Source organism: Mytilus edulis, chromosome 1 (assembly GCF_963676685.1).
Source record: "Mytilus edulis chromosome 1, xbMytEdul2.2, whole genome shotgun sequence".
NCBI lineage: Eukaryota > Metazoa > Mollusca > Bivalvia > Mytilida > Mytilidae > Mytilus > Mytilus edulis.
Window position 1 is genome coordinate 101,327,366 of NC_092344.1, and position 51,928 is coordinate 101,379,293.

Genomic DNA, 51,928 nt, shown 5'->3' on the forward strand with positions numbered 1-51,928 from the left:
TTCATCGGATTGTGCTTTATTATTCTGGTTTTTGAAAAAAAAACCTTCATTGCATCTAGTGTGATCTCCATAAATGTGTGATGTATATCTGATATCATGTTCCAAATTTTTAATGGCTATTGTTTTATTTATTTCTGAGGACCTCCTTCTTATTGAACATCGGAAAGCACTTACAATTCTTATTCTGGTTCTTTTACATAGAATGCTTTTTCCTTTATAACAAGAATTTTCATTCACTTTTTTTTTAATTACCCCTAAGACACTTGGTAATGTGATTAAGGTGGCTAGGGCGTCTTAATTAAAATTGATAGAATTTTTTGATAACTTGTTAAAATGAAGTTTTTATTATGCTTTTTTCAAAAATATATTAAAAAGTATGGGTCACCAGACTTTTTTTTCACGCTACAGGTTGAGAAAATTGTCAGATTCTGTATAGATTATGCATGGAAAATCAAATTTTATGTGATAAAAAGAAAACGTACTATTAGAGCATTAAGATAAAATGTGAGAAATTTTCTTATAACATGCCTTCAGATAAGAAAAAGAAAAAATGGGGTCACCGAACTTGTTTTCTTGCTACATGTCAAAATAGGTAAATTCATACCACTTTTTTTTATATAAATTACTTCATCTGAGTTATCTCCCCTTTTTTGGCAAGGCTGGAAAAAATCTAACCAAACACAAACAAGGTGTTTTAGAGAAATTACACCTGTAATTATGATAAAACACACAATTGTCTATATTTATATCAAAAGTCTTTTACATAAATTACATACAACTCTCAAAGTTTGCATATTTCATCAAATGTCTAGACCGAAGTTATCTGCTTCTTCAAAATCCAAGATGGAGGAATACACCCGAGCCACCTTAACTTTATATAAATGTTTTTCCCGAACAAGTACACGTTGCATAATTTGTGCATGGATGGACGAGTCGCCATTTGCAATAAAATGCATTTAACGCACTCCAAAATTGTTAGCTGTCAAAAGACCCTCAACATTGATGTCCGACTCCATTGATTGACTTGACTTTTTCTAGTTTTTAAAGCATTAATGATCTTTAGGAGTTATTCCTTGCGAGTTACATCTATTGCAAATATAGAAATATTTATTACGGATTTGTTTAGTTTCTGCACCAATTATAACAGCAACTCCTCCATGAGAGTTATAGGTGTGCTGGTGCGACCTTTTGCTCCATCCACTATCACAAACAACCGTTATAGATGGAATATCTGGAAGGAAATGTTTATTTATAAACAAATTAGTTTTATACTTTAAAACCTAATAAAATCATTTCACGAACATTTAAAGAATGCCACTGCAAGGATGTACATGTTCATAAAGATCATACTAGATGCCTCTTCCAACATACATTTTGTAGTTGCTATTGAACATTTGTTAAACAGCAATAAATAAATCAATAAATCATTCAAGTAAGGGACACTATTTTGAAATACAGGAATGCTCCCCTCTGTAATTATTATATCGTGGTAGTAAAAATAAAATAAAAATGGACATTTAATGAACAACATTAGAAGTGCAACTTCACCCTTTAGAATATTCTCCTAGATATTTTACATATGTCACTCTTTACAGTTTTATTTTTTATTGAATTATTTATTTGTTAATTCAGCTCTCATTATCATGATTGTCATTTGTCAATGATCATAGTTTTGTGAGGTATATATATATATATAACTGTATTAAAATTATGCACACCTTCATGATATATTTTCTCTTCTATTGCTATCTTTTTCTCCAAGTCTATGGCCGATGACATTTCTTCTTCTACTATTACTTTCCACCACTGATTTATTTCGTAATCAATAACACTAAATGTGTTCTGTGCCATAGTTGGTGAATCCATGCTGACCAATTGTTTATTTAGGTGAGCTAAACCGTTTTCACTTACTATCGAACCCCACACAGCTCTGACATTGATGTTATAGTGTCTTGTTCAAACGTTTAATTATTTGGGGCAACTTTTAAATTGACATGAATTTCCACATCCCGTACATTTAGCAGCGATAATTACAGCGTGTTTTAAATGAGCTACCTGGGATTCAAAAATTATTGGAACTGCACCGTAAATAGCCTTTTCTCTAGCTTTATCACAAATTATAGCATAGCATGTTATCTCTGAAACATTTTTTTGTAAACACACTTAAGTTTATTATTCTATATGCTGTTGCAGCTATATTGTTATTTTCTACACTTTTGAGTTATTCATCAACAGACATGTAACCTGGAATCTCTTTTTTATAGTTGGCTCTAGTAGTTTAATTATCCTTCTGGTGTTAGAAATTGCTCTATGCTTCTTTATTATTCTTACCCCAGCCCTTCTTTGAAAATACACTTGAAAACATGTTCGACATTGCCTGAAACTATCCGTATTACTTGTCGTTTTGCTCTGTGTTTACCAGAAGCTACACCAAATATTCTCGACTCTTCCTTTTTTCTTGCAATTGTTTAATTCACAATAAATAACCTGATAAAAAACTCTACAAATTGAATGTAATCTGTTGTAATGACATAGGAAATATAGCTTAATAAAATACATATAAAACCACATTTATTTTAAATTACATTTTATTCATCTTTCATGTAAAATAGACATTTTATATATGATCTATTATAAAGCAAACTTCATTTAGAAGAATAAAAATTATAATCAGATCAGATTAAATGGGCTTCATGGGAGATCGAATAAAATTGAGACTGAAAATGGGGAACGAATGGTTTTGTAATCAGTTCGTGCATTTCAACAAATTATTTAGTATCTTACAACACTTCAAACAGTTTTACAAACTTTACTAACCGTTTTACATTCATTGATATGGTTATATTTATAAATTAACTGTTTACAAAATTTAGATTTTTTGAAATACTAAGGCTTTTCTACCTCAGGCATTGATTACCTTAGCTGGATTTGGCAAAACTTTTAGGAATTTTGGTCCTCAATGCTCTTCAACTTCCTACTTTATTTGGCCTTTTTAACTTTTCTGGATTCGAGCGTCACTGATGAGTCTTTTGTAGACGAAACGCGCGTCTGGCGTATATACAAAATTTAGTCCTGGTATCTATGATGAGTTTATTTACTAACTTTCATTAAGTTTCAATTTGTGAGGATCAGCGATCAGCCTTTGAACAACTTCCTGTAAATTCAGGATATCACTACTCCTAAATATTTTCTACAAGAATACGTATAATTTTTGAATTTATGATCGTTTCCAACCAAAAATATTAAATAATATTTTGTACATCATCAAAAAAACAACGATTATAATTTTGCGTAGACATATTGAACTTTAAAAGCAAGGTAGAGACGAAGACAAATCAAAACAAACTGGTACACATGATGATAATTCAGGTTTTACATGGTAATTGAAATTGTGCATTGATTATGTCTAACATGTTCCTTTTGTTGAAACAAATTCAATATTTACTGATTTTTTTCTCTTAAATATGAAAATTTAATAATATTGATAAAGTTAAGGTTGCACTACGTTGAAAAGTATGGCCACCTCCACGATTTCTCACATGTTGGTACGCAAATTGATATTTGACTTCATTTATCCAAAACAAAGGAAATTTTCAATTCTCCTATCCCATAGATGTGATCCTAAGGTAAATTTGTTTAATAAATTGTCTTATATTTTCGTCCCTTGTTTTCACAGAGCTGTGTATGAAAAATTATGAACGTTCAGTTCAATCAAAAAATTAGTGCTTTCGACATTGTTTTATTATTAAAAAAAATGGATAAATATTTATATAAAACAACAAGAAATCAATGTTTGGGTTTGATATAATATAATTTTGAGGGCACTGAAAAGTTAGCCATTTTTTATACTTCAACAATTCTGTTTGTTATGATGAACCTTTAGAAAACTGTTCCGAAGAAGACAATTGATAAGAAGCCTGATTTCATATCACATATACTCTTTAATTTCAAATGTTTGGCTTTAGGCGTTCCTAATGAAGGTAAATCCAGAAAGGGCTTTTTAATGACACTGGTTGAACTGAAAGCCCACCTATAAAACTTAAAAATCGAAAGGTGTTTGATACAAGTCATAATGGATATCGTATTGTGAATCAAGATTGCTTGGAATCACATGTAACTGCCATTACAATGCATGGATGCCATTGTTTAAGGCCATACAAATAGCTTCCAATCGTGAATCTCCATCGAGTTTGCAGACTGAAATGAGATCTTTAGGTTTAGCAATTTAATTTGACACTAGTCCTTAACTACAAGAAAGCAGGATATATGATGGCAATGCTATAGCAGTATTGGGGAGTATTTCCACTGGAAACGGTTCTTCCTATTTGAATGCAATTCTGAGTACTCTTAATTCGTCTGGTATTTCACAACCAACATTTTCAGCCATTGAACATGGTATTGGGAAGTGCTAAAATAGTATTCTTGATCAAAGTATGTTAGAAGCTGGTCAAGAGGAGCGCCAAATTGTAATTGAGAAAAGGGATTTTCATAATGAGATACCATCAATTACTGTTAATATGTATGGAGGTTAGTCCAAGAGAACTCACAAAGACAGTTATAATGCTCTTGTGTATGTGCCTATTATAAAAGAGAACTATTGCATCTTGGTGTGCGTAATAGGTATTGTTATATCTGAAAATTATATGAAAAATAGTGTTAGCACTAAGAATATTCCTCTCATAATAATTATTGTAGGTAAGTCGTTGTTGGAAGATATGCACTTATAATGAGAGCAAAGGAAGTAAAGGAAAAGGATGTAATGATAAAAAAAAAATAAAGGAAAAGGATGTAGAAAAAACAGAAGCAGTAAAACATCTTCGTCATGATATTCTAAATTCAGTCCACCATGTTTTTGGAAAACACAGTAACTGTTCCGATTTTTTCACAGCAGAGGTATAATCTAGCACAACCTAAAAATACCGTATACTCACTTCTCTACAAGATCAAGATGAAAGTTCAGATATATTTGAAGACAAGAAAAGACTGTGGACTGAGGGAACATTTATTTAGGCACAAGAGGAAACATGTAAAGGAACTGATACAAATTACAATGCTATTGGCTAGTACCTAATCCAATATGTCTGTACTTTATTGTCACGAATAAGTGAAAAGGCTGATCGTTTGTTAGGTAACAACACAACCAATCTTGCTGAATCTTGGATGCACATACGGTGCAAGTTTGGCAGAGGAAAGATATATAGTTTATGTAATCGAGGTTCGTGTCATTGGAGGCGCTTTGGTGGTAGATTGCGTGTAAATAGTGGCCCCGAGTGGTCTCCTAAAGTTTGACAAAAGGCAACAGCTACGCAACCAGGAGTGTTTCAACGAATAGAAAAGAAATGAAAGGTAGGATAAAGGCGAATCAGAATTGCAACCTATTAAATCAAGAGGGATAATCAAACGTGCGTCGAGAAAGAATGCAGAAAAGGAAATGGAGAGGGAAAACATAAAAATGTACAAAACTTTTTCTAACAGGTTACCAATTTAACACCTATTAGATCATTGAATATTATTTTTATTGGTACATGTATCAATATAAATTTGTTATCGGTAAATTATTGTTTTTGTTGCTGGGATGTATAAGTACCCGGTCACGCCCACTTGTATGTATGTCCTGATATATCCATCTGACGAGTTAAGCCTTTTTCAACTGATTTTTATAGTTCGTTCTTATGTTGTACTGGTATACGGGTTGGGATCCCGCACACATGTTTAACCCCGCCACATTCTGTACGTATGTGTCTCTCCCAAGTCAGGAGCCTGTAATTCAGTGGTTGATGCGGTACTTATTTGTGTTTCGTTCATTTTTTTTACATACATAAGGCCGTTAGTTTTCTCATTTAAATTGTTTTACATTGTCATTTCGGGGCCTTTCATAGCTGACTATGCAGTATGGGCTTTGTTCATTGTTGAAGGCCGTACGGTGACACCTATAGTTGTTAATTTCTGTGTCCTTTTGGTCTCTTGGAGACAGTTATCTCATTTGCAATCATACCACACCTTTTTTTTTAATTTTATGTTAAAACTAATTTTGCCAAAAGCACACAAGCTTTGCGGATCCTCCTATTCAGATACAGATTAATTTCACAGTAGTAAAACAATTACACTGGTATAAAAATGTTTGCCTTTATAAATATGTTTTGGTTCATTTGTGCAATAAATGTTCTCTTTATTTATATATAGTTGGAACGATATTGCACATATTGTAGAACTATGTACAGTTCTTTCCATTTGACGAGACTTGCTTCATGATTAATGTACATCATAAATGATTTGTTTCCACATTTTAATTGCATTAGTGTATTAAGTAATGGTTGAATTAAACTTTGCTTTTTTGATAGATTCATGAAAATTGTTGAATTGAAGTTAATATACTCCTCCATCTAGTGTGACAAATTACAAACCCAATATTGGAGTAAAGGGGTTGAGATACTTAAAAATTATAAATAGTTACTATTTACCTCACTACTAATTTTGATTTGGGTATCGACGTATGGTGAACGTGTCTAAATTAGACTAAATGTGAAACACATTGAAAGCGTTGGAAGAAAAAGATGAAATCATTAACAATAAGTTCCTTAAAAAAGGCAAGGTCTTATGGACCAGATGCTATCGATGAAACGGAGGATATTTCTTTTACAGATCTAACTGAACTGCAAAGTGAATATCTTGAAAAACAATGCAGCGAGAAAATCCCGCACCCGGAGGTGGTTCTTAGCTGGCCCCTAAAGACAGTTTTCACAATTTCAGTGAAGATGGACCGTCAATCTTAACTCCAAAACATATGAATGGACTAAAATTAAAAAAAACATACAAGACTAATAAAGGCCAGGGGATCCTGATTTGGGACAGGCGCTAAAATGCGGCGGGGTTAAACATGCTTTGTGAGATCTCAACCCTCCTCTATACCTCTGGCTAATGTATAATAAAGAAACACATAGCAATAACTACAGAAAATAAAGTACATTCATAAAGAGACATCAAATCTCAATAAGCGAGATTTTGCCTGTATTGCAAACCAAGGATGGTAAGCGCAATGATAACTTCTAATTCGTAAACAAAAACTAACATAAACTATTTACTAAGTAACCACAAACTCTCACATGTTTCCCCATACAAGTGGTCTTCAAATCTGAAAACAAATAATATGATTTACAAAATTATTTACGTCGCAAAATGCTACTGTACACTTTGACCGAAATGGCTCGAATGAATCATCTAAATTCACACGTGCATGAACTCAATATTCCAAGTGAACCGACCTCACTATAAATGACCAAACTCGTGTCTACTATAAACAAACAACATGTTTACTTGTTCGATTTGTGTACAACTTTGATAAATATACATGTACTCCACAAGACGATATACAAAACAAAAGAAAAGAAATATATAAAAGTAAAATCGCAAAAATACTGAACTCCGTGGAAAATTCAAAACGGATAGTCCCTAATCACATGGCAAAATCTAAACACTAAATAACTTCACTGCATATGGAATCAGTTAGCTATAATTTCATATGATCTGTGTCATATAAATCTTTATGTTGCATAGGTACCGCAACTAAGTGTGTAATGCAATTATTTTACATATATAGCTATATTTATAAATACGATGTTTTTTTCCATCATCCTTGACGGACCTCTTTATCTATCTGTTATGAAGTAGATAATTAAGCAGTTTGGGCTCCCACAAAACTGGGGTATTTTAAAAATATATACTGCTTATGTCAGGATTCGTGGAAGCGCATTTTCTCATGCATTGGCGCTTATTTTTGTCAACCTAGGGTATTTAAATTGATAGACAGCCTTTCTCTCCGAAGCCTACTTGAGACGCCTGGACGAGTTACATTAGCCGAAAGTTTAAAGTACTTTTCATTTTTTTTTCATATATAAATTAGAAGAAATTATTAAAAATATATCCCTGTAAACTAAATTGAAGAGCTTGCCTGTTTTCATCCTTCGCTGTTCGCCACTTTGCTTTTGTACATCGATGCCATTAACAAAGATATGGCCAATGAACGTTGATCTTGCACATTGAGTCGTAGTTACGGTACATTAGTTTTATAATACCCAATGATTTAAACGCATTTAAGCGAGGTATCTTCATTTTGAAGAATAATTACGTGTATAATATATTTATAATTATTTTGTAAAAGGCATCATATGTATTTATTTGATAAATGTACTATTTACTAAATGAAATGTTCATGCAATAAACAACTTTCATGTTCGACGCATTTCTGTCAAAAACTCAGGTTTTAGTGAACATCATTCGTGCGTTTAGGGGCATCATCACTTCCCGTTCCAATATTGAGCGAGTGGCCGGGAAAACTTTAATATTATATTGAACGAATTATTCGGCAAATTAAATTCTAATCATTGACAAGCAGCACTGCTGTCATTAGGGAATTGACCCCAAGGGTGACTGGGGAATAGAAATATGGTCACTTGGTCTTCTCCCGACCGGCAGTAAAACGCTTGCCGAAGTGGTGCGTCCGTTTGGCTGTGCGGGATGTATCAAGTTCGCAGTCACGTCCGGTCAGAAGGGGGACGTTAAATCCGATGCCTCGTGTAAAGAGAGTGCCTCGCTCTTTGCACGTTAAGAACCCTTGCAACAACTCTTTTGAGGGGTCCGTAGGTGGCCTGTTGTAAGGCAAAATTTCTATCCCTATCCAATATACCCTCATTTTCCAGTGGCAGTCCAAATTTCCACGACCATCATCCTAGATGGCCTCTATTACAACAACCTACCTATTGTATTTATTGTGAACTTGTTCTCTTCCTGAATATGCATGAAATATTTGCCACTGGACGTTAAGCAACCAACAATCAATCAATCATTAGGGAATTGTAATTAAGTACTTACTAAACAAACATTATTTCTAGTTTATCTTGCACAATGACGATCACTAAGACGCTTGATGAATGTTAATACTGCAGGGATACAGGCGATCCCCTCTATCTGGTAAATCTAAATGACGTCAAAAAGGCGCGCATAATTGACCGTTTTTTTCCGGTGACGGAACAACTCGAAAGTGGTGTATTCAAACATATTGGGATCATGCCAGTTTTAGTTGAATAAAAAGAATGATTATTAGAATTTTATCAATTTGTGGTAAAAAAATATAATCAAATACCAATAGAACATGTAATTTATGTCCTCCTTTTGTTACTTTTATTAGTTGAAATGACATGACGGAAAAAATGCAGTTGCAATAGACATGACGAATTTACGAATGAAAATTCAATTGGTAACATTGTAATAACAAGCGCCAAAAATTTAATAAGGCAGTAATAGACGCCTGGATTCAACGAGGAGACTGTTTTCAACAAAGCACATTCCTTTGCCAGGGCTGTGCCAATTGTGCAGAACAGAATAATTTTCAACTAGAATTGGAAACCATTATAAACGTCAAAGATCGACACATCAGAAGAGGAATTCAAGAGTGTAGTAAATTTGCTAGAAAAGTATGAATGTTCGGTTGAACAACAAAGGTTAGCTCAATACCCAACATAGAAAACTAAAGACTAAGCAACACGAATCAACCAAAAACCTGGGGTTACCTCAGGTGCTCCGAATGAAAGAGGATGCTTCATGTTGGTATATACTAATACGCTTGGGCAGAGTTTTACATAACTTGCAACCAGTTGGGACTACTTACTGAATACTCTTTTGGGTGGTTGATGTTTCAACTGATTTTTTAGGTAGTTAATGTTTTAACTGATTCTATCCCAAAAATTTCCAAATCCCGTCCCCATTGTTAAAAATGTTACATTTTGTCATCGTTAATAAATGAGAATTTGAATCATCAAACGTTGGAAAAGGATAATTGTCATCAAAGCACGTGTTTGTAAAGGTCTTTTAGATTTTTTTTAGATTATGTGTCCAGCAGAAATTATGTCCTTAAAAGCTGTCTGGACGACTTAATTGACGGCATCCTATCGAAACAAAACTCTACTTTGGAAACCGCAACGTGTATAGACTATGTATACTATATGATAAACTCGATGTTTAAATCTTCACTATGTTTCATGCAAAGTCTGTTAACCTACTACAAAACTGGAAGCAAATCTAAAAACAGTGTAATTACAAACCTGATTCATGTGTTACCTAACCCAAAGAGGATTCTGCGATTGGAGGACAAATGTTTACCAAACATTGGTTCAAATATGATGAAACAACCCAGGATAATGCTTTGCATGATTTTTTAACGTTGTTCCAACAAGAGGATTTTTTGCAAGTTTCGGTAACTATAAGTTAATTTTAACTATAAGTTGATTTTTTTAGATGATCGTAACTGTCTGTTTCAACGCAGCATTTTCTGATAAATAAAGCTGTCTGGCATGCGAGATGGTGTACATCATCAGCTAACATTGTGATAACAATGAGGAACGATCACTGGAAGGGAGTGTAACATCCTATTGGTAAGTGCACAAATGGTTATGAATTCGCGATCATTTTTTTTTATCTAGTTCAATATCAAAATTAAAATGCATTGGGGGTTAACAACATTATATTGATACATATATTTGATATAAATAAGGTATTGGCCATTTCATATTAATGGCCAGTTGGTAAAATTTGAGATTTGTTTTCTTTTTTCCCTACCATTTGTAGGGACAATAGTACCTTTCGAGAACCTGGTATTTTATAGGAATTCAAGTGAAAATGAGACGTGTGAATACTATAGGTATTGTAATCGGTTATATACCCGTGGGTACATTCTTCCAGTTTAAAAAGAAACTTAGAAAAAAACACAGTTACATTATATACATTTTGCAGAAATATAATGTATCGACATACATGTATTTTTTTAACTTCTGTGAAACCTGACTTTTTACTTACTATCCTACAATTCGAAAAATTTCCCACTAGAAACGGACCAATTATAGACATTCTAAGCCATATATGCTTTCGATTTCTCTATAAATTTGGATATTTACTAAGAGATAAAAATAAATGTAATATCCGTCACTGACACTCACTCATTTCAACTGAACATCACATTTCGATAATACTTGTCTATTTTGTTTAATTTTTTAATTATGTGTTTATTATGTTCAACTATTTACATTAAATTCTAATTCGTAAACTCAAACGAGCATAAAATATTTATCAAATAACCACAACCTCTTACATGGGAGACGCCACTTGTAGAGACAAGCGCACTTTTTATTATAAAAATTAGTATAATATTGTGGAAAGTTCATATAAATACACAGGTATTATTTAAGCAGCTTGTACTGGTTTCCCCATACTTTTCGTCTACAAGTCTATAATATAAATAAATTAATAATATTATTTATTTGGCAACATGCTACTGTATACTTTGACAGCAATGGCTCGAATGACTTTAAACCACAGGCTAAGTTCACTCGTGTTTGAACTCAATATCCCAATAGAACGGACCTTTTTATAAATAACCAAACACGTGTCAACTATAAACAAACAACATTTTACATGTTCGATTTTGTACAACTTTGATTTGGAAGGCAATAAAGAACAATTATTGTGTTGTCAACAACGTCTCCTCTATTTGCTAAAAAGAATCGAGGATTAATATTCAGTACCTACTCCACAAGATGGTCTTAATCTATAGATTAATTTTACTAAATTACCATATAGTCCCCTTTATTTGACTTGGTACTATTATGTTCCTTTTGGTCGTATGACTCTTGAAAAGATTCTGTATCTCTGCATCATGCTTCTGCATCTTTGGCGTTCCCTATGACGGTGGGTTCCAAGGTAACGTAAGGTTTTCACAAATAAATTAATAAATAATCTTTATTTCAATAAGTTTATTCCATTGGCTAAAATCAATCTTCCTCGGAGGTACTTATAAAAGCAACAATCTGCATTCTTCATGAACAAATTGTAACATTTTATTTGATGAACTGCTCCATATTTCAAAACCTGAATATATAAAATTTTAATAACAGAGAGCCAAAGATAGAGCCTTGTGGTACACCAGTTTACATGAATTTATTATCAGTCATGACATTATTGACCTCAACTTAAACCAGTGTTGGAGCCTTTTGATCAGTGGTTGTTTTAGTGGAAAGGTGTTTCTCAGATTGTTTTTTTTTTTATATATATTATACCGTTGGGTTTGAATTGTTTGGCACTATTTATTTTGGGTCCTTAATAGATTGCTGTTCGTTGTGAGCCAATGATCCATGTTTATTTATAGAGGGTACAGTTTGAAACATAATAATATTCCAAGTTTCAATAAATTTATGATTAACAAGATCAAGCCGTCTTTAAATCAAAATTATAACTCCGTGTATCTCTCTAATATCTGGATGTGTTAACCATACATTTATTTAAACAGTACATCACAAAATAAAATATTTAATCTCAAGGCTCAGATCACAAAAACCTTTAGGGAGCTACCATTTGATTTTTATGGGGGGGCTAGGATGAAAAATTTTGTCCTGCATTTTTTTTTTTTTAGCTGTAATCTCTGTCCTGCCTTTTTATTTTTCACTCTGTTCGGTCCTGCCTTTTTTTTTTAGTTTATCCTGACTTTTTTCTACCTAAATTGTCGTCCTGACTTTTTTTTTGCAAGTGTCTCATCCTGCCTTTTTTTTTTACTCAAAACTCCTGTCCTGCCTATTTTTTTCAAATTTCATCCTAGCCCCCCCCCCCCCCCCCCCCATAAAAATCAAATGGTAGCTCCCTTAATACCATCAATATCAGACCAAAACGAGGGTTGGTCAAAGGGTCGACCTATTAGTCCGGGGAAATATTTGGATAAGATGATGTAGGTCCCTCTAGGGCAATAATGGATTATGTGGATCCTTTGGATAGTACAGACACACTTGCGCATCTGGAAAAATTTTAAGGCATAGCATGCCCTAGATAAACAAAATTCTTATGCATTGTATGTTTTATATAAATTAAAACTTAACTGGATCTTTCATTGCACATTTTTTCGTCCCTTCAGAAGATGATTTATGGTCCACTCAAAATACTATCACTCGTTTCCTGTAACTCATGCTTCAGTACATGACTCTGTTCTAAGTAAAGTATTCATCTTTTCAAACATCGATATTAAAAAACTTAACAGCAAATTGATCCATGACAACTTGTATATAACATTCAAGTTTAACTACCTCTTGTCAAGATAAGGATCATTTGACATATTACGGATGAAGGGTATTAGTTATCTGAAATATATAATATTTGTTAATGATTTTCTTTTGTGATTGTGTACCCTCTTAGACTTGCTTACGAAATATTAAAGGGGTACATTCAGTAAAAAATCTCCCATTGACTTAATGCTAATCTATGTATGGAACTAAATTTAATATACCTGATTTACTTTTAGAAATTGGAAACTATCATATAACATTCATGAAAGTACAAATGTAGCCCTATCTTTTGCACTAATAAAAACATAGGGTCATGCGGCATTTTTGGGCATCCACAGTGCCTTGTTTACAAACAATGAAGATTCGCACTAAATTCCTATACTGACCCCCATTACTTTTCAACCCTGTAGTAAAAAAAATTAGTACATTCAGCATTTATCTTTTATTTTTTTTCAACTCTAGTTTTGATCCATCTGCCAAAAAATATGTATTAAAAACATTATCTACCAATCAGAAGAGCATATGACTTCAGTGTTATAAATAGGCGGTCCCTGATGACGTATATTTATTTACTGAATTTACCCCTATAAGGGACTATTTTACTTCTTTTCACACTTTTTTTGTAATAAACATGTAAGGTATCCAATTTTCAAGTTCCAGTTTCAATACAACATTCATAAATGCTGAGTTTGTAAAGATAGAGCAAAATTTATACTACAGCCCATACTGCGGCCAATGTATATTTGGTATATAAAGTTTCACATTGACTGTTTTTAAAAGAATGGTGTAAAATACTATGTTTAATAAATATGAATTGTTTTCTGTGTTTGCTTTGACCAGTATAGAAACTAAAGACTTGGTGTACTCTTAGTTAAATTTTTCCTTATATGGAAGTTTTTGATTAAATACCCTGAAAAGAGCACAAACGGACTTTTTAAAGGCTTTTTTAAGCAGTTTGATACCAAATAAAACAACAATTATGTTTCATTATACTAAATCTGTGTTTTAATTACTTGTAAAGTTCACAAAATGTCATTGACAATCACTCTGCAGAAATTCCTGTTACCCCAACATCAGGATGGATTTTTCGCCAAAACTAGACAGCCAAAACTGAAGTAGAAAAAAGTGCCAAATATGAATAAATAAGTCTAAATATAACCAAACTTTGCATTTGGAAGATTAAAGTTACAATTAAGAATATTTAAAAGCAATTATTTAACAAAAAAATCCAATTACAAACATTTCAACACTAGTTTCCTAGATGAAGGACATGTAATCATGAAAAGTTGTCTAGTATAGTTTTTAAATAATGAATCGTAATGCGTTATGTCAAAATAAATGAATATCTTCATGCGGTCAGATTATTTGGGTGTTAAAATACTAGAAAAGTGCTTATTTACCACGTGTTTTACAACTTAACATGGGGAATACAGCAAAAAAAAAAATCACTATGTCAAAGGGAGGTAATCCATTTTTTTCATATGATTTTATATATAATATGAGGAGAAATATGTGCAAAATGTGATGTAAATGGGGAGGATATTTGTGCCTTTCATTGATATCATAACTCTAAAGTGTCATTTCTATTGTTTCTTTCAATCTGCACACAAAAACTGATTTTTAACATATACCCCATGCTTCCTCTCACAGTACACTCAGTGCATCCTGAATAGCCGCGGTTAAGATGGAAATTTGTGTAAAAAACAACTTCAAATGGTTCCAAAATCCTTCCATTACATTAAAATTTACAGGAAATGAGTTTGTGGATTATTGTGTGGCCTTGGATAAGTACAGTGAAAGAGTGCATATTTTCCTATAGGGGTAAATTCAGTAAAAATTCTCTCATTGACTTTAATGCTAATCTATGTATGGAATTAAATTTATACCTGATTTACCTTTAGAAATTGGAAACTTTCATATAACATTCATGAAAGTACAAATGTAACCCTATCTTTTGCACTAAAAAAAAACATAGGGTCATGCGGAATTTTTGGGCATCCACATGGCCTTGTTTACAAACAATGAAGATTCGCACTAAATTCCTATACTGACCCCCATTACTTTTCAACCCTGTAGTAAAAGAAATTAGTACATTCAGCATTTATCTTTTATTTTTTTTCAACTCTAGTTTTGATCCATCTGCCAAAAAATATTTATAAAAAAACATTATCTACCAATCAAAAGAGCATATGACTTCAGTGTTATACAGAAAACTCTCCCCTAAATGGGCGGTCCCTGATGACGTATATTTATTTACTGAATTTACCCCTAAATGGGCGGTCCCTGATGACGTATATTTATTTACTGAATTTACCCCTAAATACAAACAAACTATCCGTTATATGCCGTTCTAAGATTTGGAGAGACAATGTAAAACAAACTGCTTTTGGTCTATTAATATCAGAATTACAAGAGTCGCCGCTTTAAGAAAATTGGCCTTACTCGTATGAATTGATAGTACATAGCAAATACAAGTTATTTGTAGTATATTTATGTTCTTATAATACATAAAAACGCGAAAATATTGAAATTATTAGAAAACAAAAATAGAACAGATTTTGGAAAAGGGGAAGGCCAAACAACGATGTCCTGTCTCAAAGCACCTATGATTTTTTACATTTAAAATAATCATTTCTGGTATGATGAATATTTTAACTATACAGGTATATGATGGATATTTAACTATACAGGTATATGATGGATATTTAACTATACAGGTATATGATGGATATTTAACTATACAGGTATATGCTGGATATTTAACTATACAGGTATATGATGTATATTTAACTATACAGGTATATGATGTCATCGTTTGTATTATAAATAAAGATTTATTTTATAAATGTACTACTTACTAAAAACTGTTCATGCAATTAAAAAAATTTAGTGGTTAAATGATTGTTAGAATCTTATAAATTTTTGTAAAACAATGTGATAAAATATCAACAGAACAGGTAATTTATGTCCTCTATTTGTTACTTTTAATAGTTGAAATGGCATCAGGAAAAACATGCAGTTGCATTAGACATGAAGAATATACAACAGAAAGTTCAACTGGTACCATCATTTAAACAAATGGTAAGAAAATTAGGAAGGCAGTAATAGACGCCCTCATTCAACGAGGAGACCTTTTTCAACATAGCAACTTCCTTTGCCAGGGCTGTGCCAATTTTGCCGAAAAGAATTTTTTGCAACTGGATTTGACAAAAAAGTAATAGATCTACATATCAGAAGAAGCAGTACAGTGTGTATTAGATTTGCTACAAACGAATGAATGTTCACTGGATCAACAACAAAGGTTAGCCAATGCCATTGGTAAATGCCAGAACAAACTTTTCTATGAGAACTCAAAGAATATTGGTGCAAAGTTCAAAAATGATGAATACCTAGAGTCTTTCAACGTGACGGGTGAGTCATGAATGTAGTTTACTTCTATATATATATACACACACACTAGGTCTTATCAATGCTTATAGAATGAAATAAGAAAAAAAACTGTTTTTATACTAAAGTTTCCAAAAATCAGCAATAAATATAGTTTCTGTTCAAGAAATCAGCTTAATCAATATATAATAATTTGTATTAATTTGTCAATTACAGTTATCTCCCTTTTTTTGGAGGAGGAACACAATTTAAAAAAAAAATATATAATATATTTGAATGATATTTGTTAAACTTTTCAAAATGTATGATTCAGCAGGTGAAATGCGTCCTTTGAGGGGGCATATTTAAGATATGGTTTGCATTCTACTCTCAGCATTTTCAAAACTCATGACAAATGTAGAACAATTAATTTCTGCGTTTTATAAATGAATCGGATGAAAGAGGAGCATTATATATATAAATTTACATATCTAACATTGTTGGGTTGATGTTTAGACGAGTTGTATATACAGAATGTACACAGCCATGTATCACCATCACTGCTGGTGATCCGATGGATAAATCTGTTGTAGAATTGTCACTCGTTCAGACGTAGATATATATATATATATATATATGTATTAATTTGTCAACGAGGAGACCTTCTTCAACATAAGCCCAGGTGGTTGTGTGGTCTAGCGAGACGGCTATAGTGCAGGCGATTTGGTGTCACGATATCTCAGTAGCATGGGTTCGAATCCCGGCGAGGGAAGAACAAAAAGTTTGCGAAAGCAAATTTACAGATCTAACATTGTTGGGTTGATGTTTAGACGAGTTGTATATACATAATGTACACAGCCATGTATCACCATCATTGCTGGTGATCCGATGGATAAATCTGTTGTAGAGTTGTCACTGACTCAGACGTACTTATAAATATAATTATTTTCTATGACTGTATCTGGCATTAGTTTGTAGGATCCTTTACTATAGATAATTGAGCTGATCTGTAACAATAACATCTCCATGCCTTATATATCATGTACTGTATTACGACGCTAGATTTACACTGACGAGGAAAGGTAACACACGGCCACCGAAAGCTTTATATTTGTGAAGCCCAGGTGGTCGTGTGGTAGCCTAAATCGCCTACACTGTAGCCGTCCCGCTAGACCAAAAGACCATCTGGGCTTCATAAAAATGAAGCTTTCGGTGGCCGTGTGTTACCTTTCCACGTCAGTTTTAATCTAGCGTCGTACTACATTACATGATATATAAGGCATGGAGAGGTTATTTTTACAAATCAGCTAAATAGAAGACACAGCTTATATATATACCAATATACCAATAATTTGGAAAATTATTATTGTCATCAAAGCACGTATTTTGTAAAGGTCTATTTTTTCAGACTATGTATCCAGCCGAAATTATGTTATTAAAGCTTTCACGACGGTATAATCGACGACATCCCATCGAAAAAAACTCGGCTGTGGAAACCTCACGGCGTATAGACTATAGACTATATATAACATGTGAAACTCAATGTTTATATCACCACTGAGCTTTATGCAGTCTTCTAACATACTACATTACTGGAAGCAATGCTGCAGTAGTCTTGAATTCAGTTGCCACCCATCTGGTAGTTATACTACAGTGAATAACTGGATCAAAGAGTATAGTAAAGAAGCACTACAGTATTCAAATGACGTGGATGTGTTACTTTCTTTGAAATCAACCAGGTATGTATTCTATTAATAAGCACAAACATAAGTCGTACTGTATCCTGCCTTTGATTTCTGGGGGATAATTGTCTCAATGCAATTATGATAGATCTTTTATATATATACTTACAGTTCTGTTAGATACGTGCATATACTAATACAAGGAAAAACACATTACACGTTCGATAAACTTCAAAAGTTTCCATTAGTTTTTATTTTCAATATCTATATAGTTTCTTGTGTATAATTTGGAGTTTAGTATGACGTCCATTATCACTGAACTAGTATACATATATGTTTATGTTTATGGGCCAGCTGAAGGACACCTGCGGGTGCGGGAGTTTCTCGCTACATTGAAGACATATTGGTGGCCTTCGGCTGTTGTCTGCTCTATGGTCTGGTTGTTGTCTCTTTGACACAGTCCCCACTTCTATTCTTAATTATATATATTTCAAATCGGAAAACAGTGTAATAACAAACCTTATTCATGTGTTACCCAACCCAAACAGTATGTTACAATTTGGTTTAAAAAAGACGAAGCATCCAAAGATAAAGCTGTGTCTGATATTTTTACGTTGTTCCAACCAGAAGATGATGCTTTTTGCAAATTTAGGTAACTATAAATTACTTTTTTTTAAATTCTTTAACATAGTTATCAAAGGTACCAGGACTTTAATTTAATACGCCAGACTCGCGTTTTGTCTTCATAAGACTCATCGGTGACGCTCATATCAAACAGTTGAAGCCAACAACATCTGCTATTCGTATATAATATTGGTACCATAATATATACACCCTTTTTTTTTTAAAGTAGAACAGTTTAGGTGCTGGATCTATGGACCCACACGATAGGTGGATATGAATTTTCTAATAACTACAAAAATATTTGAGTTTTAAAACTGTTAACAGATGCTTTGTAAAAGTTGGGTCTTTATTAATTTAACAATAAATATTTCTCTTTATACAAACTGGAATTTATGACATTGTATTTTAAAGATACATCTTTGTAAGAAGTGGACATCCTGCTGACAAAATTAAAGTAGTGATGGAAGACCCTTGTTTTGAGAACCCTTGTTCCTTCGAGTCTGTAGAAAAGGTATTTATATAATATTTTGTTAGATTAACTGCTTCTTTCAATTCTTAAACTACTATTCATAATTGCCATTGCTAGTACTGTATAGCAGCATAATAAAATCAGTTTGACTGCCCCTTTGGTATCTTTCGTCCCTCTTTTAAGAATAATGAGTGTTATATATTTTTTGGACTCATTGTTGAAGGCTGTATGGTGCATGACCTACATTTGTTAATTTCTGTGCCATTGGGTATCTTGTGGAGAGTTCTCTCATTGGTAATCGTACCACATCTTCTTTATTTATATGTAAGATATATACGATTTCTACAGTATTAAGAAGATGGGCCAAAATGTTGAATACTAGCATGATATAAACAGATTGATTCGTGTACCATGGTCTTTTTATTGATTGATTGATTGTTGGTTGCTTAACGTCCAGTGGCAAATATTTCTTGCATGTTAAGGTCTTTTTATTATGTTTACTTTGTACTTTAGGTATTTGATCACATAGAGGTTTTAACAAAGTCCAAAAAAAAATTGACTGCTAGGATGCGATGCACTTCCATATACAATTGGCAACAAGGTCATTGACAATCATATGGTTTGCCCTGAGTGTTATGTGGAATTTGAGGATACAACGGACTTCGAAGAACACAGATATTATAGAGGGCATTGCGAGAATAAACCTCTTGAAAAATGCAGAAAATACAATATCCTATTACTTCCAGGTACGTGTACGCAAGTGTCTCATTTTTTTTATATATAAAATTGAAGTAGCGCTTTGCTTTTGCGCAAATTGCCTTTTCATTTTTGTTTTATTTTTAATGCTGCAAATGCATATACATGTATCACACAATCTAAGTTATGACATCTATTGAAGCAACAATAATGTTTAATGCAACATTATTTAGAATAATATTGAAAAAGCAGATAAATTTATAACGATATTATAAAATTCAGCACAGGCCCATTAAATAAATACTAGAACACACCCGCGAAATCGCGGGCATTCAGAGCGGAGTTAAAAGTATGTAAAGTGTTGTTAGAAGTTTTATACCTCCTCCTTCATTTCCAAAATTCCCATTTTTTGGTTTTCTATCAATTTCAATATGAACATACATTTAGTATGTTATGAACATTTAAGTAAGGAGCCTGTAGTTCAGTGGTTGTCGTTTGTTTGTTTGTGTGTTACATATTTGTTTTTCGTTCCTTTTTTGTACATAAATAAGGCCGCTAGTTATCTCGTTTGAATTTTTTTACATCGTTATTTCGGGGCCTTTTAAAGCTGAGTATGCGGTATGGGCTTTGCTCGTTGTTGAAGGCCGTATGGTGACCTATAGTCGTAAATTTCTGTGTCATTTTGGTCTCTTGTGGAGAGTTGTCTCAACATGACAATCATACCACATTTTTTTTTTGTAATCAATGAATTTTGTAAAATATTTAATGAATGGAGAATTTCAGAAAAGGTATCAAAAGTTCACATGAATAATTTTAGCGCTTATCTGTATATTACTATATAAATAAAGTGTATTTACTTTCAATTCTTAGTTTAGTAATCGATCCATGGTGGTCAATTGACATAGTATACAGACCCTCTCCATTTAATAAACTCTGAACAGAATTAAAATACACTTTATTCGTACTATTTGTTTGTTCAAAGTATACAGAAAAACGCAAACCGGAAGTATAATCTGACTTGAAATTTCGTCCAATGACGGGACAATATCGGGATGCCTTTTTTCTCGTTTTTCTCCCAAAATAGCTCAATCTGAATAATCATATGAATGGATGACAAATGCAACTATGCACTGTACATATAGGACACAGAGTCGTGTTGATTAATTTATTGTGGAAAGAAGAGAAGCGACACCAAAAATGAGGTCTTCTCGTTTAAATGTATAGATATATGTTTGCATGTTGACTTTATAGTATATTTTGTTTGTTACAGGACAAGGGCACTATATGAAATAAACGTGGTTAACGGTTTGTTCAAGCTTTTATGAGACGTTGGACTTATTAATTTATCTAAGATTTTAGGATTCTCCTCCATAAAAGCTCTCCATGCCTGTCAAGCTGCTTCCAGTATGTATTTTCAATATTCGGTTAACATTTGAACTAGCTTAAATTAAACTGTTTGATAATGTAAATTACACTTTTTTAAAGTTTGTAGCCTGATTTTTCGTTTTCTGGATTAATCGAATTAAAAAAAAATAAAGCTTAGAAGCTGAGTTTTAATACTAGTAGTTAATTTGTTTTGGTTCGTCATTTCAAGGTTTGTTGTTTGCCCATTTCAAATTGGGATGTTAGAAGAAACCTAATATTATTTATTATTTTACAGAGCACCACAAAAGTTGGCAGATACTACATATTTTTATGTTTGCCATGGCTCAGGAGCTGCTGAAGAATTATTGTACCGAGCAGAGAAATAAGAATGAACCAGTGTCTGCTGTAGGATACGGCCAGTGGTTGTCGGGTGTCCAAAATCCTAACTATGCTCTAATGTCCGAAATAGTATTTACCTACTGTTTAGCACTCCATGTATTCAGAGTAGGGGTCAGGCTAAATAATACGGCTGCTATTCAAACTGCAAAAGTAAAATTTTCGCCACTTTTTTTTGGCCTCAACATGTCTTTTTACATGGAGACATTCGTAAGAGATTTATTTGTCAGAGTACAATGTCCGCCGGAAGTTCTTGCGTTCATTGAGGATAACGAATCTTACAGTGTAAGTGGGAATTAGTCTGAGGGAGAAAGAGTGATTTCATTCTTGAGAATTATAACCGGAAAATCAAACGACTCATTCCCGCTGGATTACCCGACTACAAGTGGTTACAAGTTAGCAAGAATGTCGACAGATTAGATAAGGTAATTACAGAGAACAAAACTTGACATATAAAGTTTATTCAGCCGAAGCAATATGCTTCGGACAGAAATAGTTAAGTGCTTTGGTTTTGGCCGCTATACCCATACACCGAGCATGGACCCAGTAGTTACATGTTTTCTTACAGCTACATCCAACCCAAATAACCCGCTTGTTTAATTGTTCCTCATTACACACTTTACAATCATTTTTGATAGTTGTGATTTGTTTTACAAAGCCCTCAGTTGTTTGACATTCTGCCTCCTTTGTAATTGGTTTTATTATTCTTGTAAGGTCATCAATGATTTCCTGTGTGGTTGGAAAAGAAGTATTGCTGGTACCACCGTCAGTTTCCTCTCCTATGTCAAAGTCTGCAAGTTCTGATTGAAGAGCTGGGAGGGCGGGAATAGTTGGAACTTCAGAAGTTTCCTTATATCGACAAAATAATAAATATAACAAAAATAAAACAAACAGAAAAAAAAAGAATAAATGCCAAAACAATAAAACAAAATAACAATAGATACCTCATTACTTTCTCTCTGTCGTTACAAAATAATAAAAAATACAAAATAAAAGAAACTGAATTAAAAATAAAAAAAAAATATGAAGCATATTGATATGTCTGTCCACATTTGCATGTTGTTGGTTTTTTTTTTCCATTTGAAACATATCTTAAATGGTTTTGTTTGTGTTTTTTTATTTTTATTTTACCGATATACACTCACTGATAGTAACTCATGAATATACAATACATTTCAGTTATTTGTCGTTTGTTTTGAGGCCATTCAAATCAAATATTGAAACCTTATTAATGGCTGAAATGAAGGACAGCCATACAAATGTATTCGGTTTGGACTTATGCATTGATCTTGAATGTTTAATTTTAACACATCGACAAGTTCATTCTTAAAAATTACCATCTGTGGTGAATAAACCTTCATTTTGGATATATAAGTATATTTCGATCCACACTCAGCCTTTATTGTGATATTTATACTGGCATGAGTCATGAGTTCTAATTCTTTAAGCTAAATGATATTAGTTTAATTGAGTTACGCAAACTAATAATTTTATATAGTAAAACACAATTAAAAATTATTCTATAATGAAACTGCTAAAACACATGAAGGGTATTGATACCTTGGTTCGATATAAACAAATATGGTCTGATCCAATTTATCTCAATTTCAATTGCTTGTTTTCAAGGTTTATTGTTTGCTGTCAAATTTGCTTGGACTGGGCTCCGAAGACGAGGATTAAATGTACGCCTATAACATCTGTAAAGAAATTTCAAACTTTAGAACCATGATAATTCAAAATTCCTTAAACATCAAACCCTGAAGTCAATTAGCGGAAAAGTGTTGGACAAAGACTTTATTAACAAAAAAGCAAGAGAATACCGACGGAAACATTTCATATGGCTCAAAGACAAACCGCTAGGCAGTAAACAAAAATATAAGCCTTTATTTGTATTGCCAACTGATAGTGAAATTTACGAAGACATAACTTACAAAACGAAAACGGAAATTGGTAAACTTGTGGAGAAAAAAACTTGCACGTAGCGCATGGTGACCACACTAGATGATAAATGAATTAATATCAAGCGAAAGACAAAACCAGAAATGTTGAAAATTTTAAAGGAGATACAAGATGATGATGGATAGTTTAACTTATGATTATTTTTTTAGGTTCTTATAATCAGATATTATTTCATTACAATCATTCGCACCTTTTGTTTTCAGAACATTTTTGAAGTGTACACTTTGATGCTGACGTTTTTGCTTTTAACTATACAAAATAAAACAGTATATGTACCTCACTCTGCATGAACTGTAGCATTAAAGCCTCCAAACCTACGAAAACAAGCACATTATTTGATTTCTGATTCCTGTTTAGTAAGAGACAATATCAATGGGCAACACATTCTCTGTGATAGATGTGGTCAGAAGTGTTTGGATTCTCTGTGACAGATGTGGTCAGATGTATTTGAATCCATCAGTTTACGCTATTGCTTCATGTGAATAACTCGACGAAACACGTGATAACTTTCAGTGTTAAATTAAAAATATCGATCCAATAGTGTTCAGTATTTTCCTAGCAAACATGTCTAAAGAAGAACTTTTCTATTACTTACTATCCTACATGTACGACTCGGAAAATTTCCCACTAGAAACGGACCAATTATAGACATTCCAAGCCATATGCGTTCAAGTTATATATATATATATATGGATCTTTACTAAGAGATTATAATAACTGTAATATCCGTTACTGACACTCACTCATTTCAACTGAACATGACATTTTGATAATACTTGTCTATTTTGTTCAATTTTTTAATTATGTGTTTATTATGTTCAACTATTTACATTAAATTTTAATTCGTAAACTTAAACGAGCATAAAATATTTATCAAATAACCACAAACTCTTACAATGACAAGCGCACATTTTATAATAAATATGAGAATAGTATTGTGGAAAGTTCATATAAATACACAGGTATTCAGCCGCTTGTACTGGTTTCCCCATACTTTTGGTCTACAAATCTGAAGATAAATGATATAATTAATAATATAATTTATTTGGCAAAATGCTTATTATGCTACTGTATACTTTGACAGCAATGGCTCGAATGACTTTAAACCACCTGAATTTACTCGTGCATGAACTCAATATCCCAATCGAACCGACCTTACTATAAATAACCAAACACGTGTCAACTATAAACAGACATTTTACATGTTCGATTTTGTACAACTGTGATAAATACATTTCTCCTTCTGAAGGCAATAAAGAACAAATATTTTGTTGTCAACAAGGTATCGTCCCGTTGCTAAAAAATTCAAGGAAAGTAATACAGATCGATAAATATTCAGTACCTACTTCATAAGATAGTCTTAAGGCAGCAACCATTTGATTTTCTGGGGGGGGGGGGGGGGGGGGCTATGTATATATAAAAGTTTTAATAACAGGGAGCCAAAGATAGAGCCTTGTTGTACATCAGTTTATATGTATTTATTATCAGGCATGACATTAATGACCTCAACTTTAACTAGTCTTTGAGCCTGTTGGTCAGTGGTTGTCGTTAGTTGTTGTGGTTCAAAGGTGTTTCTCGTTTTTATATATACAGTCTGCCAAAAGTTAAGCACCACCTATTTTTATTGCATCGAAATATTTTCCAATTTAAAAAATCAGTTACTCCTCGAAAAAAAGAAAAACACTCATGTAGCAATTTTGCTTTCATATACAATAAACAAACCACAAATAGAATTTTGGTAACTTATGAAGGTTCTATGAATTTGTGTTTTGCGTTCATAGAAATAGTGTAAATTACACAAATCAGAAACGGAATTTAAGTTTCACTGTGATTTTACTTTTTTACAACAATTAATAACCCACTATCATTTAAATTTTCTACAAATCATCTTTGATATGTTCGGCAAATTTAATGTCAATATTTGATTCAATAGCATGTGTAACAAATTCTCTTCCGGAACAGTTCAGACGTATTTGACGGTTGCCACATGCGAAGCAGGATCTGCTTACCCTTCCGGAGCACCTAATATCACCCCTAGTTTTTGGTGGGGTTTGTGTTGTTTGTTCTTTGGTTTTCTATGTTGTGTCGTGTGTGCTATTGTTTTTCTGTTTGTCTTTTTTCATTTTTGGCCATGGCGTTGTCAGTTTGTTTTCGATTTGTGAGTTTGACTGTCCCTTTGGTGTCTTTTGTCCCTCTTCAATAACACGACGTCTCATAATAGGTACAAACCTTCAAAACTTTAGTTGAGGAAATCTGTTTCATTCACTAACAATTGCCACTTTTAAATCGACATGATTTTGTTGAGGTGGATCTCTGCGATTGAGATTTTAGCCAATGGAATCCTAGACAGGGTTTATGTATGGAGACATGGAAGGCCAGACGATAGTTTTTGCTCTTTGGACTTGGTTACAATCCTTGCCCTGCGTTGTCGTCCATGTACAAGGGTCTTAGTTATGTTGACGCAGGTGGGAGATTATCAAAATAAGGGACTACAATGTTTTTAGACACCAAATCTCTATGTCTGTCCGTATATGCTACCCTGCAGAATATGCTTATAGTTATCAAAGGTACCAGGATTATAATTTAGTACGCCAGACGCACGTTTCGTCTACATAAGACTCATCAGTGACGCTCATATCAAAATATTCATAAAGCCAAACAAGTACAAAATTGAAGAGCATTGAGGATCCAAAATTCCAAAAAGTTGTGCCAAATACGGCTAAGGTAATCTATGCCTGGGATAAAAAAAATCCTTAGTCCTCGAAACAGGAAATTTATAAAAATGACCACATTATTGATATTATATACCAGCTTACAACGGTATAAGAAGCAAGCCCGTACTGTAACACCACCAGCACCGAATGTAGTCAATGGGAAAATGTTATTTTAGTCATAAGCCGTTTTATTTCCCTGCAAAATTCGTATTATGGCGTCTACTGCTCGTAAAAGAAACCGCCTCTCATCTGACCAATGATTGTTTTGCCAGCTTCTCGTGTTTAAGCATATATAGTCATTATCCCATTGAAATCCGACTGCACCGTGCCTACCTGTTTGGGCAGGTCTCTTAACAAGACGATTTGCTCTTCACTCACCTCTATGAAGTCGACAGACCAATCTTCAAACACAAACACGACCACCTGGAGAAACAGTGTATTTGTAAACGCGCAGATGCCCTTTAATAAAAAGTTGCTTGACTGCTTTATCGGAGTTCAATCTTTTTGGTCGTAATGAATTTTCTTAGTGTATGTTAAAGGCAATTCATAACTCCAAACATAAATAATTTGTTCGCATTAGTTAAAAAAAATATTGCCAGTTATATTTTGGTGGTGCTTAACTTTTGTCGGACTGTATATATATTAGACCGATGATTTACCGGTTTGAATTCTGTTGCACTGATTTTTTAGGGGCCTTTAATAGATTGCTGTACGGTGTGAGACCAGGATCCGTGTTTATTTAAAGAGTGTACCGTTTCAAACATGCATATATTAATATGCAAGTTTTACATAAAAATATAATTAACAAGATCAAGACCTACCTGTCTTAAAATCTAAAAATATAACTCCGTTTATCTCTCCAATATCTGGATGTGTTGACAATTCCTTTATTCAAACAGTACACCACAAAATAAAATATTTAATCCCAAGGCTAATCACAAAAACAAATAATACCATCAATATCATAGACCGAAACGAGGGTTGGTCACACAGGTCGACGTATTAGTCGGGGGAAATATTTGGATAAGATAATTTAGGACAGTTTCCCTCGAAGGCATTAATGGATTAATGGGACCCTTTGGCTAGCATAGCTACATTTTAATCCAAAATTAACTCTACAGATACACCTGCGCATCTGGAAAGTTTTAATGCATAGCATACCCTAGATAAATAAATTTTATATGCATTGTATGTTTTAGATAAATTAAAACTTAACTGGATCTATCAATGCACATTTTTTCGTCCTTTCCGAAGATGATTTTATGGTCTACTCAAATACCCGCATCACCTGTTGCCTGTAACTCATGCTTCAGTAAAACGTATTCATCCTTTCAAACATATTAAAAAATTAACAGCAAATTGATTCGTGATAATTTGTATAACATGCAAGATTTTTATTTCAGTTCAACTACCTCTTGTCAAGACAATAACAATCAAAACCCAAGGAGTAAACAAAGACTCACAAAACCAAAGGACATTTACAGTTATAGATAATAATTAAGAAACAACACGAACTCCACTAAAAACCGGGAGTGAAAAGGATCAATTGACATCTTACGGATGAAGGATATTAGTTATCTGAAATATTTAATATTTTTTAAAAACAATTGTGATCGTGTACCATCTTATAACTGCTTACTATATATTATAAACATACTAACTATCAGCTATATGAATTTCTATGATTTAGAGAGACAGTGTAAAACTGCTTTTGTTCTATATCAGGATTACAAGAATCGCCGCTTTAAGAAAATTGGCCTTGCTCCCAGGAATTGATAGTAAATAGCAAAAACTTCACTAATCAGTACATTAAATGCCGCTTTATAAACAGTACTTTTAGGAAACATCACTAATCAGTACATTTCTTAACCATACATTTTCAGAACATTAATTGTTAAAGTTGTTTACAGTACCAATTGTATGGGTCTAAAAACAATAAAATCTCAAAAGCAGCGAATACAAAACCAACACATTATTGTCTTCTACATGTAAAAGCTAGTATCTATATTACGAGTACCCTGTACCCCTGTACTTCCGCTAATAGTTGACAATCATCTTTTTAATGACATTTCACCCTCATCTTTCATATGCAGACATCCATATTCATTTGAACAACAAAGGAGTAAAAGTGTTTTTTTGTTTTTTGGGCAAAAAATCAACTGGATTAAACCTTTAGTTAACACATTTTTCAAATGTTACTGACGAGTGTATAAAAAGACCAAAAATAACATTTTCTAATAACCACAGGAAACTCGGAACTGTACTTTTTTTTCTTTATGTGGTAATGTCTAGCTTGTATGACAACTTTGCCAACAGTTTTGATTTTAAATCGAAAGATGAATCCATGAAAGATTATAACTAAAGATTGGATAACGTATCAACACATAGTTGTAAAAAATGGATAAAGTTTACCATTATAAAACAGCCCTTTCAAACAAAATTAAAAAAAATATATTTGTAGACATTGTTATACAGCTTTAACTGCTTGTGATATATTAGAGAACATTGTGGCAAATAGTCGAACATTTTGTTCGAAATTATTTTATTGTTCAGATGCTGCTCCGTCCTCCATTCTCACTATGTTTCTATAGAGCTCCCTTTTTTTATCTGCACTGTTGCCTTCAATTTGATTGAATAGTTATTGTACCTTGGTCCAAAATGTACCCTTAGCAACATTTTGTCTCCGAAGAAATCTAGAAAATAAATTGAGGGATGAATGAATGGATAGTTGTTTATCCCATATCTAATGGCAATTCAGATGAAAAAAAAATGGCTATGAGAAATGAATTCCAACTCTGCTTTGTGCTAGATCGGTACGCTGTGTCGGATTTTAAACATTTAATCTGACAACGGTAACAGTTCAATGGAAGACATTACCCGGAAACATTATTCTGATTTTGGGACGACCAGTATTTGCTCTTACTCCTTAATGACGCACATAACAAGTAAAATATCTTTGTAAAGTATTGTACTTTTAGCTACCATTACAACTATAATTATAGATGTAACATGAACTGAACATTCATCAATTACCAGAAAGTGAGAGTGTCAATCGTGACTTTCAAAAATTGAAACCAGATGCTCCGCAGGGCGCAGCTTTATACGACCGCAGAGGTTAAACACTGAACGGTTGGGGCAAGTATGGACACAACATTTAAGCTGGATTCAGCTCTAAATTTGGATTGTGATTAAATAGTTGACACAGCATAGGTTTCGGACACAGAATGAATGTGGTCTAATAAACTTAAAATAAAATATTTTTTTGGCCTTTGAGCAATTCACTATAATGTTGAATATTAATCCTCTCAAAAAAATGTTTTAAGAAATTTTCTTTTTATTTATGAAATCTGAAATGAGAAAAATTTAACTCCCCCCCCCCCCCCCCCCCCCCCAATTTTTTTTCACATCCTCCTTTCCCTTTTCCAAAACTGATCTCAATTCAAATTTCTAATTGAGTTTGCAACAATAACTACTCATTTAAATACATCATAAAATATTAAAATGTAACAAAAGGTGCTTGTTATCACTGAATGGTAAAGATTGTTTTAATTTATCAGTTGGTAGTAAAAGTTAATATACATTGTATATTGTATAAAACAATGATTTAAGTTGATTAAACTACTATTCTGGACAAAGAAAGATAACTCCAATCAATTGAAAATTTCTTGCTATTGCACAATATTGTGCAATTAGATATTTCTTGCTATTGCGCAATACTGTGCAATTGAAAATATATGCTATTGCACAATACTGTGCAATTGAAAATGTCTTGCTATTGCTGAATACTGTGCAATTGAAAATTTCTTGCTATTGCACAATACTTAATATAATAATTTTGGATCCCGATTTGAACCAACTTGAAAACTGGGCCTATAATCAAAAATCTAAGTACATGTTTAGATTCAGCATATCAAAAAAGCCCAAGAATTCAATTTTTGTTAAAATCAATCTTAGTTTAATTTTGGACCCTTTGGATTTTAATGTAGACCAATCTGAAAACGGGACTAAAAATTAAGTATCTACATACACAGTTAGATTTGGCATATCAAAGAACCTCAATTATTCAATTTTTGATGAAATCAAACAAAGTTTAATTTTGGACCCCGATTTGGACCAACTTGAAAACTGGGCCATTAATCAAAAATCTAAGTACATTTTCAGATTCAGCATATCAAAGAACCCCAAGGATTCAATTTTTGTTAAAATCAAACTAAGTTTAATTTTGGACCCTTTGGACCTTAATGTAGACCAATTTGAAAACGGGACCAAAAATTAAGAATCTACATACACAGTTAGATTCGGGATATCAAAGAACCCCAATTATTCAATGTTTGATTTTCAATGTTTGATGAAATCAAACAAAGTTTAATTTTGGACCCTTTGGGTCCTTATTTCTAAACTGTTGGGACCAAAACTCCCAAAATCAAACTCGACCTTCCTTTAGTAGTCATAAACCTTGTGTTTAAATTTCATAGATTTCTATTTACTTATACTAAAGTTATGGTGCGAAAACCAAGAATAATGCTTACTTGGGGCCCCTTTTTGGCCCCTAATTCCTAAACTGTTCAGACCTCAACTCCAAAAATTAATCCCAACCTTCCTTATGTAGTCTTAAACCTTGTGTTCAAATTTCATTGATTTCTATTTACTTATACTAAAGTTATTGTGCAAAAACCAAGAATAGTGCTTATTTGGGCCCTTTTTTTTTGCCCCTAATTCCTAAACTATTTGAACCAAAACTCTCAAAATCAATCCCAACCTTCCTTTTGTGGTCATAAACCTTGTGTCAAAATTTCATAGATTTTTAAACTAAAGTTGTAGTGCGAAAACCAAGAAAATGCTTATTTGGGCCCTTTTTGGCCCCTAATTCCTAAAATATTGGGACCAAAACTCCCAAAATCAATCCCAACCTTCCTTTTGTGGTCATAAACCTTGTGTTAAAATTTCACAGATTTTTATTCTCTTTTACTAAAGTTGGAGTGCAAAAACTAAAAGTATTCGGACGACGACGACGACGCAGACGACGACGCCGACGACGCAGACGAAGACGCCAACGTGGTACCAATATACGACCAAACATTTTTAAATTTTTGCGGTCGTATAAAAACCAGCCACTGCAAAATATGAGAAGGAGCATTTATTTTCTTATTTCAAGAGGTCTCAGTTGTAAAAATGTTAGATTGAAGAAAGCGTTTAGTATTATGGTTTACAATTGCAATTAGTGTTTAAGTCTTACACATTTGTGTGACAGACACACAGTTTGTAATTATATTAAGCCGTTTTTGTGTATTATAGTTCTATATTCATTTTAGTTATTCTGTTGTTAAAATGTCGAAATGTACTTATATATTAGTTATTTATGTATTTCTCTGTCTTGGTTGTTAATTGTATCCATTTGAGCTGTATTGCCGTCATGTTATATCATTCCAGCGGTCTATTTAACATTGCCATATAGCGCGAGATTTTGCTAGCAACAAAACTAGTTCTATACCCACCATTTTTTCTTAAAATGTCCTGTACCAAGTCAAGAATATGGCAGTTGTCTTATAGTTCGTTTCGTTTCCTTTTGTTGCACTTTAATGTTTTGTTGTTTTCCTCTTATAGTTGATGTGTTTCTCACAATCGATATATGACTTTTGAACAGCGGTATACTACTGTTGTCTTTATTTATGTCAAAGACCGTGTTGTCCTTGTTCTGCGAAAAAAACCAACGGATGATACCAAGACTGTGTTGATAAATATTCAATACTAACTTCACAAAAAAAATATATGATGGTCTTTGAAATATAGATTATAGGTAATAACTTGGTTTTTAATCTTAAACATTGTTTTTTGTTAAAGTCACAAGTATGGACACAGACGCAAATTGTCAGTGGGGTTAAAGGTCATTACAAATGCATTGAAAGCTAGACTGGAAATGTGTATTAACAGATTGAGTTGATGTGTACATGTCTTCATTCAAATGCATTGACTGATAAAAAAAGGGGGCTTCATCTTCCACCCCTCTCTATGAATTAATTGTTTGAGTGTTTGAATATGAAGTTGGTTAATAAATAGCTGCACTGTAATCGCATGATATGTCTTGATTCCTTTTAAGCTAGCTTTAAGTTGAACTATTTTGTTTTGTACAATTATTAGTCTATTTGTTGTCTCATTTCATTTGTTTTATATTTGTCATTTTAAGGTTTTTTATAGCTGAAAGAGATGTATGAGGTTTTGTCATTGTTGAAGGCTATTTGGGGACCTGTAGTTGTTCATCTTGTTTTAAATTTTGAAATGTAGCTGAAGTCAACAGACATAGACAATTCACCAAAGTTTTAAAAAATGATGTGGAAGTGTTTATGTGAATAATTGCGATGGGAAATGAGGAAAGTGTCAAAGTGACAACAACCCAATCATAGAGTAACAGCTGAAGGCCTCCAATGGGTTTTCAATGTAGCTTGAAACTCCTGCACTTATAGGTGTCCAAAAACTATAAAATCCCTTCTTTTTTTTAGCATATATTAAAATTCATAACACAGAAATGTGTAATCTGAAATTTATTACAATCAAAAGGGACCTTAGGTCAATAGTGTAAACAATTCACCAAAGTTTAATTAAAGGTGATGGATGCATTTTTGTGTTATTGTCCAAAATTAGAAAATTCTCTCTTTTTTTAAGGATAAAATCTCTTCATAACATGGAAATGAAAATTTTGAAATTTATAAAATCGATGTGGAGCAAATGTCAATAGATATAAACATTTCTACAAAGTTTCATGATAGTACATTTTGTAAGTGGAAGTGTTTTCTAGTAATTGTCTGAAGTGTGGATGATGGACTGATAGACAACAGTATACTATAATAAGTTGTGTGTGAGACATTGGTATATTAAAATGGTTTTGAATGAATAATGATTAGAAACTGTTTAATGCAGTTATTGATATAATACCAGTTTAAGTGCATTCAAAAGACTATAGCTCAGACTATAGGTACTGCACTTTTCAGGGGGAAATTTTGCAAGATGTGAATTATATAGGTGGAAGTAAGGTTGTAAAAGATTAGACTCTGGGATTAATAGAAATTGATAACAAAGTAGTATAATATGGATGTGTGAATAGGACTCATCAGTAGGTGTTTCACACATCAATATTATTAACAACAAAAAATTAAAACTCAATTTGTTGAAATCCAGTGAATGAGTTTCTTGTCACTGCGCAAATAAAAAAAATAAAAATTTGATCTCGAACTTTGAAAAGTTAGTACTGCCTATACCCCCAAGGCCAGGTTGACGAAGTCTAAATGTAGAAAAGTCTAAATTTTGAAAAATTGTTTAGAGATAATTTTTAATATGTGATACACATATATTTTATTTATGAAATAATGAACAAAATATTTAATGGAAAAATCAATTTAATGGAAAAATCAATTTAATGTGTCAGTTTGGCCTTGTGAGTTTCGTCCCTTTAGTACATCTTTTCAAGTTACATTTGAATACTTTTATAGATTAGACATGTATTGATGGCTCATTCATTTAAATTTTTAGTTGAACCAAAACAGTTTTTTAACATAATATATGGTTGTATAGTGGATTGTAGCTGTACTTGTAGATGATTTAGTAACAGTTTATGTGAAACAAAATGAATGAATTATATGATTAGAAGACTTAAAATTTTCTTTTAAGTAATAATACTGCTAACTGATCGAAAGATAATAGACTCTATTAATATGGTAAAGGTTCTGATTTTGTATGGTTATAGTTTGTAATATTTGATATAATAAGTTTGTTCCTAGTACAATGTATTTCTGAGTATTAATTTATAGGATTGCCGTAAGTTTTAGATTGATTGTAGTTGTTTTTGTTTTATATAAAATAAGCACAATTTTTATACAGCTATTTTCTTTAATAATGACCAATCTTCCGTTTTTCATTGAAAGGCATAGTTTTATCTTAATTGATTTTTTTTTATTTCAACAATTTGTGAAAGATGAAAGTAACTTTAATTTTGGCATGGTTATCTATCATGTTTTTTATGGGAAGTGGTTATGGGTTTTTATTAATGCTGACATGATGCAAAAAATAGAGATAAAATTTTAAAGAAGTTCTGTAGAAACTGAAGCGTGATGGTACAAACTGTACATGATTTTAATGCGTAATTATTGAGGTCAATGTGGGAGTTTGATGGTTTACTTGCATTTGTGTTGGTATGCATTCAGGGATATTTATTGCGTTGGTTCTTCTTTCTTCAATATATGGAAATGAATTATTTAAATCTGCAAAATTGTTTGCAATTAATGTCTGAATATGTTATATAATTTTAAGCAAATTAAAGCAATTGGTGTTTGCTTTAAAGCAACAATAAAAAGATATTGTGAGAAATAATTTGATAAAATTATATTAAATTAATAAGAGAAAAGATGCTAGTTGTTTACTTACAAATAAAGGGACGAATTAAAAAAAGAGATATGAAATAAACATATGTACAGTAACATGTGTAATAAAATGACAAACATACCTTGTATTTTGCATAAAAAAACAAAATGTAAAATGTCTATTGTAAAATCTAAAGCTATAATAGAAAATTTAGGAATGTTTTGAATTTGATATGTTGAGGCTTAAATGGCTATATTGAAAAAAAAACAGTATAGATAAAAAATAATATCTTGGTAAAATGTAGCACCTGCCACCATTTGGTGGACTGCAGATCTAGATGAGGAATGGAATTCTCAGAATCTAACCAAACAATATACATGATTTAACTGGAGATTCATAATATGCAATAATATTTGTAGGAATGGCAAAATTTTCTTTTACAGAAACATTACTTGTACAGAAAAATTTCTTTGAAAATTCAAAAAGGAAATATTTACATGTTTGATGACAATAGCCATCGATATGTGGCTTGCAACATTTAATAACATTCCAAAGTGAATACAATAAATATAACCACCTTATATCTGCCACCATTTGGTGGACTGCAGATCTAGATGTCAACACAGTTAGCTAGTCCAATGTGAATACAATAAATATAACTACACTATATCTGCCACCATTTAGTGGACTGCAGATATTAACGCGGTCAGCTATTTCAAAGTGAATACAATTAAAATAACGCACTATATCTGCCACCATTTGGTGGACTGCAGATGTTAACGCGGTCAGCTATTCCAAAGTGAATACAATTAAAATAACGCACTATATCTGCCACCATTTGGTGGACTGCAGATGTTAACGCGGTCAGATATTCCAAAGTGAATACAATTAAAATGATGACACTATATCTGCCACCATTAGGTGGACTGCAGATTTGAACACAGACAACTATTCCAAAGTTACAATACAATGAATATAACTACAGTACATGTATATCTGCCAGCATTTGGTGGACTGCAGTTGTGAACATTGTGAGCTACTCCAAAGTTACAATACAATAAAAATAACTACATTATATCTGCCACCATTTGGTGGACTGCAGATGTCAACACAGTCGGCTATTCTAAAGTGAATACAATAAAAATAATTACACTATATCTGCCAGCATTTACTGCAGATGTGAACATTGTGAGCTATTCCAAAGATACAATACAATAAAAATAACTACCTTATATCTGCCACCATTTGGTGGACTGCAGATGTGAACATGGTCAGCTATTCCAAAGTGAATACAATAAATATAACTACACTATATCTGCCACCATTTGGTGGACTGCAGATGTGGAAACCTTCAGCTATTCCAAAGTTACAATACAATAAATAAAACTACAGTATATTTGCCACCATTTGGTGGACTGCACATGTTAACACAGTCAGCTATTTTTATGTGAGTAAACAATAAATATAACTATATACATTTTCCCTAACTGCAGATTCAAAATGTGTTTTTGGTATCACAGTACTTACAAAAAAAATTGTTGGAAATTAACTAACACACAATTCACAATTGCTTTTCTACTTAGTAATGAACAGTGTACAGTATATAAGATCAGAGATAAAAAAAATATCCAAATGTCTTTATCATGCAACACCCTAGAATGATTTTCGATACCTAGTGTTTTTAGAAGGGGGAGGAACAGCTACTGCATGTCGAAGAAGGTAACATATTTGCCCCTCCCAAAAAAAACCCGATGCTTCGCAGGGTACAGCTTTATACAATCCAAAGGTTGAACCCTTAACAGTTGAGGCAAGTATGGATATATATATAACCATCAAGTTTGATACAGTTCTGAATTTGGACTGTGCTTATATCATGGAAATAGTTTACACAGCATAGGTTTTTTTCACAAATGAGTGGAGTTATAGAGATAAAGGGGCTCATTATCAAATATCTCGATACATGTTTGGATTCAGCATATCATTGAACATATAAAATTCAAAATTCCTTTAAAATCAAACTGTAAAAAACTTTGTAAACTGTTAGATTCAGTTTATTTAAGAACTCCAAGAATTCAAGAATAAAACCCTATTAAAATTCGTCAGTAAATAAGCAATTTATACAAAGTATTAGAATAGTATAGTATTTGGCCTCTTTTTTTATCCTAATTCCTGAACAGTGTGAGCCATAAATCCCAAGATCAATCCAACCTTCCTTTTTTGGAATGGAACCTTGTGGTACAATTCTAGAGTGATTCATACACTAACACAAATTATTGTCTTGAAACTATAAAAATATTTATTTTGACCCCTTTAGGACCCCTTGCTCCTAAACTGTTTGGATTGAAAAAACCAAAATCGATCTCAACCTTCCTTTAGTGGTCAAAGATAAAATTTTATTGATTTCTATTTACTTATATTTAAGTAGTTATCTGGAAACCATCTGGTTTTGGAGGACGCCGACAACTTGATACCTATATATATGACTAAAAAACATAAGAAAAATTGAGGTTGTAAAAAAAAATGAGAATAATATATCCAAGGACTTTGGGTGGTGTTTTACACTAAAAAGGGTATGCTTGAATATCTGAATTTAATATTTTTATGGATGAAAGCAATGCTATTTTTTGTCTTTTAGTGTGTAGTGAAATATTAATTAATGAAGTGTTGTACAATGTTTTAGTTTTTGATGGTCAAATCACCTACATGTATAAGCAAGTCTATATTTAAACATCATAGCATTTTTTCTTTTTTGGTGCACGTGCACTTTTTTTCCTTGGTTTCCAATCATCATCTTCTGATTTTTTGGTACTTGTATTTTGTCCATCTTCTGATTCTGAAGATGTTATGACAATTTTTCTTTTCAATTTCAATTTTTTTTTGTTTTGCCTAATTTTCTCGAGTGGTATTCCTGCATCCGAATCAGAGCTGAATTGACTTCTATCAAATTTTTTAGGGTCTTCAAAAATTAGCTCTGCTAACTCAATGTCAGAGTCAGCATCTGATAACGATGATGCTGACTGCTTTACAGGTGGATGCACATCATTGGATGGAATTTTATTTTGTAGGCCACTGGTTGATGGCTGTATAGGATTTGAAAACAGGCCTAGGGTTTTCTTTGGACTCACTTTCATTAGGTTTGGAGAAATGTTTTTCTCTAGTGTTTTAACAGTGTCCATACAGGGACTAGCTTTGCGTGGGTTAACCATTAAATTTGTCAAGCATAGCTCCTGTTGCTCTATGGCTCTCAGTTGCTGCTTTAATTTTGATATCTGTTGTTGCACATTTGCCTTTTCGGTAACTATTTGTTTTAGTCTTTGGATTTGTTCTGGTAGGGCAGACATCTGCAATTGATTATACTGGGTTATATATATATATATCAAAACAAACATTTACATAACTAACATGCATTTGTATGAAAATAAAATATTGATAAATAAAATGCTTTGTTGAGCACAGCTTGATACGACTGCAGATGTAAAACTCTGAATGGTTGGAGCAAATTCAGATACAGTGACACAAATAAAGTTTGATACCGTTTTGAATTAGGATTAAGATAGAATTTTAGACATAATATAGATATATAGATGTTAGTCACAAAATAAATGTGGTCTAATATCTGGAAAATCTTATGAGTAATACTGTGCTTGTAATGATTAGTTCTGGAAACTTTAAAAGAAAAATGAACTCCTATGTAAAAAATTGGGGAAACCCATGACCTTTTGTTTTAACCGAGTTATAGCAATTATTTACAAACTTAATTCCAACCTTACATTTAAATTTGTATTAGGAACCTTGTAGTAAAATTGTAGGTACCTTAGCCTCTAAAACCAATACCAATCTTCCTTTTGTAGAACTGAATCTTTTTGTAAACCTTTAGAGATCCATTCACTTAAATCAAAAGTTGTTAGGGGCCTAATGTGTCTTAGGAGGACAACAAAAAATGACAGCGACGACGACATCATAGCATTATAGAATCAAGGAAATATTGTGTGGAGTTGTAAAGAGTTTTTTTTTTTTTGTATTTGGCTAATTATACAAATCAAAGTATATCTATCCACAGTGTAACCATACAATGTAATAAATTGTCAGCTGGTAAAAATGGGTTTACGTGTCATTCATATTGTGGATAGTCTAGAGCAACTTGGATGTCCTGTTTTCCATTAAGACAAAGGAAAACTAAAAATCTTCGATGATATTCTGTGTCGTTCAAATTTAGACCTCGTAACATAAATACAGCACCATTGAGTAAATGAATGCTGTCAATTGAAATATTCAAAATAGTGCATTCTTGGTTAAAGGCAGAACTTATTATGTTTTGGAGAGTTGCTTTACTGTGTAGTTTTGTAGCGATTATGGACATGGTATTGCATAAGTCTGTATCTGGAGCGCGGATAAAGTGTATTGTAATATCAGAATTATAGTGCAGCAATCCAGAATATCCATAAATATCAGAAGTGATATGCCCAAGAGGTGGATTTAGTTCCTGCAATAAGGTGCAGAAATGGCTATAACCACTTTCACATTTTCTATTTATTGCCTCCATATCTTTCATAAATGAAACACATGGTTCTGTTAAGTTTTGTAGTTGACATTCAGGCAATTTTGATATTGAGGGCACTTTTTCTGCTGCCAAATACTGCAGAGTTGGAATCATCATTCTGTAGATGAAAATTAAGATATTATTTTATTACATCTTGTTGTTTTTAGAAAAGTTTAAAAGTGGTTCGCTTTCAATATTTATGCATGAAATTGGTGAGCATGTTTTTTTACATCTGCATTTTCAAGATATGATTAAGAGTTGAAGGCAAGGAACTCTTTGAGACTTAGTGCACTATTTTAATTTTTCTGAAGTTTTATATGTTATAATTAGGATTAAACATGTATACGTCATGGTGTTGTACATGTGCAAAATCAATGGTGCATTAAAATACTTTATTTGGCCATATATACCATACATTTTGAACTAATGAAATAATCAAATTTTTGTTGAAAGTGTGATAATATGATAACTTTAATCACAGGAGTATTGTTAAGCTGAATGTGGAGTAGTTTGTATAAACTTTTCAATAAAAAAGGTCCGAAGATATGTAAATAAGCATGTATAGATGCTGAATTCTTTGTTTGGCAAGGGTTGTTTGTTATTGAAACAGTTGGTTCAGTACTTTATTGAAGGAATATATGGCCATATTGTGTTAAGAAAATATGAATCTGGTATTTAATGCAATGGTACATGTACAATGATAAAACAAAGGGATGATTGATTATTTATTTCATGCATAGCTGAATCCAACAAATATTATTTCTAATAATAGGTTCAATTTTCTTGCATTATTATTTTTTAAGAAATACATTTGATATATTACATTGTTGCTTTAATAGTTCTGTCTTTAGCAGTCATACCATTAAAAGAATGTTTGTCTCTTTTAGGAAGGTGGGCAAATATATATCATGGAATAATTATTTTTTGTCTAGACAATTAATTGTCATTTAATTGCTTTATATCTGTGTTTAAATTTTATATAATACACATGTACATAGAGCTTTGTTTACAAAAGTTTGTTTTTCAAAAGGAGTAGGTGTGGTAAGGACTCTTTTTGGCCACAAATTTCAGTTTCATCTGACCACTTTTTAAACACTTAAGTGTCTATTTCACTTGATCCACTTAGTTTGTGTGAAAGATTTTAATTGAAATAGTCATTTAAACCGATTCGATTCAAGCTCAAATATGAAAAATCTACCAAATATGCTGAAAAATGTCACTTTAAAGATGTGTTTTGTCAAAAATGAAAGTGGTTGCATCCGTGTTCATCCACAACCTTTATATATGTTATGTATTATCATAAAATACAACTTACATTTCAATATTAAGGATGAACACGAATGCGGTCACTTTCGTTTTACACAGAAACTGTCTAAAATTTAACTGAAATGCTAGAGTTTTGAATGCATGACTTGATGGCGCTTCAATCTGATATATGTGTATTTTATTGTCAAAAACAACCCATGTTTATGTGGAAGAAGCATTCAATTGTTCAATAAATAACTAAAAGTTTACATTTTAACAATTTTGTGAAACTGTTATATTTTGGGGCCAAAAAAGGGTCTTACCGGACGTACTCCTTTAAAAAAATTGGTAATAATTGATTTGTGTTACATTCTATCTAAATGGAATGGTGATGTGCATGAATGAAAAATGACATGCATGAATAAAAAATGACATGCAAACAAAGGAGATAAAAATGATAACACCATTGGCAAAACAAATGTGCAAGCAATCATTCTAGCAAGATTTGATATGTGATAATGTACATACCTTTAAAATCACAGATTGTATATGAAGTTTGTATTGTCTGTTGTAGTTTTTATTACTTCATTTATTGATGTATTGCGCAACTGTGCTATTCTCATTGCAACATTCAGTGCATGTCCTGGATGGGAAAATTTTTGTCCATTTATAACATTCCTGGGTAAAAAGTATGGACTGTCAGTTTCCAATAGAATGTCTTCCAAAGGTATTTCTCTTGCTAATTGGTGAATATTGTATGCTGTAGGGAAAGTCACCATATTTGTTATTCCAATTTTACAGTTTGGGAAATATTTCCAGTTGTGATAATTATTCATTGTTGATGTAAAACAATGCAAGTGAATCTTGTGCGACACAGGTAAATAATCCTTTGCAATATGAAATGCATCCATGCAACTGTCACGCAAATGTAGAACAATTGGTTTATCTAATCTATTTGCAATTTTCAACTGTTCTATGAATGCTTTTTTTTTGGATTGCTACAGCACATTTTTTGGTATAATCCAATCCACATTCTCCAATTGCTACACAATCTTTATTTATTGCCATATCTTCAACTTTTAATTTAGTGTTTATATCATATAACTGTGCACATTTTGGATGTAGCCCAATAGTAAAATGTGTTTTGAATCTTAAAGATTGCAAATTTTGCCATTGATTGTAATCAATGGGGAAGCAGAAATTCGTAATACATCCACCAAAATATTTAGGCATGTTCATTGAATCAATATGACAGTGGAAGTCTCGGTTCAATAAATCTAAATGGCAGTGTGAATCAATGTAATTTTCTTTAAGATGGGCGAATTTGCAATTTTTGCCTCTGCAGGTGTCAGGTGTTTCTTGTTCATCAAAACAATATAAATGGGATTGGCAAATTCCTTGAACATAAACGTCCATTTTCAGGATATGTTCTGAAAAATTTTAAAAATGAATAATTGTACATTACTATTGAAGATAATTTACTGTCATGATATAGTTAGTAAAGTTTTAATCATGGTAAAATTGAGCACTGTGGAATAAATTTTAGTGATTTATTCGTGCGTGGCAAAACAGCTGTATAATGAGAATGACGGAAAAATCCACATAATGGAATATTGGAATTCACTTGTATCCCTAATTGGGAATCAGGAATATATTTCAAATGTCTGCCAATCAGTATTGAATTATTGTCAAACAATTCTTTCAACTCACTAGCACTGCACTTTTTGTATCTGAAAATGTCATTTACTTTGAATGTAGAATATATGTAAATAGGTCTCTGTAAAATAATGCTCAGAGCATACAAATGGTACTCATTGCCCCATGCTTTATCTGTCAACGAAGTTTTTATTAGATCTTCAAATTCATCCAGGACGGGTTTTGAAATACTTGTATCTGCAGTGAGCAACTGTTCAAAATGTTTTTGATGTTCCAGAAAAGCATATGCTGTTAGCACGCGTAGAGTTTTCATTAGGACTTTTTTATTACACAGACCTATTGAAATCATTTCCCATAAGCAGTTACCTCTTGATTGTGTGTGAACAGGTATATATTCGGAAAGAAAAGATGTATGACATTCTTTACTGACATTTTTGTCTTCTATCGACTCAGGAACAGCTAAACCCATCATACTAATCAATTGTTCAGCAGTATGTGTTAACAGTTGTTGATTCTGCTGCATCAAGATTTTCATGCTCTGTAATCCTTGATGTATCAATGGAATTTTCTTGAGTAGTTTACATGAATGGTATGAAAGGATTTGAAGATTGTATTGGTCCAAGCTTGTTGTTTGTTGCAAGGATTTACTACTTGCGGAAGTGATACAAACAGGCATGATGTTTTGTTCTTGAGAAGTAGTAGCAGCAGAACACTGTTGTTTTCTGTCCTGGTTGATTGTAATTGGAATAAGTTGATTGTGTATTTCAGCATACTGTAACATTTTGCAGACCTGTTCGTTGGTGTGGAATGCTTCTGAAGAGAACTTTAATAGATGTAAACCTTGCAATGTCTGCACACGACTGAGAGCTACATATGCTTGTCCAGCAGCAAAGAAGGAACTGTCAAGAGAAATATATGCATTTTTCAATGTAGCACCTTGCATTCTGTGAACTGTGCATGCATATGCTACAATTATTGGAAACTGGACTCTATAAACTGGAGTATTTACAACAGGCAACAACAGCTTTTGTTTAACTTTTGTTACTGGTATGAGTTCATCAGATGCTAATCTTTGAATCATGAGGACCTGTTTATTTACTGTTTTTAAAATACCCACGGTACCATTCACAATTTTCGACTGAACATTTAGGTTACGTGTGATCATAACTTTGGCTCCTTCCTTGACTGCAATAGTCTGTGGCATAACAGATTTGAGTAAATTTAATTGTTGTGATTCAGTTTTGTTGAGCAATTCTCCGCCAGCATCATAATCAGTGGCATGCAAATGGTGTAATGAAGAGGTAGACAATAATGAATTCTGCATTTGTTCATTTAAACTCATACGTTCAACATGTTTTGAACAGATAGCCATGCTATTTGATGAGGTCATATCTTGACACTCATGATCTAGGTCATGTCCACTTCCGCAAACACGTGTTTGGAGTAGTTCCAGGTCTTCAGTGGTGTGATTTCCAAAACGAACACGATTTAGTAATGCTGCATATGTAGTATCCTGTGATTGTCTACAATTTTCTTTTAGGAAAAATGGATGAAATTTTGACCATAGTTGGCTTTCATAAATTTGCCTCGATTGGGAAGTACTGTTTGTGACTGCTGGCAATTGTAATAGATCTCCAAATAAAATTACTGTCTTTCCTCCAAACAATTGCTTTTCATTTACCATTGTCGAAGTTTCATTACAAATGTGATTCAATTTTTCTAGGATTTCAGCAGTCATCATGCTGATTTCATCAATTATTATAACATTTGTACAACAAATTGATTCCCAATTAGTATCCCTGTATTGTATGGATGTATCCAAATTACAATCCAATTTGAAAAAGGAATGTACAGTGCGGCCATTTACCAGTAATGCAGCATTTCCTGATGTTGCTAATACTTCCACAATTGCACAATTAAATTCGTACTGCAGAACTAAGGTATGTAGCAGGAAGGATTTACCACAGCCTCCAGGACCTGTAACAAATGCTAGTAGTTGATTGCCTTCATAAGACATTAAGGAATCGAATACATTTTTTTGTGATTCAGTCATTTGATGTTTTCGAACGAGTAAACTTTTCTGATCATTCAAAATCATGTCTTTTGACCAGTGGAGAATGGATAAAACTTCAGATGAATGAAGGTCAGCTTCAGTTTCATTACATAAATAACTATCATATTCTTTCAATTGTTGATCTGATAAATTGCTGAAGTCAACATCTTCTCCCAATTCTAACCCTTGAATTTTTTTTTTGAGAGTCTTTTCGTCTGTCACCTGTTCTATTAACAGTTTCCTTGCCATGCGTCCAATTTGATGAGCATCAAAATTGCGTTCTTTCATTTCTCTGAAAACAATATCAAGTGCATCATCTGTTTCAAAAAGAGCATGTATGTAGCATTCTTCTTTGTATGATTTTGACATATTGAATTCTGAAATCAAGTCTTCTTCTTTTCTGTATGGAACTTGAGAAAGAAGAGTTTGGAAATAAAATGATTCACCATCCAAAGGCGTCAGGAAACGGAATCTAGGTATCAATTTTGTGTTTCTATGAACTATGAACCTTCCTTTTAAATCAAATTGTAGACTATTCAGACGTGATTTCGGTATTTTGGATTTTGATGTAAAAATTTCAAAATCAGTTACATATTGAGGAAAAGTAAGATTTGTAAATAAATCATCATTTGGTCTTTCCATGTAAAATTCTCTTGGACCGTCAACATATATATCTGTGTCAGTGTCAGCAGCTTCTTTTAAGGAAGAAAATGACTTCAAAACTCTTGATCTTTCTGATGGTAAATTTGTATCAACAAAAATAACTTGCCTAGTTCCACTTACAAAGTGATGAGATAGTATGCTTGCTACAGCTTCTGGAGCTCCAACTAATCTACTTTCAAAGTAATTTTCAACAGGATTATCTTTTACTATCAGACCAAAAGTTGGTTCAACTTTTGCAATATACTTGACTAAATAACGTTCTAGTCCACTTCTGGTTACTTGTTGGACATTGATGTGTGCATTCCACGCATACAAAATATATGGATTGTAGGGAACAACTCTAGTATCATTAATTGATGTCCGTTTATATTCATAGCGCATCCCTTCTTCATCATAACCATCAGTTTCTCGTTGTTTATATGGGAAACCATATTTACATTGTGTTGTTGCCAACCCCTTCGTAGAACGAAAACATCTGTTTGGACGACAGTTGTGTATTTGAAAATCTCTGACCATTGTTGCTAACTGCTTTGAAAAAATGTCAGTTTGTGTAGGTATTTGTGCACTTATCAATTGTTCACTTTCAATTTTACTCTCCAGCCATATTAAACAGTGAACATGTAAAGCTCCACGATTTTGTGCCTCAATGCGATACCAGTGGTCTTTTACTTTTCCAAATACAGATGAAGATCCAAAAAGTAATGGCTTTATTGAATTAAAACGTTTAAAGAAATATTCTGTAGTATCTACTGGCTGAAGGATGGATTGAGGATTATCATACTGAGATAAAATTGTTTTAAGTTCTTTCCAACTGTCATTGGCTGTTAGAGTTACAAATAAATCTGCAGGACCTAAATGTCTCACCATAGCAACCAAATCTAACCATTTTTTCCTCCAAAATGCTTTGCTGCCAGTAACAGTTGCTGGTAATACCTTACTGTACTTATCATATGAATTTTTTGAATTTGAGACTTCTTTTGCTGTAACGTTTGCAGGTCTGTTAGCATTTGACATAGTAGGAATATTTGGATAATTCAAAATCCTCTCTTTCATGTTCCTATCAAATGCGAAGAAAAGATACAACTTGTCATTTGCCCATCTCCTATCTAAGTGAAGTAATCTATGTTTATGGTATTGACCTAGGGTGAAACCATTTTTTTGCCTTGACCAAGATCCACTGCCATCAGGGAAAAGATGTGGGAAAATTTTTGCTTCCAGATTATCATCAGATGAGTACAAACGATCAGGTTGAGTATTTACAGGTAACACTGTTGTTGAGTGGACTTCTCTACGAATGCTATTTCCTAATGCATAATGGTCAGATTGTTTGTTGGGTTGTATAATATTATCAGCTGGTATGATTAGGCCTTTACTGTTGTCAAGTGCTTCTTGTGAAATCGATCCCTTTGTTTTTAGAACTACATTATTAGTTTTGAAAGGAATACCTGGGAATGAACTTTGAATTATCTTTTGGTTGGAAATGGCCAGATATTTTTTCGTAGTTTGACAGGTATGCTCCATACAGGTAGTTATGACTTCTTAACCATTGTGAAGCAGGTTTTAACACTGATATGCTTGAATTCATTTCAACAGTTTCATTTAATATACCAAGCATACCCTCTTGTTGCGTATCAACTATCCCAAATGAAAGCTTGCCCTGTAAATGTGTGTAAGTGTATCCAGGTGGTTTAAATGTGGAACAAAACAATGTACCAATTGATAACTTGCGATAATCTGCATAATTACGAAGAGCCCCAATACATTGAGGAATGACTGAGAAGTTGTTGAAGAAGTTGAATGCAGTAGATGATGATTTAGTTAAATTGTAACATTGTTTGCAAACAGATATCTTGGCTTCTTTTTCTAATGTTTGTAGAGATGTTGTGGTTGTTGAAACTGTAAGAAATTTCATTTCTTCTTTTTTAATCCAAGACAGGTCATCTGGGTATAGAATTTTTCCACAAACTGAACACACACCTTTTGGGTATAAGCATGATATTTGAGTACTACAATGAATAGCTGAAGATATCAATTCAGGTTTCAATAGACAGTTTTCAGGTAATGATGCCTTAAATTTCTTTGATTGATGTTGCTCTTCAATAGTAAGTTTTCGTTTTGAATCTTTATTCTTTTTCCCTCCTCCTGAAAACATGTGTTTGGTGATATACAACTGGAATATCGAACTCATGTTTAATCTATTGTGTTAGTAATGAAACTTGGGAGTCTAGATCTCCTTACTAAATCTACTGCAAATTCACAGGCATGGTTATATGATTACAAATATTTGGTAATTTGTAGTCATGACTTTTTTTTCTATGTTAGTTAATAGAAAACATGAACAATTATATACTCACTGTGAAAGAATTTGGACAAGAGAAATAAAATATTTATCAACATTTTGTTCTATATTAAGTAATTATATATATAATATATATACATGTAAACTTTGTTGATATTTTATGAATGACTGTAATATTTTTTCTGTCTATGAAAAAATAACATAAAAATTTGATGCACACTGAATTACGCACGTAGCGGGTTATGTAACAGTGTGCACACATTTTTTATGTTATTTTGAATAGACAGAAAAAATATTAAAGTCATTTCTTATAATATAATTCTAAATTCCATTTTAAACCGTAGAAAACCATGAAAAAATATTGATTACATCAGGGTCACATGACTAAATTATGTCTATGGGCTCACAACAAAATAACGTCAGCCAATCAGAAGACGGGTTACATGCAAAACTTTTATTTAAAATATGTAGATTAAGCTCTTATGCTATTTTGATCGCATAGTAGATAAATCAAAATGGGAATATTTAAAATCCTCAATTACGTAAATCATTTGAAGTACTGTCTATAACTTTTTTAAGGCAAACTTAAGTTGGAGAACTAACACAAAGCAATTCATCGACAATATTTAGTTTATATAGGGTATAAGTTCAAAGATAAGATCCACCAAAATTGAAATCATTGCTCGTAAATAAAAACAGCAACTCTTTATAAAGGGAAATAACCCCAGTAATTAAATAGATGCCAAAATTTTTAAACTTGATTTGTTTTCAATGGTAATTAACTTCATCTCGATCTCCTGATTTTGATTCAAAGGAGCTGCGATGGCAAACTACTGTTGAGCATTTTTGGGGAATTTAAATTCCAAGCGAGAGGAGTCAAAAATATAGTGAGGCAAATAAGTTCAAAGGGGCATATCTCCTAGAAAAAAATTGAATGGCTATTTCCCATCGATATGCACACCTACATGGTGTGTCCTTATTATCTGAATAGGTAACCTGAAATGCTGTTGTGTGGTTTGAAAGGAGTTGCAATGACAAACTGTTGCAGTAGTACAATAAAGTAAATAAGTTCAAAGAGGCACAACTCCTAGAAAAAAATTGAATCGCAATTTCCCGTCGTTATGAACAACTACATAGTTTGTCCTTATTATCTGGAAAGGTTACGTGAAATTCTGTTGTGTGGTTTGAGATGAGTTACCATTAGTGCGGTGACAGAAGTGTAAAAAGTCGTCTAGATCGCGAGTTTAATCTCCCCAAATAACACACGGCTAAAAATGGTCTTAACTTAAAGACAAATATGTCTTCTTTAGTTTTTGCCCTGTCGTCAGAATTTTGTACGGTCACATTTTTCTAAAAAGTCGTTTTTATGACTGGTAGTATATTGGAGAGTTTCAACCCCCCTTTTTCAAAATGAAAAAAATGTGTATGTTTGCTTACATTTAATTGAAATAGTTTTTCCTGAAGCTATTCTTATATGTCAAAATATTCTATTCGGTATTTTATTTCCTTCTAATCAATAAAATTTGCGAAGTTTAGACTATTTAAAATTGAGGTAATTTTAATTGCAAATTCAGACTCAAACTTTAGTTTCTTCTTCATAGTATGAATAAAAATTATCCCATAATATTTTAAGCATACAGTATTTAATAAAACTAATAAGTGATAAAAATTTCGGAACCAAAATATGAAAAAAACTTAAGAAATCAATGGAAAAAGAATGGAGTAAAAATCTTCAATTTCAACACGGAACTCAATCACTTGCCTTCCGTCACATTTTGTGTATTAGTCAATAATTTGCTCTCAAATGATATATGAAATAACTACCTTTTTCGCTATTATATACACATATTTTCAATGAAAGTGCAATGATATATGCCACATAATTTGTTTGTATATGTTTATATTCTATGTTTTTTCGTTATAAAACATCAAATATACTTTGTCAGAAAAGTCTTATTGTAAAATCAAAATAATTGACGGATAGTTTCAGTAAATATTCCGTGATATGCAAAGTCCTTTGCAGCTTCGCTCCATTAAGTCCAAAGAAAAGACAAAAGTCTTTAAATTTTATGCAGTGCATAATATGCCAAAAAAAAAAAAAAAAAAAACTCGATTGAAATTTTGAGTCAATTTACCAGTTTAGGGAAGTCGATTTGTGTATCTGCATTGCATAAAAGATTGGATGAGGTGAACATCAAGATGTTTCATGCCATATCTGTTAATTTGAAGAACTCCGTGCAGGCAGATTATCATCGTTCATACTACAAAACTTAAACAAGTAATGATATGTGTTCCCCCTTTTAGAGGCTCCTAGTCTGATATTTAATGACGACATACAATTATCTGACTGTTAATTGTCCCTCAGTTTCGGGTATTTGTACACGTTCTAGAATGCAGTCGTTCAACTAGAGCGCATGTATATTTTGTTGCAACAAAACATTTTAGAAAGATAAAAAATTATTCAAGTTTGAATCAGATGAGCGTATTAAAAATGTTTCATCCGTGTCAGATAAAGTTAAAGTTGAAATAGTTTCCCGTCAATCTTTTAAACTTCAAGCACTCTGTCATTTTGGTTGCATTACAAATTATTTGCTAAAAACGAAATAAAAAATCCAAACTCGTGGAAGCAGATATCTCAGAACACGATACTACTTTTACTAATTTTAATTTGGCTATTGACAACGATTTATTGGTAATTCCTCATGACACCGTTACTTGATACATATAGATCACTTCTTCCCGCTGATTCTAATTTAAAATATTCTAAATGTAAAATGCAGTCTAAGCTCATTCATTTCTATAGAAATTCAGTTGTCAAACAACTTTAACAAGTTCAAGGCAAATATAACGTAATATTTAGTAGCAAAATAACTATTTATGATGCCATATAAGCTTCTAGTCAATTGAAAACTGACCCCAAAATCTCAATTTCAACTGTAATAGATACAAATAACGGACAGATATTAATTTCATTCCGCTGCAAGTTTACTTAGAAAAGACATCGAAACTCTAAAGAGACTACCCAACTTCGGATGAATTGTCTCTTCCTTCTTAATTCAGTCAATGCCTTCGTAGTTATTGCAATTCATTCTATGGTTACTCAGTGAAACTGTATACAGCCAAGATTTTTCTCAGGAAATGGCACCAGAGAAATTGTGGAAATGCAATTGTTGAGGCAATCGTTTTTGTTTTACTCTTTTTCATTTAGGATTGGCTTTACAAATGTACCATGAGTTTGGTTCAAAACACCTTGTTGAAACATTGAGTGCCAAAGGATTTTATGCTTCTTAAAGTAAAGTGCGACGCTATCCAATGTGTTGCCAACCATGCAATTGAGCGAATTCAAGATAGTGTGTACGTCTCGTATAATGTTTCCGCAGCATCTTTGCAGACAAGCATATGGATGTCATCACACCTTCCTAACCCCCGTTTAGATCTCTGTTAAATCTTGGATGAATTGATAGCCTAGGGATGGTTTGAAGGAGGTATTTTTTAGGAACAAATGTCTTTTGACTTCCTACAATATCTTGTCTGTACTTGTAAAGAAAAACTCAAAATAACGTGTTCGCTTTCAGCAGAACCTTTCATTTGCAGACCTGTTGCCATGAGTGAAATGTGTAGAAATATTAAAACACGTCTTGTGACGGTTGATGAAAATGAAGATGATGGAGATAACGGTTGATTTGGTATAAAGCTTGTTGCACTGGTACACATGGTTCAAGCCCCGAGATTAGGGGAGTGTGGGCGTGCCCTTAAAAAAGTTAAACCCCGCCACTTTCTGTGTGTGTCTGTTTCAAGTCACGAAACGGTACTGCAGTGTTTGTCGTTTGTTTCTCTATACTATATTTGTTTCTTTCTTATTTATTTTGTACATTAATCATGTTAATTAGGCCGTTAGATTTTTGTTTGTTTTACATTATTCATTTCGGGAGTTAAAGACTATGCAGTATGAATTTTACTCATTGTTGAAGCTCGTACGGGACCTATAATTGTTTTATGTCTCATTTGGTCTCATTTGGAGAGTTGCCTCATTTGCAATTATATGACATCTTTTTTTTTATATGGAATACTTTTGAAGTTTGTAGTACGTTGCAAGGGAAAAAAGGGGGGATATAGTTACAAAACCTATAATGTATTCGATATTAACTAGAGTTAAATACGCGATTACAAAAGATAACACTATGGTAGCAGTAATAATTGTGAAAAAAACCAAAAGCAACGAGTAGTCTATAAAAAAACCTGAAGTATTCGCAAATTCAATATGAGGTCATATTTGACTGTAGTGTTCAATGGCTTTGGTTTGATACCTCACCCACTATGACAGTTTAAAAAATAATTTTAAAAGTATTGTCCTGCATGACACTTGATTTTTACCTGAAATTGATATTTTTCATAAGGTTAAGGTGCTCTAAACATTTTATAGGTTGAAAACTTGATTTTTGAAGTTTTATTTATAAAACGTCGTTTTAGGAATTTTTTTGATAAAAAAATCTCAATGATTAAGGTTTATGTATAATAACAAACATTACTAAAGACAAAACAGTATCATTTGTATTTAGGTAGAGTTTAGAAATAGAAAAAAATGCCAAAATTGAAACCCTCCCAAATTTTCACAGATTTTTACATATATATGACCTTTGACCTCAATTTAAAAAAAATGTGACCATATCAAGTCCTGACGACAGGCATATTATTATGGTACACGATTTTCTCTTTCCAATGATATATTATGTAGGTGTGTGTTCGGTGGGG

The 51,928-nt window shown here is 32.6% G+C and overlaps 1 protein-coding gene across 1 annotated transcript; it reads left to right on the plus strand.

The window, feature by feature from the left end:
• The first annotated feature begins 18,005 nt into the window (after nt 1-18,005).
• LOC139494448 (uncharacterized) lies at nt 18,006-23,861 on the plus strand. The gene is given in 6 exon segments (XM_071282638.1): nt 18,006-18,202; nt 19,181-19,280; nt 21,287-21,338; nt 21,595-22,005; nt 22,008-22,120; nt 23,322-23,861. Coding segments are annotated over 6 exon segments (927 nt in total). The 3' UTR covers nt 23,376-23,861.
• The last annotated feature ends 28,067 nt before the right edge of the window (nt 23,862-51,928 follow it).